The sequence below is a fragment of the Henckelia pumila genome, chromosome 2, assembly GCF_033568475.1.
Source record: "Henckelia pumila isolate YLH828 chromosome 2, ASM3356847v2, whole genome shotgun sequence".
NCBI lineage: Eukaryota > Viridiplantae > Streptophyta > Magnoliopsida > Lamiales > Gesneriaceae > Henckelia > Henckelia pumila.
Window position 1 is genome coordinate 156,960,567 of NC_133121.1, and position 72,089 is coordinate 157,032,655.

At 38.0% G+C, this 72,089-nt stretch overlaps 1 protein-coding gene across 1 annotated transcript; it reads right to left on the reverse strand.

Moving 5' to 3' along the window:
- Window positions 1-4,667: 4,667 nt before the first annotated feature.
- Window positions 4,668-48,866, reverse strand: LOC140883159 (alpha-N-acetylglucosaminidase). The gene is made up of 19 exons (XM_073289523.1): window positions 48,366-48,866; window positions 48,213-48,286; window positions 42,152-42,363; window positions 39,233-39,354; window positions 38,511-38,596; window positions 36,087-36,181; window positions 35,074-35,155; window positions 33,382-33,488; window positions 33,223-33,253; window positions 28,325-28,442; window positions 16,545-16,595; window positions 15,723-15,832; window positions 15,466-15,568; window positions 14,073-14,171; window positions 13,416-13,526; window positions 6,229-6,443; window positions 5,706-5,943; window positions 5,371-5,449; window positions 4,668-5,277 (listed from the first exon to the last, which is right to left on the reverse strand). Exons 1-19 carry the CDS (start codon window positions 48,594-48,596, stop codon window positions 5,045-5,047), a joined length of 2,397 nt encoding a protein of 798 aa, XP_073145624.1. The 5' UTR covers window positions 48,597-48,866; the 3' UTR covers window positions 4,668-5,044.
- Window positions 48,867-72,089: the final 23,223 nt, after the last annotated feature.

Genomic DNA, 72,089 nt, shown 5'->3' on the forward strand with positions numbered 1-72,089 from the left:
CCAGTATTTGAGTTATGATGATGCTACGTTTCATTAGCATGGATGTAGAGACATCCGCATACTCGAATAGGTGCTTATTGGATAAGTACACTGAACAACCCTCGCCCTAAATTCTCTAAGTGGTTACCACTGGTCGAGTAGAGAATTTATAGTTACAGTTGTGCACCATTAATCCTCACGAACCAATACACCACTATAGCTCTATATAATGAGCACTTCATTGTGACTTGTTTTTCGACTCCTTGAGGGTCATAAGGTGGCAAGTACGATACATTGTAAATTGGATAGGAGCTTGTGCATTGTAGTTGGGAATTCGGTTGCTACCTTTTAATAGTGGATGTCCTTTGTGTTCTATCAAATGAATATAACTCAAGTAATTTCTGGCCAAAGTAGAATGTATGTTTTAGAGAAAAGAGTTTCTCTAGTTACATGCAAATGAGATATGACATATTGGAACGTACACATAGTTATTGAAATCAATTGGGGTCTCGACAGACCAATGCCCCAGATTCAATCGAGACATATGAACTGAAAGGATCGTAATGCACGTTAACTGTAACTGCAGATTTCTTGCAGGCACTATCAGTTTGTATCTAGGGGATCGTGACGCAACGTTGATAGGCGCTAATCACGATTCAGTGGGTTAAGCCGAAATGAGTTCGGGCATCGATAATTAAAAGAGTTTAACTAATCAATAAGGACAATTAGGGTATGTCCACAAAAGATTAAATATGTTTAATCTAAAAATCGCAAAGAGTTGTGATCCCATGACTAGCATACACTACGATATGTTCCAAATTGAGTCTTCTATGCAGTCATCTTGGCGGTTAATCATTTTCACCACTGAGTTGTAGGATATAACCAAAACACTAAAGAACGCCAGAAATTTAGTTTGGCTAAATTCTTCATTTTCAGATTCCATCTTGAATTAACTTCACACAAGAGTAAATATGCTAGAAATACAATAGCAAGTTTTGTAATCATCAAAATCAAGATTTTTTGTGTTACACAACCCAACAAAAAAGCATATGGGCCGGACTCTGGCCCATCAAATTTAAAATACTTTCTTTTAAAATATTTCCTCCCTAAACTTTTTAAATTAAATATCATGCAACACTTTTTTAAAATAACAAACTTCATAAAACATACTTGAATTAAAATTTCTTAAACATTGCTCAAAAGCTAATCTCAATTCCCTTCGTCAACGAAATTAAATCCATACTTGAAAAGCATCAAAAGATTACTTTTTCATAAGAAATTTATAATTTAAACATTTAAACACATAAATTTTTCATAATAATTAATTAAATTCTCGTTAGTGGATTTATGGATTTTTCGGACATTACAACTATTTTTATTTCATGTGATAAGGATATGATTATGCCAATAATCTTATCAAATCTCATGTTTAATTTTTTTGTTATGGTTTGTATCAACTCATAAAGCTCATTCATATTTAAATTAGACTTTAAAATTAAAACTTGATGTTTTTTCATAACTGAAACATGGGATAAATTCTCATTTTAAACTAATTATTTTTCCAAATGTGAAAATTATTAGAGATGTAAATGAGTCGAGTCGAGCCGAAAAGTATCAAATTCGGTCTCGGCCCCTTTGATATATATAAGGGCTCGGGATCGGACCGCCCGACCAGGCTCGGTCCGAGCTTTTATCATAAGGCTCGGGTTCAGCTCGTTTAGTATATATAAAGGTTTGGGCTCGGCTCGTTAATAGCTCGTTTATTATATTAAACGAGTTTGGGTCGATTTCAGCTCGTTAAGAAGCTCGTTAAGCAGGCTCGTTAGCAAGTTCGTTTTCGGGCTCGTCAGGCATACAATGGAGCTCGGGTTTGAGTTTTTTCGATTATAATTTCTCGATAAATTTGACTATAACTTGATTTAAAACCTTACCATGATGTAAATCTTCAACCTCCAACCCAACCCAATTTGGAAAAAAAATCCATCAATTTCATTCATCAAAGTTTTTGATCTTTATTAATTTACAACATCATTACTAACTCCTCAAGTCATAATATATCCCACAATCTCTGAATTTATCCTAGATCAAATTCTAGATGCAAATTTCAGCCTCAAACCAACGACTGTTTCCAATCTGTACAAGTTCAAGGTGCACTCTTCTCTGCTGGATAGTACACAATTATATTAAGTAGTGTTTGGGAGAGATTTTAGGAAGCACTTCTCAACTTTTACTTGACAAAATTTTGAAATTTTGTGAAGAAAATGCTGAAAACTGTTTTTTTAACTAAAAGTTTGAATATTATTCATCTATCATATATAATTCTAATTTTTGTAAGACGTTTTAAATAAAATTATTATTTCAGTTTGTTAGAAATTTATTGATTGAATTGTCATTCATTAGTAATGTTGCACATAGAAATATTTTATTTATTGTGTTTTTAGAGCATTTTAATATAATGATTTTCAAGTTAAAATAAAAAAATACAAATTATGGTTACGTCCTAGCTATGTGTTGTAAATTCATCTTTCTTTCAACAAAGTATTGTGCTCCAATCATGTCATTTGTGTTAGTATAATATTTTTATTTGTCCACTCAACATATGAAGCGAGCTTGAGCTTATAGCATATTTATGAATATATATAAGAATCAAACTCAAAGTAGATAAACGAACCAAATTCGGGCTTGCAAGCCATATAAATTAAATGAACATATTCGTGAGCCACGTACCGAGCCGAGCTCGAGATAGCGAGCTTCCTTAACGAGCAGAACCCGAGCTTGAGTTCTCGAGCCGATTAACGAACATTTTCGCGAGCTCACGAGTCGCACATCCTTAAGTTCAATCTCAACTCATGAAAATTTTTGAGCTCGAACGATCTTTTTACCGAACCAAGCTTCGAATAGTTCGCGAACAATTTGTTTCATTTATATCCCAAAAAATTATAATGATATGTATTATTTACTTAAAAAAACAATATGAAAAACTCATTAAATAAATTTATGAACATGAATAAAAAAACTCAAATAATTTAAAATATTATTTAATACATTTCATTTGATGAATCATATTTCATCAACTTATCCTACTTCAAGGAAAAAATATATTTTACTCAATTGATTAATTTTTATCTTTTTAAATAAAATAATATATCAATAGTTTTGATAAATGAAAATAACTTAAGTGTGAATTAACAATAATTTACATTGTTGGATAAAAATCACAACTCAATTTTACAAATATAACGTAAAAATAACATTATATATTATAGGAAAATAGCAATGATGTAATTCATCACATAATCATAATTTCAATCACAAATTATTTATCGATCATTATTCAAAGTCTTATAAAATTATTAAATCTTAATATGATTTATCCGCATATAATCTCTCTCAAGCGGGTGTTCAAGTTGATCGAGTTGGTGAACACTGGACCAATGGTCAGATGTTCGATTCCACATACCAATCTTTCTTGGATACCTGTCATACATGGCTTGTCCAGTGCGGTTTATCTGACTAGCCTAGTTTGCAGGCTATCGTGTTAGTCTGAAAGTTTATTCAGTGCACACCAAAAAGTAATGGTTGCGGGTTCCCACTCCGTAAAAAAAATTGTCTTCCCACTTCATAAAAAAAAGGCAGTGACTGAGGATTAGGGATGGCAACGGGGCGGGTCCCGCCTACCCGTGGACCCGCCCCACCCCGCCGGGTCTAATTCAGGTTAGACCCGTTGGACCCGTCAAATTAAATATAATTTAAATTATATTAAATAAAACTTTAAATAAGTTAAAAAAAATCATTATTAAATTTATTTTTCAAATTTATATTAATAATATTTAAGATAAAAAATGTTTTGACAAAATATATCATTTTAATTTAAATAATAATTAATAACTAAGAAAAAATCATAATAATATATTTTTATATTAAAAATATCATAATATATTATAATTATTTAAATCCAAAAATATTATAAACTCAAATTAGGGACAAAGTATTGATTATGTAATCTTACTATCTTATAAAACTTGAACCACCTTTAAAAACTACTTTGGTGCGTTTTGATGACACCAAAATATATTTACTATTTAACACTTGATAGTTATTTAAAATTTAATATATTTACATTGAAAAAAGAGGGTAAAAATAGGTGAAAAACAAAAAAAAAAACTACCTTGCATTTTGAGAACTGCATTCTACCACATTATTAATAACTGCACCAAGTTCTCTTATATTGAAGGAAACTGAAATGAATTTGGTTTATGTTATATTAACCACGCACGCATAGCGTGTGCACTTTTACTAGTATAAATTAATCCTCGGACCCGCATCTGGACCCACTTGGCCGGATCTAAACCCGCCCCGCCGGGCCGGGTTCAATGCTAAACCCGACCCATTGCCATTTAATAAAATAAATAATTAAAATAAGTTTTCCACTTCATAAAAATAAATAAATAAAAAGTTGACCTTCTTTTCAAAAATATACTCTACATACAAAAAAAAAAAAAAAAAAAAAAAAACACTCTCAATCTTGAAAAAATTTATTGATCTCTACATTATATTTCCTGAATATCCATAGCTGCGTAATATCCTGAATTTTACCTGTGCTTAGTCACCGATAGAATCCGAAACCAAATAACAAAAAGCAAATCTATGAACCTGACAAACGAAACTTCCAATGGATGGACAGGAAATTGATCCTCGCATCAATGCTTCATACCAAGAAATGATGCCAATTTTTCCCAAACTGAGATAATTCACATGTCACCGATAGAATCCGAAAACAAAATAACAAAAAGCAAATCTATGAACCTGACATAAGAGACTTCCAATGGATGGACAGGAAATTGATCCTCGCATCAATGCTTCATGCCATGATGCTAAACCACATTGATTCAGTTAAATTTAATAACACCGACACAAGGACTTCAATAATCTTGTCAACAATATAAGTTTGACGGTTTCACATACTAAACTTTGATGACAATTCGTGTCCTCCAAATACCTCGAATAAGAATGGAAACAATAGCAATGTTCCCTTAGCTGTAGGCTAAATGATGTTCATTTTTTATCAAAAATATTTCTGGCACAGATCCCTTGCAATAGAAAGGGCATCACCCCGAGCCTTCACGGGGTAAAACTCTGTGCCAGCTTGCCACATGTTCGAAAATGCTATCCATTCTTTTCTCCAGTCATCCAACTTGAAATCCTTATTTTCTTTCAAACTCTTTAATAGACGTGTAAAATACATTGAAGCTCGGGGAAGATAGTATTCTTCTAATAGTCCACTCCAAAACTTGTTCGCTGATGCACACACGACACATAAACCAAATTATTTGACTAAAAAAAGTTGAATTAATAATGAAAAGGGTAGCAAGAAAAAAAGAATAGAGTTACCGTAGTCATGAAGTTTGCTCTGCAAATTCTTAGTGTTGTCGTACCACATTGTTACTTGAGTCCTTGCATTCCACTCATTCTAAATCCAACAAAAAGATGAAACCAAATAATTTGTCATGTTTAATGTGATGCAAAATGGGTTAAATGAATTTACCGTTAATTACATTAAAACCCCTGACACTTATCTGATGACACCCTTGGGAATTACAAGAAAGGATGAATCTAGAACTAATCAAACTGCAGTATGTGTCATTTTCGGGTTAACAAAATATTAAAACTGTTTTCTCGATAAAAAAATGTTATGGTAAGGAAAGGAGTTGGGGGCGGGTTCTCACCTGCTTCATCTCATCTGCATTCAGTGCCAAGTGTTTTGCACTTTCAAGCCAAGTACCAAGTAGAAAGTTATCATCCGCCGCCAGAAGTATATCAATGTCCTCGATGAGTTGTAGGAATTTCAGAGTGTGAAAACTTAAGGACGTTACGTTCTTATCCAGGAATGCGTGTATCGCGTTCAAATATACCTCATTTGCAAGCTTTGAGAGACACTGCCTCGTTAAGTCAACTAAATCATACCTGAAAGTAGCAAATGCATTTTACTCATAGAAAAGTACCATGGAGTTTTTCTACCAAAGCAATATATCCAGTTAGGTACAGCATCAAATCTGTGATAGTGAATTTAAATCACCATAATAGATATTGAAATTTAGATTAGTACTCAGTTATAAAATCCCAACGTCAGTACATGCCTGGTTAATCTCACCACCCCAATGCACTCAAAGGGCGAACTCTTGCTCATTACAGGATTCAAGGATGGACTTGTTAACCAAGGACAGTAACAAATTTGACGTCTACTCTCACCTGAATGTGAGGCTTTTGGAAAGTTCGGTTCCAACATCAAGGAATAGCTTCAATGCATCGATAGCATCCTGATTGTTATACCATAAATGAGGCAGAGGCAAGGAAGAGCCTGTTTCAAGCAGAAAGAATCTTCCATTTGGTTGTGTTCCCACTAGATTACGATTAAGAGATGGATCCCAATCAGGAAACTCTACTATGTAGTCCTTATTATGATCCTGCATAAATTGAATTCAATACATCTTTAGTTCCCATAAATCACTAAAAAAATGGTCACTGAATGTGTTAGTAGTCCACAATGAATATGTTCACATGCTTCTTTATTAAATCTGTTACAGTCCATAACAAATATTTACATGCTGGAGATGATTGAAGGCATTTGTTGGTGTCTTAGGGAGTGTTTGCAATAGATTGTGCTTTTGTAGAAGTGATTAATTTATAGATTATAAAAAAATTAAGAAAAATCAAAAGTTGGTAGTGTTTGGAAACAAATGTGAAAATCTAAAAATCAAAGTTGGGTAGTGTTTGATAAATAAGTGATTATAGTGATTTTAACAATGACCTTCTTATTAGAATCACTTTTGGAGAATCATAATCACCACATGACTAGCTTTTGGATTTCAATTAAGTTAAGCATAAGCTAACACATAATCTAGGTTTAAGAAACATACAAAAATAATTTTTTTAAGCCAAAAGCTAACAATCACTTTTTTTTAGTGATTGCAAACACTCCCTTAGTTTGTGTCCCACATCAGTTGACTAAATAATCTGGGAGCCCTTAATATAGATAAGAGCAACCCTCCCCTCTTGAGCTAGCTTTTGTGGTGAGTTAGGTCCAAGTCAATTTCTAACATGGTATCAGAGCCCGGGTTCCACCGTTATGTGTTGGACGGCTCATAGTTGGCCTCACCCGTCCCATAGTTGGCCACCCGTTAATATCTCCACGCTCCAGTCGTTTCATTCCTGGGCGTAGAGGGGTGTGTTGGTGTATTAGTTTGTGTCCTACAACGGTTAGCTAAATAACCTGGGAGCCTTTTATATAGAAAATGGCAAACCTCTCCTCTTGAGCTAGCTTTTGGGGGTCAGTTAGGTCCAAATCAATTTCTAAAATGGTATTAGAGTCCGGGCTCCACCGTTATGTGTTGGACGGCCCATAGTTGGCCTCACCCGTCCCATAGTTGGCCACCCGTTAATATCTGCACACTCCAGTCGTTTCATTCCTCGGCGTGAGAGGGGTGTGTTGGTGTCTTAGTTTGTGTCTCACATCGGTTGGCTAAAAAACCTGGGAGCTCTTAATATAGACAAGGGCAACCCTCCCCTCTTGAGCTAGCTTTTGAGTTGAGTTAGGTCCAAGTCAATTTCTAAAAGCTTTTACTACTTTGATGAATCACCCGTCAATAATTAAGAAGCTCGGGTCTAAGCTCGGGTCTTTAGTAGTACTAGTTCAATCTCTGCTAGAGAGAAAATAATGCTATAGCACCATAGATTAGGATATCCTAGTTTTATTTACCTAAAACATTTATTTCCTGAACTATTTAAAGGTGTGGATTGTTTCTCATTTCAGTGTGAAAGTTGTTTTTTTCGCAAAACATCATCGTTCTACATATTTTTCAAAAAGTTACCAGGCCTCTAGACCTTTTTATTTGATTCATAGTGATGTTTGGGGTCCTTCTAATGCAACTACGCTCTCTGGTAAACGATGATTTGTCACATTTTTTGATGATCAAACACATTTATGTTGGATTTATCTGATGCATAAAAAATCTGATTTGAAAAATTTATTCAGAAATTTTTGTACTATGATTGAAAATCAATTTCAAGCTAAAGTTGGTATTTTACACTCAGACAATGTGAAGGAATATTTTAACAAGCAATTAGGTGATATTTTGAAATAAAGGGGTATTCATCATCAATTTTACTTGTCCTTATACCCCTCAACAAAATGGCATTGCAGAATGAAAAATAAACATTTACTTGAAGTAGCACGTGCGGTTGTGGTGTGGGCACAAAAGGCTACCCACGTGAGGAGGCACGCGCGTGTGCCCACGCGAGGAGGCACGAAAGTGTGCCCCTCGGGTGGGTAGCCCAGAGATTTTAAAATGCACCCACGCGAGCGAGCCCCCCGCATGGGTACCCTAAAAGTTTTAAAGAAGACCCACGCGAAGGTGCACACAAGTGTGCCCCCGTGTGGGTATGTCAAATGTTTTTATCAAATTTTCAAGTAAGTTATGTCCCATGACAAGCACGTAAAGATACGAGTGTAGTCTTGTGTGCATGATGCATGAAAAGTCGTCGAGATGAATGAAGTCACGCCTCTAGACACAAAGAACTTTTTAAGAAAGTAGAGTAACACTTGTATCCCTTTTGAGTAGGAGAATATCCCACAAATACATATTTCAAGGCTTTGGGATCAAGTTTACTTTGATTTGGTTGTTCGTTGTGAACAAATACGGTGCATCTAAAGATTTTTGGAGATAAAAGAGCTGAAGAGATTTAACATCTGGAAAGCAATTACCGAGGACACTCAATGGTATTTGAAATTGAAGTGGTTTGGAGGGTAGACGATTAATCAAATAAGTGGATGTGAGAATTGTCTCTCCCCAATAGGAATTAGGAGGGGAACTAATGTACATCATGGACCTAACCAGTTCTAACAAACGACGATTCTCTCTCTCTGCCACCCCATTTTGTCTCGATGTGTCAACACAAGAACTTTGATGGTGTATCCCATTTCCCCCCAGGTATCTATGTAGCATGGGTATTGCAGAAAAAAAAAATTTGGAGTATCGGGTACGGGTAAGACACGCAAATACGCGCGTCGGATACGGTCAAACCCATGTCGTTGACCATTTTCAAGTTTGCCCAATGAACATCCCAAATCTGCTGGTTACAAATCCTTCGTTGTCTTTGGTGTCACCCACAATAATCCCAGATCCTTTAGTACTGACCACCATAAGGTACTCGTGAATGGACAATGCACCAGTAGATGATCTATACTCTCTCCCCCTTTCTTGCACAGCCCACACCAATTAGGATTTAAAAAGACATTTCGGAGACCTCTTTTGGATCAAATCACAAGTCGGAAGCCTACCCAACACTGCTGTCCATGAGAATACCTTTACCTTAGAAGGAATCGGCGCTTTCCAAATGGTTCGAAACAGATCGAATTTTGGGAACAGTGCTTCTGGAAAGAAAGAATCGAAGAAACATTTCACTGAAAACTCTCCCGAAGCATCCCACTTCCAAAGCCTAACGTCCTCTCCCCTCTCCGAAATACTAACCCTGCCCAAGATATCCAGTAAAGTTATTAAGTCACTCATTTCCTCGTCCCTAAGATCCCGACGGAAGTGGAGATCCCAAGATAATGAACTGGACGGAAAGGCTGAATTTAAAGGAATAAAATGAGATATTGGCTTATTGTGAGATCTAGAAATCTGAAAAAACAAAGGAAAACGGAATTTAAAAGCTGAATGCCCTACCCAACAGTCCTCCCAAAATCTAATTCTATCACCCCTTGACCACTAACCTCAAAGATTGGATAAAAACCGGATAAATCCTAGAGATGAACTTCCAAGGAATCCGAAAGGTGTTAATCCTTGCCAGCCCCGCATCCCAACCATTTTCTTGCAACCCGTATTTGCTGACTACGATTCTCTTCCACAGTGAATTCCCTTCCTTTGAAAAACACCACCACCATTTACCCAACAAAGCTTTATTCCTCAAGCGAATGTTTCCAATTCCCAAACCACCTCTGTTTTTCGGGATGTTAATCTTATCCCATGCTATCAAGTGGTTGTGTTTGTCTCCGTCCGGTCCATCCCACAAAAAATCCCTCATTAGCTTCTCCATGAACTCAGCTACCCCTCTTGGGATTCTAAATAGCGACAAGTAATACAACGATATGGCATTCATAACTGCCGAGATCAACGTAAGTCTCCCTCCCCTCGATAGGAAAGCTTTCTTCCAACTTGCTAGTTTTTTTGTCAATTTAAACATCACTGGTTCCCAAAAGGAGACTTTGACTGGATTTCCTCCCAAAGGAACTCCTAGGTATTGAATGGGCCAAGACTCCAACCCACAACCAAACTCAGATGCCATCTCCATTTCCACTTCAGCCTCGTAGTTAATGCTCAACAAAGCACTCTTCTCTAAATTTATTTTTAAACCCGACATGTCACAAAATGATAGCACGTGCCTTCAGAAATCTCAAATGTCCTTCGTCCTTCACAAAAAATAGTGAGTCGTCAGCAAATTGTATGTGTGAAACCTCGATCCCCTCTCTACCTATATCCCATCCCAGAATAAGGTTCATTGACTTTGCCTTGTCCATCAATCTTGCCATAATGTCAGCCACCAAGTTAAAAAGAAAAAGAGATAAAGAATCACCCTGCCTAAGACCTTTTTCTCCTCTTATTTTGCCACAAGGCCTACCATTAATCATGATCGAGTAATTAACATTGTTGAGGCAGCCCTTAATCCATTTTCTCCATCTATCACCAAATCCCTTCTTCATGAGCACAAAATCTAAAAATTGTCAATCCACATTGTCGTATGCTTTCTCGAAATCTGCCTTAAAAACTCATCCTTTCTTCTTCTTCAATCTGAATTCTTCTACCACTGTGAGGCAGCAGTCGAGGATCTGGCGTCCTTCGATGAAAGCTCTTTGTGAATCCGCAATAGTTGTGTTCATCACCTTCTTCACACGTCAATTCGATTGTTGCATTTATTATAACTTTCAAAGACATCCATTGAACCGGTCATATGATCGGAAGCACATGTATCTACAATCCAACAATATGTTTGCTGTGATTTTGATAGAAAACAGTGGTGAATTGTACCTGTCCTCGCCATAGCTGCAGCAGGCGTCTTTGAATGTTGATTTCAGCCCCTCCTGATGGTTTATTTTGATTGAGAAGTTGGCACAGCATATTCATTTACTCATTTGAGAATTCGAAACTAGTGGCTACACTTGAAATTGATTCAGCCACATGGGCTGATTTAGGTTGCTTTCTTTGCTTCCTTGGTTTCCCATCGGGAGGCTTGCCATGTAATTCCCAACAATGTTCACGGGTATGATTTGGTCTATGGCAGTAATCACACCCAGTTTGCTCCGTTTGCTGAGACCCGCAAATTCCATCCTTTTTGAAGGCTGAGCCACGAGAATCTAATGATAGCACATCTTGTCGAGATGGATTCATCATGACTCTTCTTCTGCTTTCTTCTCGTCTCACCTTCGCAAAAGATTCCCGGAAAAATGGGAACGGAGTTGTCCCGAGTAGTTTTCCACGCACCTCATCCAAATCAGGGTTCAATCCATCTAAAAAATCAAAAGTGCACTCTTTCCAAGCATTTTATATTTATCAGCATCTCTGTAACATTCCCAGCCAATCTCATAAAATAGATCAATCTCTTGCCATATCTCCAATAGGGAGTTGAAGTGTCAGTCACCTTGTACTGTGTTTCGGATCTTAGAACGAATCTCAAAACACTGAGATGTATTTTTTATATCCTAGTAGATTCTTGGACTGCTTCCCAAATCTCCTTTGCTGTCTCATAGAACAGGTAAGTTCTACCAATATTTGGCTCCATGGAATTGATGAGCCAAGCCATTACAATAGAATTTTCTGCATGACTGCATCCCAAGTATTGTAGCTTGGTTCATTTGTCAACGGGGCTTTAACAGCACCTGTTAGATACCCAATCTTTCTTCTACCTCTTATCACAAGGATAACATACTGGAACCACTCACGAAAATTCACTCCATTAAGCTTATGCTTAGTTATTTGCAGGGATGGATGTCAAATGAGGGATTATACGAGGACGAGTGATAAGCACGAATCCTATAGCATATTTAGAACTTTATTTTGTCTTATTCGTGCTTATCTGACATTTTGTTGTCCCTACGCTTAAATCGTCATATTTTATTGTTGGTAGGTTTGAATAAAAGTTGGAGAAAACTTGAAAATGGAACAGAAAGTCAAACTTTGCGGTACCACGATGGAATTTGGCTGGAAAGCAAGGAAGAATTATAAAACACATGACAAGAAAAGTCAAGAAGTTGAAGACACGGACCCTATATGGGGTCTGGAATCACACCCGTGCATTTTACGTCAGAAATTCCGAAAAATCCCAAAAATAAACTAATGACACGACCTAAGTCCGGACCAGGCACGGATGTGGTCCGGACCAAGCACGGATGTGGCACGGACCTCGTGTGCCTGCGCGAAAAATTTCCTTCTTTTCGACAGAATTTCAGAATTTTTGGGAACTTTGGAATGCACTCGGATTTTATTCCTTCTTGGGCTCAAATTAAAGGATTCTTAGATTGGAGAGGATATAAAAAAACACAGCGGCCCAACTTGGGGGGACTTTTGACACTTTTTTCAAGACGACGACTAGGACTTGGAAGGAGGAGAAGATGAACGACACAAGCAAGATCCACACACAATAGCTGAGATTTTCTTATTCTTCTCAATTTTCTATATTCGTTATGAATTCAAACATTAGATTTTTGTCTAATTTTGATTTTATGGAGTAGTCGTCTTTTGATTGGGGCGACGATCTTTTATTTAGCCTAGATTAAATTAAATAATTTACATCCTAGTAATTAGATAATATTTTTTGTGAGATCAATTTGGACTCAATCCAAATATATTATTACTTGACCTAGCGCTCTTGCTAGAATTCTCAACCGAAATCGTCGGTCAATAAGACACGAGAATGTCCCTGGTTTTGCTTATTTTCTACCACAAACGATGTTTTTGAAGTTGTTTCTGTCATCTCGCAAACAACCCAATAAGGCCCAACAGAGAACCAACCGTGAGTGGGACCAACAAGAAATAAGGCGAAGAGGCGATAAAAATTCGCTACTGTTGCAGAGAAAGATCAAAGAACGTTCCTTACAGCCACAACAAACCCTAGTATTTTGTGGGAGAAGAAGACAGCAAGACCCGTGGGTTTCTCAAGGCTACAACATACCCTAGTATTTTTTGTGTTGCTGGAGGAGAGGATCGAACCTCCCTCTAATACCACATTAAAGACGTTGGACTTGGAGTTAACTCCACCAAAAGACTAGCTAAGGGGAGGATTGTCTAATCCTATAAATAGAACTCCCAAGAATTTTATTCAACCGATGTGGGACAACTAACACACCCACAAATAATTATCTGATAAAATAACAGAAAACATACAGCAATTCCATCTGTGCAGTTATAAACCGTTCGATGAAGTATTGTCCAAGCATCCTCAACTTGATTCACAACTTTCCCATATCGTCTACGAGAGTAGGAGGTCAGCCATTCCTACAAGTAAAATTGGCAAACTTCTGAGGTTAGCAAAGTAACATGGCTAAGAAGAATGATGCAGCTAGTACAAGCAACAAGTATAATTACTAATTTACTTGTTTAGAGTATGAAGATCTTTATTCAGACATGCTTCATAAAGAAGGCTTCCAACATTGTAACCATGACAAGCATAATATGCAATCATTGTCTCGATGAGAAATAAAACAACAGAGTAAGGTCAGTCCCACTTTAAAAGGCTTCAATGGAAGTCGCAGATAAACAAGTTAAATATTAAACTCATCGTAATTTATAATTTTCAATAAAATATCATGGAGACCTTGCAAATAAAATAACGAGAAAAAATCCACTTCAAAGAGCCACAAAAGCATAGTTGGGGGATCCTGCAAAATCACTTGGTAAAACAGACAAGGATCAAACTTATTGTTGCTGGAGAGATGAAAATATTTATTTATTTTACTATCCAATAGAGCCAGGTGTCACACTTTTGTCATTGAGGTAAACCTCAAGGGATGGTGATTCCATTTACTTGAAACTTTTATTTACCTCAAGTTGAAAAGGGTCATTTCGAAATGCCATTTCAGACATCAGCTCATACACAACAGGATTTTGCTCAATCCCTTCCATGCACATACCGACACCAACCTGTCCTGAAAGAAGATAATTAGTATGCTACAACATATGCCAAAAGAAAAAGAAGATCCCATAACAATTATCAATATTTACTCCACATGTATGTGTGGTGGCAACTTCAACAGGTGAAGGACAGAAGGAAGGTTGTAATAGGACAGTTTAGAGGACCAAAAATCAGAAAACTTAGAAACTTCCTCAAATTAACGGGTACGTGAGATAGGTTTATTTGATATCCAAAATTTGGTGTTGGATTTGATGGTCCACTAGTTCATTGTGATGCAAGGTAAGCCCCTTCTCTATTATGAGATAAAAAATGAGTCATTTGCATTCACCTCCCCTAAACTTCATGTATTTGACACTCACCTCCCTTATCAATTGTAAAAATTATAACATGCAAGGGAAGTGAATGTCAAAAACAATAGGTGAATGCAAATTACCCGATAAAAATAGTTCATAAAATATAACTGCTGCATTGTTTATATAACAAATTTGACATGTAGAATAAGAAGAACACATACGAGTAAGAGAAGCAGAAGTATATCATAATCAAGGTTCTAAAATTCGCTAGGCGTCAGTCGGGTGGCAGACCAGCGCCTAGGCCGCCTATCATAATCAAGGTTCTAAAATTCGCTCCTAGGCGGTGTCCACGGATTAAGTAGAAATTGAAGCATTAATATGACATTATCAATTTTATTATGCATTTCACACACACACACACTCTCCATATGTCCATACAAATCGATTTCTTCCCCTTGCTTCGAAAGTTAGAGTAACATAAATTGAAAGATGAAGATGAAGTTTGCTGTTTGGGCACGCCAACAAATAGGTTTTTTCGTTGGACGTTAATTTAGGGCCTATAAAACTGGGTGTTGGTTAAAGCAAACACATAAAAATATAGGTTTAAAAGTTGAAAAAAAGTACCTTGAGTTTTTTTTTTTAATTGGGCTTTTAAATTAAAAGCCCAAACTAAAAGCCTTCCTAGGCGCCAAGGGTCTGGACCGATTAGTCAGCACCTATGGCCGCCTAGGCTGGTCGAGTTGCACTTTTCCATTGCGGTCAACCTGTGCCTACCGCCTAGACCGAATTTTAGAACAATGATCATAATTAGTACGTAAAACGTAATTGCAGAATTGTCCTCATTGCTAGTTTAACATGTAGGAGGACTCTCCTACTACCAATGTTGGGGTTGAGGAAAAATAATGATCAAACCGGAGAAATTCTTTCATCATTTTGATATGTCACATCATTTTGATATGTCACCTGAGCTACCTTATAATATGTATTCAACAAAGTAAGTAGAACCTACCATCGTTGAATTCTCACTAACTCGTGCATCAATGGGACCTGAGGCAACTGCATCTAATATTCCGTACATTTCTATATTTCCACCAAAGTTGTGCAACATACACCTGTCACACACTCTAGATGTTACAAAGAATAAACAACCACCATAATTACGTGTAAGCAACCAAGAAATTGATGAACGAAAAACATTAGAAGAAATGTCTTGAAATGTGAGTTTTTCTAGCAAATTTTAGGTTAATGTATTAAAAAATTACGTGCCAGATATAAGGAGTGTTGTAAAAATGAGAAGATGATTTCCAAAGCGGTTTGACATCAGCAAAGAGATCAAGCACTATCATCTTCCCAAATGGAACAGAATGTAAAAGAGCCTGTCAGACATGAACAACACCATCAATCAGAGTTCAGCTTTGTAAGAGCTTACAAGCAAATTATCATAGGCATTACTACCAACAGAGCAAAAATTAAGCATGAAATCTAACCATAACAAAACATAACCTATTAAAAGATCATGAAACCCACATATCATTATTTGGTCTCCCTTATCATCATCATTAAGGTAGGAAAAACTTTCTGGAATCTCACATTTTAGGTTAAATTAATAATATTATTATTGATTATCCGGTTCAATGCACTCACATCTATCACAAAAGAAATGTTGTAGCAGATGCCTTAACCAATTATGTTTTTGAGAATAGATGGTACCAACTCCTGACGAAACACATGCCTCATAATCATCTTTAAGAGCATTGTTAAACAAATAGAATAGGTTGCCCCTATTTATGTAGCTTCAGGAAATTTTGGAATATATATTCTTGAAAGGTTCTGGTATAGTTACTCTCTCACATATTACTGCTATATTTTTGGAGTAAACATGTAGAGATGTAGCAAATCCGTCATAACGGCATTGGTGGTGTTCTTTATTTAAAAAACTCCATTAGGTAAGAACAAGGGAAGGGGGGTGGGGAAACAAAAATGCATTGCATCCTTTCTTAGATATACGAGACTCCTATGAATGTATAGCCTTGAAAGTGTCCAAAGAATATATAAACTGAAAATAATTTTTAATAAAAAATCTCATACCTTCATCTGTGGTGGCTTCCAAAATGAAGAGTCTGAATAGAACAGCCAGCCCTGGGAATAAATCAAATCGAAAAGATAAGCAGCACGGACAATTCTATATAGGGTTGTAAACGGATCGAGTCGGTTTGCGAGCTGGCTCGATAAATGATTTGTGTTCAAAGTTATCGAACTTGACCTGAACTCGAAAATGTTTGAACTTTGTTTCGAGCCGAACTCAAGTCAAAATTAATTTGTTCGATAGTTCGGGAGCCGTTCGGGAGCTTTAGTATTTTATTAATAATATATAATATAATTGTAAATTAGTTTTGATATCATGCACCCTAGTGTGTTGGATTTTAATGAGCGACAATTAAAACCCACCAGTGGGTTTCAGTGATTTGTAAAAAAAATTAAACACTGAAACCCACTAGTGGGTTTTAATGGTCGCTCACGAAAATCCTGCACACTAGGATGGTATCAAAACTTTATATATATATATATATATATGTTGAATATTTTATTTCTTAATTTCTAGGATTCCTCAGTTTTGTAGTATTGGTATATTATCAAGTTAAATTAGGAGTAGATCATTTTCCATATTTCAGGCTTTCAGCATTAATTCAGACTAATAAATTAGGATGTAATCTTCATTTTTGAATTAAGGAGAATAATATTTTTCTCTGCAAACACTTTCTTTCTATATTTTCTACATGGTATCAAAAGATCCGGACAAACCCTAGCCATGATCTCGTTCGGAAGTATGGCATCTTCCGGTCACGATCTGCAGCCCAAACAGCCGCCGCCCAACCCTACCGCGTCACCTCTTCCCGACGCCATACCTTTCTCCTCCACGTGTCATAAATTAACCGCCCACAACTATCTCCAATTGTCTCAGTCTATCAAGATGTTCATCAGGGAAAAGAGGATTATCTCTCGGGTGCCTCGAAGTGTCCCGCAGCCGGTGACGAGAAATTCAAGATTTGGAATGCCGAGAACAACATGATCATGTCTTGGCTCATTAATTCTATGACCCCTGAGATCGGTGAGAACTTTTTACTCTACCGTAAAGAAATCTGGGACGTTGTTCGTAATACTTATTCATCTAAAGAAAATACGTCCGAGTTATTTCACATCGAGGGCCTGCTCTATGGTCTGTGCCAAGGCGATGACAGTGTCACCACCTATTTTAATGCTCTCACTCGCCTGTGGAGGCTGGCAGCAAATGGATTTAGGAGTCTCATGCCTGGACGTGTCCTACTAACGAAGCTCTCTTCCGCTCTATCTTGGAAACAAAGTGTGTTTTCCTGTTTCTCTTGGGCCTGAATCAATCTCTCGATGTTGTGCGCGGTCCTATTTTGGGCACCAAGCCACTGCCTGGCCTTTGTGCAGTTTTTTCTGAGGTGCGCCATGAAGAAAGTAGGCGCCAATTGATGTTGGGCTCTCTTTGTTCGTCCCCTTCTTTTGCCTCTCACCGACCCTCTTTCAATACTAGCACGGGGTGTCGAAAGTGTAAGAAGCCGATTCACATCCTCGAGACTTGATAGCGCATCCGCAGGAAGCCAGCCGATTGGAAGACAGCTCGAGTTCGACAAGCAACAGCCGCTGCTACTGAAAGTTCCACCTCAAATCCGCTGCCCTTCACCAAGGAACAATTGGAGATGCTGAAATCCATGTTCAGTCAGCCCTCAGCTCCTTGCCTCTCACTCCTCGGGTTTGGTAACATTGTCCATCACTTTGGTATTGACCACTTTCCACGTGCTTTGCTTTCGAAACAAGAATTATCTAATGTTTGGATTGTTGATTCGGGTGCATCCGATCATATGACGGGGAACTTGTCTTTATTTGACTAATATCGTCCTTGTGGGAATTCACATTCAATTCGCGTTGCCAATGGGTCTAGCTTCTCGATGGTTGGTATTGGTTCAGTTGCTCTAACCCGGGATATTTGTTTACAGTCTGTTCAGTTTGTGCCAGATCTTACTTGCAATTTATTATCAATCAGTCAACTCGATTCCACTGTCAAGTGCAGCACTGCATTTACTAGTGACTCTTGCATCTTTCATGATCTGGCTTCGGGGAAGACGATTGGCAGTGCTGATCTTCGTGCTAGTCTATACCTTCTCCGAATGGAAGTTTCTCCCAAGATTGGACGTCCGAGTGCTCCTGACTCTTAGTTTTTTACTTGCTGCTCCGTTTTTCATTCCAATAAGGATAGTGACTTGTTATTATGGCATTATCGATCAGGGCATACGAATTCTTTGCATCTATCCAAGTTGTTTCCTTATCTTTTCAGTAATAAAATTTCCAAATTTTTACAGTGTGATATTTGTTAGTTTTCTAAACAAACACGTCCCTCTTTTACCACACAACCTTACAAACCATCTACCCCTTCTCCCTCATCCACAGTGATATATACACGACTCTCTTGGGTTTTCTTGATGAAGGAAAAATCTGAAACGACATCCCTGTTCAAACATTTTCACACCATGCTCCAAACACAATTCTTTGACAATATCCAGATACTCCGTTCTGATCGCGCCCGTGACTATTTTAACTTTGCGTTGGGTGATTACCTTGCCACTCATGACATTATACATCAAAGCTCTTGCGTAGACACCCTTCAGCAACATGGGGTCGCTGAACGCAAAAATCGTCATTTGCTTGAGGTCGCTCGTTTTTTTTTATTCACCTCCAAAGTCCCTCGGCAATTTTGGGCCGAGGTAGTCTTGACTGCCACATACCTTATTAATTGTATGCCTTCTCAGGTACTACAATTCAAATCTTCTGTCAATTCCTTACTTGCATCCTTTCCAAATACGCATCTTCTTCATTCTCTTCCCCTCAAAGTCTTTGGTTGCTCCGCCTTTGTTCTCATTCCTTCCCAACACCGCAGCAAACTCGATCCCGGGGCAATCAAATGCATTTTCCTCGGGTACTCCTCAAATCAGAAGGGATACAAATGTTATTCCCCTACCACCGAGAAATTCTACCACTCGACGGATGTTACATTCTTCGAAAATGATCTTTTTTACCCCAATTTCTCTATTCAGGGGGAGCGTAGTAGTGAATCTCCAAATTGGGATCCTATACTGCTCGAACCAAATGAACTCATAACTCATCCAGGATCAAATCCTTCATTTGCCCGACAATCAACACTGCCCGACCCTCAGCCTGACCCAACTCCTCGTCAAACCCACTCAAGGTCTATTCTAGAAGAAATATTGTTCACACGGAAAGGCAAAATTAACCAGTACAAAATCATCCAGCCCACGACACTTCTCAGGAGCCAGCATCCACAAAAGATAACCAAGGTACTGTTGATCTCAACTATGACCCTAATAATGATGATATACATATTGCATTGAGGAAAGGAAATATGGCATGCACACAACATCCAATAAGTAACTTTGTCTCGTTTTGAGTGGTTATCACCTGTATATCGTGCTTTTGTATATGGTATATAGATAAAGCTCAGACATCTTAATCTATCGAGGAAGCCTTCAAAGATCCAAAATGGAAAGCAGAACAAAACCTGGCAGATCACTGAAATTCCCCCACGGAAACGAACAGTGTGGTGCAAATGGATCTTTACAATCAAACATAAGCCGGATGGAAGCATTAAACGGTACAAAGCACATCTAGTTGCAAAGGGGTACACTCAATCATATGGAATTGACTATCAGGAGACGTTTGCACCAGTTGCCAGACTTAACACCATCAGAGTACTTCTCTCGATTGCGGCAAACCTCGATTGGCCCTTATTCCATGTGGATGTCAAGAATGTTTTTCTTAATGGTGATCTTGAAGAAGAAGCTTACATAGACATACCTGCTAGAAGAAATGAAGAATAAAGTGTGCAGGCTGAAAAAATCTTTATACGGGCTGAAACAATCGCCTCGAGCATGGTTTCATCAGTTTACAAATGTGCTGACTAATGATGGATATTTACAGTGCCAATCCGATCATACCCTGTTTGTTAAAAATTCTTATGGAAAAGTTATAGTTCTCATTGTTTATGTGGATGAAGTTGTACTTGCTGGAAATCAAGAGAGGGGAGTGAATCGGATAAAACGAGTCCTTTCAAAAGAATTTGAAATAAAAGACTTTGGACATTTTTTGGGCATGGAAGTGGCCAGATCTTCACTTGGGATTTCAGTTTCTCAGAGAAAGTATGTTCTAGATTTGTTGAAAGATACAGGGATGTTAGGGTGCAAATCAACTGACATTCTAATGGATCCGAATGTCTAGATAGGAACAAGCGAAGATCGTGCACCTATTGACAAAGGCAGGTATCAACGTTTGGTGGGCAAACTGTAGTAACCCGGTCTCATTTTACAAGATTAATTTGACTAAACAAGTTAGAATTAATAAAACATGATTAAAGAAGTTTTATATGACTAAACAGACCAAGAAATCGGATTCAGAATGTCCAAACATGGTTGGTGGATTTATTTGGGCTCGGGGAGTTCGAATGGTCCGAACTCAAGCCCTGTGTAGATCGGATAGTCCGAAGCGATCGGATGCAGCAAAGCAGTTCGGAAGCTCTGAAGAGTTCGGAACGTCCGAACTAGAGATCGGAGCGTCCAATCGTAGTTAGGTCATACATTTGTCGAGGGGTCAACACTGTTTGGACACGCAGAAGTTCGGAACGTCCGAAGTTGGGATTGGAGAATCCGAACTGTGCATGCTACAACGTGGCCAACATGCGAGATCGGAACGTCCGAAGTAGGGGATCGGATCGTCCAATCTTCGCATATAAATAGGGCATCCGAAATTCAGTTTTGTACACCATTTCTCCAGCTCTTCTCTTGTGTTGTGTGTGGTTTTGAGGGTTTTTGGCCTTTCTTTGGCGTGGTCCGGGTGTTGGCGAGGTGCTCCGGAGTTATAGCGGAGTAGTGCCCATGTTTTGGGAGCATTCGACAGCAAAGGGCTAACGACGGACGGAGCTATACTCGAGATTCTATAAATAGTTTGGGAGTATAGCTTAGTTCAGGTTTTTAGATATTGTTTAGTGATATAGTAATCTGATGATTATAGGCTTGGACAATAGAGCTGGTGTAGCATGCCTGATAGAATTAAGGTACGAAAGTACTGTTCGAGATATCCAGACTGAGTATGCATGTATTATGTGTTGCATTATTTTTATGGCATGATTTTATCTGCATATATATTATGTCACGATATTATGCTTCATGCATTAGCATATTGGGCTTGTACCCTTGAGATAGTCGACATTACTGTGCTCACCCAACGTGTAGTGGATGGTTGGGCACGTGTACTCGTCAGGTCACATATATCCACATTGGGTTTATGAGTCACCTCCTGGTGCGACGGTGCAGAGTACTATATAACTGGGGCCCGAGTCAGTGAGCAGGATTTTCTTGACCTAGTGTCTTGGTACCCGTACGTTTGCATTCATGCTCATATAGTATTTGTATACTAATACTCTCGTACTGAGCGTTTTATGCTCACGTCCGCGTTTTGGTTTGAACACCATATTCCACGGGGCAGGTCTCAAACTTGGATGGAGTAGGAGGCTCAGGGAGACCGTAGTTGCGGGTTTGCAGCAGTGGTGGAGATAGGTTCCGGTGTTGGCTTTTAGTATTTAGTTTGAGTTGTTGATACACAGTTATTTGATTTGGGTTGTGAAGAAAATATTTAAATTGTTTATAGAACAGATTCTTAATTGTTTATATTTTGTAAATATAAATTAAGAATAGAATTAGAATATTTGATAGGATTTTTTATCCTTTTAGAATGATAGGATAGTATATTTTTGTTTCCTTAATTTATGGGATTGTTTCCTGCTGTAATCTATAAAAGATGTATCAACATATCTTCCATAATATGCAGAAATCTTTCTCCTTTCTCTGCGTTTTTATGGTATCAAAGCCTAAGTTTTTTTTCACGTTCTTTTCACATCTACCACCATGTCGATGGATTCAACAAAGTCAGATACTTCTGATCCCTCGAAAGCAGCTCCGATCGCACCTCTGTCCGGGAGCGATATTTCATCTCTTCATATTACTGCACACAAGCTCGACGGGAAGAACTACTTACAATGGGCACAATCTGTAAAGATTGTTGTCTGTGGACGTGGAAAATTGGGTTATCTCACTGGTGACCTTCCTTCTCCCAAGCAATCTGACCCATCATATAAAACCTAGATTGCTGAAAATTCTATTGTGCTAGCGTGGCTGGTCAACTCCATGGAACCACAAGTAAGTCGTCGTTATCTATGGTTCCAGACAGCAAAAGATGTTTGGGATGCAGCCCGTCGCATGTACTCGGATCTCGGAAATACGTCTCAAATATTTGAAATTCGGTCCAAACTCAAAGAAATGAAGCAAGGGTCAAAATTTGTAACCCAATACTTCACTGAAATTCAAGATTTGTGGCAGGAGTTGGATCTATTTCTTGATGATCAATCCACATGTGTTACATGCAGCACCAAATTGAAAATTAATCTTGAAAAAGAAAGGGTGTTCGATTTTTTGGTAGGTCTTAATCGGAATATGGGCGATGTTCGTGGCAGAATTGTTGCCCGTGATCCTTTCCCCTCTCCCGAAGACGCATTTGCAGAAGTTCGACGTGAGGAGGTTCGCCGCAAGGTGATGCTAACTGATGATATCTATCCACCTCCGTCAACCCCTGAAGCATCAGCCTTAGTGTCCAACAAACAGCCTGCACAAGGACCACGACCAAGCAGACGTCCTTGGTGCGAACACTGTAACAAACCAGGCCATACAAAAGACAAATGCTGGGACATCCATGGTAAACCAGCTAACTGGCAGCCTCGAAAAAAACCTGATGGCCGAGGATTTCACACTCAATCCAGCCAAGAGAACACTAGTCCAGTGGGCGCTTCTGCCCCATTTAGCAAAGAGCAGATTGCTCAGATCGAGGAGTACTGCCGGCTCCTCACTCAGGGGTCGATATATCCTTAGTCCAGCTCCACCATCGGATCATGCTCAGTTACTCAATCTAGTAAAACTCCTTTGTCTTCATTTCTTCCTGTTACAGACCCTTGGATCATTGATTCAGAGGCCTCAGATCATATGACAGGTGATTCACGTTTATTTTGTTCATATTCTCCTTGTTCTCGTCAAACCACGGTAAAAATTGCTGATGGGTCTCTAACTCATGTTGCTGGAATTGGCAATATCAGATTGTCTCCACTGGTTATTCTCAAATCTGTTTTTCATGTCCCTGCCTTGAAATGCAATTTGATCTCTGTTAGCAAAATCACACTCGATAATCATTGTGTTGCTAAATTTCTACCACTGTCGTGTCACTTTAAGGACCTACCTTCGGGGATGACGATTGGCAATGCTAGGATTCATGATGGACTCTACTACTTTGAGGATACTTCAGTGGGCACTCCTCAGTCCCCGATGTCTCTTGTTACTTTTGCTTTTTCCAATTCTAGTATTAGGAAAATAATGTCATGGCATTACAAACTTGCCATCCTAGTTTTTTGTACTTAAAGCGTCTGTTTCCGTCTTTGTTTGGTAATAAAACTCCTAATTCCTTTCAATGTGTGTGTCAATTAGCTAAGCATACTCGTTCTTCTTTTTCTCTTACCCCATATACTCCTGCTCCATTTACTTTAATTCACAGTGACATGTGGGGGCCATCACAATTCACAAATCACCACGTCTCAGGACAAAAAATGGTTTCTCACTTTCATTGATGATCATACACGGGTTACATGGGTTTATCTTCTTCGTGAAAAATCTGAAACGTGCCAAACATTTAAAGCCTCTCATAAGATGATACAAACCCAATTACAAACCAATATCCGAACTCTTCGCACTGATAATGGAAAAGAATATTTTAACTCCACCTTGGGAAACTATTTGTTGGTACACGGAATTATCCACCAAAGTTCATGTGTGGATACTCCCCAACAAAATGGAGTTTCTGAACGAAAGAACCGTCATCTCTTAAAAGTGGCTCGCTCCCTCATTTTTACCATGAATGTCCCAAAATATTTGTGGGGGATGTCGTTCTTACAGCTGCCTATCTCATAAACCGCCTTCCAAGTCGCTCACTGTTTTTCAAAACACATCTATCTCTTCTTCAAGATACATATCCACATCTTACCCGATCCCATCACCTACCTTTACATACATTTGGTTGCACAGCGTTTGTGCATGTTCACGCTCATCAGCGCAGTAAACTTGATCCCCGAGCTTTAAAAACCGTCTTCCTCGGGTACTCTCCAACTCAAAAGGGTTATCGTTGTTATTGTCCTCGCACCAAAAAAACATATGTCTCGTGTGATGTCACTTTTTTCGAAGATGCTCCCTATTTTCCCTCAACTTCACTTCAGGGGGAGAATACTCACAATCATGATGAAGCTCGTTGTTCCTGGGACACTATTCACCTGCTTGATACTACTATCGATACCACCGTCATTCCCACAGCCATTCCTTCACGTGATGACCCCCAAACCCATGATACTTCCACTTCAAGCAATGATTTCACTCCAAATCACAATGAGGATTCGGAATCAGGGGGAGTTTCAAAAGGTCAGCAAGAAATTAAAGTCTACCCAAGAAGAGTCAAACCTCAAACAAATAGAGAAGTCGTGAATCTTAGTTACAGCCATGAAGAGGAACCGGTGGTAGATCCTCAGTCTTCAAACAAATCAGGTACTGTTCTTGATCTTGACATCCCAATTACAGTCAGAAAAGGTGTAAGATCGTGTACCAAGCATCCTATCTCCAAGTTTGTGTCATATTCTAATCTCTCACCTTCCTTTCGTGCTTTTACCTCGAAAATTTCCAATATATTGATTCTCAGGTCTATCACAGAGGCATTATCTATCCCTGAGTGGAAAGCTGCAGTTCTTGAAGAAATGCGTGCCTTGAAACAAAACAGAACTTGGAGCTTGGTAGAATTACCTCCCGAGAAAAATGTTGTGGGCTGCAAATGGGTCTTCACAGTCAAGTATCACGCAGATGGTTCTGTTCAAAGACATAAAGCACGCTTGGTAGCCAAAGGCTTCACTCAAACGTATGGGATTGATTATACTGAGACTTTCGCTCCTGTTGCAAAATTGAATACAATCAGAATACTTCTATCGTTGGCAGCAAACCTTGAATGGAATCTGCAGCAGCTTGATATAAAGAATGCATTTCTGAATGGGGAGCTCGATGAAGAAGTTTACATGAGTCAGCCTCCGGGATTTGAAGAACCAGGGGTAAAAATAGTGTGCAAACTAAAAAAATCACTATATGGGCTAAAACAGTCTCCTCGTGCATGGTTTGATAGATTTTCCAAAGCAATAAAGGGGCATGGATTTGTCCAAGGTCAATCAGATCACACTCTCTTCTTCAAACACTCTACACCATTCTGATAGTCTATGTTGATGACATCATTCTAACCGGAAATGATGGTGAAGAAATGGAAAAAATCAAGATAATGATGGCAAGAGAATTTGAAGTCAAAGATCTAGGAGCACTGAAGTATTTCTTGGGAATGGAAATTGCTAGGAGCAAACAGGGTATCTCAGTCTCCCAAAGAAAATACACTTTAAATCTTCTACAAGAAACAGGTATGTTGGGATGTAAACCAGCCAAAACCCCAATTGAATTAAGAGATAAAGCAAAATTTCTTGAAGGAAGACCAGTTGACAAAGGAAGCTATCAGCGTCTAGTAGGGAAACTCATCTATCTCTCACACACTCGTCCCGATATTGCTTTTGCAGTAAGCTTAGTAAGCCAATACATGCATTCACCATGTCAAGGTCACCTCGATGCAGTATATCGAATTCTGCGATATTTGAAGCAAACTCCAGGGAGAGGATTATTTTTTGGAAAAACTAACGGTCGAAGTGTGAAGGCTTTCACTGATGCAGATTGGGCTGGCTCCATCAATGATCGAAAGTCGACCTCTGGGTACTGTACGATGATATGGGGGAACTTAGTAACATGACGAAGCAAAAACAGTCGGTTGTCACAAGAAGCAGTGCCGAAGCAGAATTCAGGGCTATGGCTCATGGGGTATGTGAACTAATCTGGATAAAAAGGGTGATGGAAGAGTTACAAATCCAGTTTGAAGGTCCTATGAAACTGTATTGTGATAATAAGTCAACAATCAGCATAGCTCACAATCCTGTTCACCATGATCGAACTAAGCATGTTGAAGTGGATCGACACTTTATTAGAGAGAAAGTGGACAAAGGAATCCTTTGTGTTGAATATGCGCCTACATCTCATCAACTTGCAGATCTTCTTACCAAGGGATTAACTGAACAAATTCAGGAGTTTCTCATCGGCAAACTTGGTCTCATCAACATCTATAGCCAAGTTTGAGGGGGAGTGAAGAAAATATTTAAATTGCTTATAGAACAGATTCTTAATTGTTTATATTTTGTAAATATAGATTAAGTATAGAATTAGAATATTTGATAGGATTTTTTATCCTTTTAGAATGATAGGATAATATATTTTTGTTTCCTTAATTTATGGGATTGTTTCCTGCTGTAATCTATAAAAGATGTATCAACGTATTCTTCAATAATATGCAGAAATCTTTCTCCTTTCTCTGCGTTTTTAGGTTGTTTAAACTATTTAGTTTTTGCTGGTTTACTTTGATAATGTTTTAATTAAGTTAATTGCATGCTTAAGTTTCTGATTAGTAGGTGATCACGGGGTGAGTCATTACACAAACTCATATACCTTTCTCATACCAGACCAGATATTGGATTTGTCGTGAGTGTGATTAGTCAACACATGAATAGTCCAACTGTGGAACACATGGAAGCAGTATATCGCGTACTGAGATATCTAAAGGAAACGCCTGGCAAGAGATTACTCATTAGAAAAACTACAGTCAGAAATGTCAAAATCTTCAGTGATGCTGATTGGGCTGGTTGTCCAATTGACGGGCGATCTACTTCCGGTACTGCTCTTTTGTGTGAGGGAATCTTGTGACCTGAAGGAGTAAGAAACAACCAGTTGTAGCACGCAGTAGCGCAGAAGCAGAATATCCTACTTTGTCCAATGGGATTTCTGAAGGGATGTGGATTAAAAGACTGCTCAACGAGTTGAGACTCGAAGATAATCATCCAATAGAATTGATGTGTGATAATCAAGCCGCTATAAGAATAGCCAGAGACCCGGTGCACCACGATAGAACCAAACATGTCGAAATAGACAGATACTTCATTAGTGAGAAGGTTGAGAAGAAAGTAATTGGTATTCACTGTGTTCCTAGTCACATGCTCACTGTGTTCCTAGTCACATGCAGATTGCAGACATCCTGACAAAAGCTCTTGCTTGACCTACCTTTGAAGAATTGCAGTCCAAGCTTGGCATGACAAACATATATCATCCAACTTGAGGGGGAGAGTTGAATATTCAATTTCTTAATTTCTAGGATTCTCAATTTTGTATTATTGGTATATCATCAAGTTACAGCATTAATTCAGACTTATAAATTAAGTTGTACTCTTCATTCTTGAATTAAGGAAAATAATATTTTTCTCAGCAAACACTTTCTTTCTATAATTTCTACAATATTATATATATATATATACACATTTCGAGCATTTCGGACATTTCAAGAAAAATCCCTCGTCCATATGTTCAATAAGATGGTTTCCATAGCCCATATGTTAAATAAGATGGATGCAATAAAATATCAACAAAAATGCAGGGAACAAACAACTGGATTGATTTTGAAAAAACAAAATCAAAAAATAATCATCAAGAATGAAAATAAAATTTAAATATCCATAAACTAAAACTTGTAGGACAGTAAGTGATATAAAAAGTAAAAGGGTAGCATACTTGCATAAGCCACACTGCATCTTTGTCAGCTTTCAACATTGCATTGTAAACTGCAGAACCAAGCGTCGAGATATATGCTGGGTCATTAGTAGGTGGAGAGTTCTCGTTAAATGTATCACTGCACCGACATAAAGATTTCTTGATCAAAACCAGGGATGCGGAAACAAGCATAGTATGAGAATTTCATCCATGTAAAAAGAAGCAAGAAACAAAATTTGTGTTACTCATGTTTCGACGGGCTATCTTTTAATTTTAGTAGACTAAGATTTGATTAGATTTGATTTAGGCAATCTAATACATTATAGTAAAGATAGGAAATTCTCTCATATTTGTACGGGATTTGATTAAAGGTTTATGCCTATTTTTTTTAACAGAAAAATGAGAAATATATGGATTTTGAGCTTTCAGCCTCCAATCAAATTTCAGAAGCATTTTCCAAGTAATAGGCCATCATCAATATTCCCCTTAAAGTTTTTGGCTGTGCTGTCTTCCTTCACAGTTATGCAATATCAACATTTGACCATAAGGCTCAAAAGTGCATCTTAATTTACTATTCTACCAATCAAAAGGGGTATAAATGCTTTGAACCTATTTCAAAAAGAATGTATGTCTCAATGGACGTAACATTTTTCGGAAATGAAACCTACAATGGTCCACTTCAGGGAGTATGAGGGTCGTGCACCAAACACCCATTGTCAAACATTGTGTCTTATAAAAATCTTTCACCCCCTTTTCATGCCTTTGTCTCTTAACAATGTATAGGAAACTCAAAGATAACTGAGTGGAAACAAGCTATTCTTGAAGAGACGAGAGCTATGGAGAGAGAACTCTGTTTGGGAGAAGGCTAACCTACCTCAAGAGAAATCTATTATGGGACTTTGATGGTTCTTTGGAAAGATGAAAGGCTCGGTTTTTTTTTTCATAAGAAATATATTTTATTATATATCTAAAGGCTATTAATTACAATAAGAAGACGAGTGATCCGCTCACGACAAAAATCTAAACAAGACCCTGATCATATCAACAATATATAAAAGATCAATCTCTCAATAAATATGAGATTGAGACATTCTTAAACTCTACATGAGACCCAATCCAAGTAGATGTTCTAAACTTGATCTTCGTCCTGCACTCTTCACTCGACTCTTCAATGTTGTCAAAAATTCTTCTATTCATCTCTAACCACACAGACCAACATATGTCATGAACCACCATTCTCCAAAAACTTTATACCACTTGCAAAGAAGATGTCCAAGATCCGTGGCAAATAAATCTTGCATTGATCACGGCACTACCCAAACCAGTCTCAATTCGTCCAAAGATCTAGCCCACAAACCACTTGTAAAGGTACAGTGAATCAACATATGGTCACGCGTCTCCCTCTCTTTCCGACACAACACACACCAATTTGGGCATCGAGCACACGTGGATCATCTCTTTTGCATCATCTCCAAAGTCGGCAACTTACCCAAAACAACAATCCATGAAAATACTTGAAATTTTGTTGGTACCGAAACCTTCAAGAAAAAGAAAAACTGGAAAGCTCCTACTCGAAAAAAATGACTCAAAGAAAGACTTAACTGAAAAGAGACTTGACGGTTCCGCACCCTACACTCTGATATCATCTACCTCTTCAATCAAGTTGACCCTATCTAATCCTCCTAATAATGTGCTCAACACATCTAACTCCTCATCCCTCAAAACCCTTCAAACATGCAAGTCCCACGAAGGAGAAAAAGACGAGTTTTCAAACATAGCAAAATGAGATATAAGCATATTATGTACCAATGTAAGCTGAAATAAAGACAGATAAAGATCACGAAAAGAAGAATCCCCCATCACCTATCCTCCCAAAACCTAACCTTGGTACCCCCTTAACCACTGTATTCGTTAAATGATGAAAAGTAGGGGTAAGATCTAGAAACAAACTTCCATGGGCACCTGAACGTAACATTCCTTGCTTAACCAGCATCTCATCCATTCTCTCGTAACTCGTATTTACTCACTATGATCTTCTTCCACAACGGCTCATCCTCTGCATAAAACATCTACCACCATTTCTCCAACAGAGCCCTGATCCTCAAACAAATGTTCCCAATTCTCAACCCCCTTCTATCTTTGGGTTTGCACACCTGCTCCCATGCAACCAAATGACAATGTGAGTCACCATCAACTCCATCCCAAAGAAAATCCCTCATAGTATTCTCCATCGCCTCCACTATACCCTTTGGTACCTTAAAAAAAACGCAAAATACATCAGCAGAGTATTCAATACCGCAGCAATCAATGTCAACCTTCCCTTCTTGACAGAAATGCTTTCTTCTAGCTTGCCAACTTCTTTGACAACTTAGTCATAATCGGTTCTCAAAACGAGATTTTTAATGGATTTCCTCTTAATAGCACCCCCAAATACTTAATTGGCCAATTCTCCTTACCATACCCAATTTGCTAGGCGAACTCTTCCACCTCTTCTTCGTCGTAGTTGAGACCCAACAAAGCACTCTTCTCCCAAATAATTTTTAAACCTGGCATGTTACAAAACCACCTCACAACGTCCACCAAAAAACCTTATGTGGTCCTCCTTCTTGACAAAGTGTCATCCGCAAACTGAATATGAGATATCTCTACCTTATCTCGACCTAACTCCAAATCATGAATGAAGTCCATGGCCTTGGCCTTATCAATCAACCTCCCCAACACATCTACCACCAAATTAAACAAAAATGGGGACCTTTTGTCTAAGCCCCTTCTGTGTTTGAAATTTACCCCTTGGCCTCCATTAATCATAACCAAGAATGTCACAAATTGATCAACAAGCAAGAAGATTTCAGTGCTGATTGTCTATGTTGATGACATCATACCGACGGACGATGATGTAAAAGAGATGGCAAGATTAAAGGGAAACTTAGCGAAAGAATTTGAGGTCAAAGGAATCGGTGCCGGCCATCACTAATCCGGCCGATTAGGGTTCCAGCTACATCATCGGAGGGATTTTTCCCGGCGAACTAGGGTTTCGAAGCAAAACTTCTTGCTTCGTCTTGTTGGGTTTCATATTCCGAATAGATCTCGCCTGAGTGGAATTTAGCCCTTCAGTAGCTTCTAATTTTTATTTAATATTCAGAACTTGCCTGAGTGGATCACTGGTCCACCTCCTTTGTAGTTACTTTGATTTCTAATAATATTTCAGTTTCTTATCAAAACAAAAAAAAAAATTTGAGGTCAAAGATTTGGGGCAATTGAAGTACTTTCTTGGAATGGAGGTGGTCAAGTCAAAGAAAGGAATTAAGGCGTATCATCGAAAGTATGTCTTGGATCTCTGGAAAGAGATTGGAATGAGTGAATGCAAGTCTTCACAGACCCCAATTGATGTTAACTCAAAGTCAAAGCTAGGAGAAGTTAAGAATAGCACCCAAGCAGACAAGAGGAGATACTAAGAGCGGTCGGGAAACTGATCTATCTGCCCCACACTAGACCAAATATTGCCTTCCCGGTAAGCCAGTTCATGCATGCAGCATGTAAAGAGCATCTGGAAGCAGCACATCGAATTCTTCGGTATCAAAAGGAAACACCAGGTGAAGGACTCTTCTTCAACAAAAAGTGAGTAAAGAAAAATTGAGGAATATACTGATGTTGATTGGGCGGGATCAATTAGTGATCAGAGCTCAACATCTGGCTACAGCACCTTTGCATGGGGTAACCTAGTGACGTGGAGGATCAAGAAATAGAATGTTGTTGCAACAACCAATGCACAGGCTGAATTTAGATCTATGGCTCAAGATGTAAGTGAGGGTCTCTGGCTAAAAAGAGTTGTGGATGATTTAAAGAGATTGATCAATTTCCCAATGAGACTATACTGTGGTAACAAGGCTACTAGCAATATTTCCAGAATCTGGTTCTACATGAGAGAACTAAGCATATTGAGATTGTTAATCATTTTAAAAAAAGAGAGGATTGAAGGAGGAATATAATCTGCACTCCTTTTGTTCACACTACTTTGCAGGTTGTAGATATTCTAACCAAAGGCCTCTCAAGTCTCAAGACAGTGTTTGAAGACCAAGTTAACGAGTTGGGCATGATAGATATCTTCGCACCAACTTAGGGGAAAGTGTCAACAGGTTATCTTTTGATTTTAGTAGACTAAGATTTGATTTTATTTGATTTAGGCAATCTAATACATTATAGTAAGCTGGGATGTTCTCTCATATTTTTAAGGATTTGATTAGAGATTTTCTACCTATTTATTCTGTATATCTGTTGAGAAATATATGAAATAATATTTTCTCCTCTCCAATGCTACATTAATATTTTCTATATTATGTCTCAACAATCAAGAATGTTTAATTTGCGTTACTTGTGTTTAACAATTCAGGGCTGCTTGCCTGGTTGAAATCCTTAGATCGGCTGATTAAATTCTTTTGTTGTTTGAATAACCAGTCCATTCTCAGGAACACCAAGTAAATGTTTATGCCGGTCACCCAATAAAGAAAAATGCCTCAACAGCTTGTGAGAGTACAAACAATTGAAGCAGTAGGATACAAAACTAAGATCCCTGGTTCACGTAGAAACAAAGACAGCACAAGAACCATTCTCCCATTTATTATATACTAAATAATTAGAAGATATTACTCTGAGAAAAAGCAAATGACTACACAGACCGCACCAACGAGTATGGAAAGAATCTTAACAAAAAGCAATTATGGAATAAAGAGAGAGAACTTAATTTATCCATTATTTTACAGTTTAAGTTTACTGTGCAGAACCAATGGGAGACAGATGGTCCTAATTTTGAATCCACCGTTTCAAATTTGCACAAGATTTTTGACATTGTTCTCCCTTTTCTCATAAGCTTATGATCATATAAGTAGAAAAACATGTCTGTAACAGAGAATAGAAAATACCAGCTGTATATATCCGTAACATCACCATATTCTGCAAAAAAAGAAAAAAGAAATGAAAAAATCCATAGTTATCTTTCATGTTTAAGATAAGATAATCCAGCTAAATGAAGCCAAATGGCATTGCAGCCTAAAAATATAAATGATACATGCATAACTTACCTTTGATTTGTTGTTTGATGAATGCTTCTCCAAGTTTAACAAATAAAGGATCAGAAGGATCTAGAAGGTAAGTACAGCACCATCGTGGATCGCCATTGACAGTGTTCCTGTAAGAAGAAATCAACTTTTAATGCAACCAAATCATTGAATTTTAAATGTCAGAAATATTTCTGTATCACATTTGACCCTCTCAACTTAAACACGTAGATCTGAATTGAAGGGTTTTAAGTAGAGACGAAAAATGTCATCAAGAATAGTGAATATTTGCTTCAAAATCAAAGACATGGAGAGTCGAGAGGAACGGATCTATTGCTTATTTTTCATCCATGACTGCAAAATTTTTCTGACAAGAGGAAAGATAAATGTAAGCAGAAAATAACGCAGAATTTATGTTGATTAGCCTTGAAACTTACTTCCATAGGATAAAGCCAAATGACTAAAAATCTTATCCATTTCTATGTATAGGTGAAAATATCTTGGAAAGATAAAATACAAATATTTCCTAATCAAATAACAAGAAAATCATATAAAAAATACATCAAGTTAATAATGTCATAAACGAACCTGGAAATATTCTTGAATCTATATCATATATAACTATATAATAAATTAATAATTACATAAACGAACCTCAAAATTTTCTTTAAATGTATAGCATATATAACCAGTAAACAATCCTACAGAATAGATAATTCACCGATATAAGCGTGAGATTCCCTTGAGAAGATACAAGAACATAAAGTTTTTGATTTAATAATAAAAGGAAAGATATGTGCTATTCATGACTATAAACACAGAAGATGGGAAAAATGAATTATGTGTCGCTAACGACAAGAGTTATGGTATATCTTGAAGTCTGCTTGATATTTTAGTAAATATTGGTTTAAAATATGAGAAATCATGTCTTCAATGCATGACTCCGTAAAAATAAACTGGTTGAACCATGATATAATTCCCACTGAAAGATCTACATAGCACTTTGCCTGGTGTTTGTATTATATACAACTTTTGGCATAAAATGAGTGAACCACCTCTGTATTCGATGTCACTGCACCACCTTGTTACGATTTTACTTTCTGCAAGAGATGAGGTATGGGCTCATCCCTTGCAGTCATTTCATTTAAAATAGATACACCCTCCTTCAATCATCTTCAGTGTCGTGGGTAGACACTCAAAGGACTCGGAAAAATTCACTGTTAGATGTTTTCCGTTTTTAATTATTTTTGTCCTGAGATGACTTTACATGCAACAGGAAGAATCCTGAAGGTTCTCTCCAATTTATTTTGACGGCTAATCATCCTTTCTTATCAAAGAGGTGTGATGAAATCACATTAAAGCTTATCAACCAAGAAGATAAATATTTATACTTTGCTAATTGAAGCTTTCAAAGGGCTAAAGTTAGCATAACCTTTTACACTCACTCCAAAATGAGGAACTCTCTGTTCAGTTTATAAACATTAGTTTGACGTCAAATGCCTTAATTAGCATTTCTCTTCATTGAATCCCTTTTTAAAAATAATAAGATATTAATCTAATGAAGCAAAAAAATAGAATATATAGTGCAGCCTGAACAGCAAGTAAACAGTGAGAAATGTGTCAGTCACAAAGGGAATGGTACAAAAGAGTGCAAAATGTAAACCGTTAATTTTGATCGAGTAAGTGAAGGGGGACATTAAATAAATAGTGGGATACCAGTCACCAAGTCTGCTTATGTTTGCTTTTGGGAAAATTTCTTTTAATGCAGCTGGGATATTCCCAGAAAACGATGGAAGCACTGCCAAAACAAGCAAGAGTTCATCAGTTAATAATGGAACGAAGTGATGGAGGTTTAGATATAACTTATCAACTTTAAGGGTTTTGTTGGCACAACCTTCTAAAAATTATGACGTAATTCAGAATTCTTAGAAGGTAAAATGATGTCTAATTAATTATGTCAAGTTCAGAATAAGTGAAAAATATCAAATCAGGAGTATGTTGAGAATATGTGAAAAATTAACAGAGTATGTTTCATGGTTACAAGTCTTGAATCCGTATCTTCGAGAGAGCAGGTACATATGCACACCAGTGGCAAGGTTCTAAAATTCGCTAGGCGCTGGTCGGGCGGACTAGGCGCCGCTAGGCGGATTCTCCGGTATCAACAAAAAAAATCATAAATCCCTTCGAAATTTCTTTCTAACTCAAATTTTCATTACAGATTAATATATATCATTACCTTTCAACTTAGGGTTGACTTGGCTTTGCTTATTGGACTTTAGTTTAAGGCCTCTAAAAAAATATTGGCCTTCATTTTTTTATTGGGCTTTTAACTTTTTTTTTTTTAAAGGTATTGGGCTTTTAACTAAAAGCCCAAAAACAAAACCTAAAAAAAAAACCTAAATGAAACGTCTCATTCTTCAGACTCTTCTAGAATGCTGCCTACATCTTCCTCTTCTTCTGCAGCGCCTAGGCCGCACAGCCCGATTAGGCGGCGCCTAGGACCGCATACTGCCGCCTAAGCGGCCAGGACGCCTAGGGCGACCAATTACCACTTTTCCGGTGCGGCCGGCGGCCGCCTAGGCCGCGTTTTAGAACACTGACCAGTAGGCAACACGAACATGGCACAGTTTGGCCACAGGTTCGTGGTAGCTTTCTGTGGGGGAGCCAAAATTTAATCAAGGATGGATCCATGTCTTGATCATGCATGCATCCAAAAAGCTAAAACATACCTGGGATCATGCCGAGCTCTAACATTCTAGATAATATCTTTTTTTGCAGTATCAACTGCATGTCTAACCGATTTTGAGTCAAAGGCCCACCCCACCTGAAGTGACAAGAAATAAACCAGTAGAAAAAACAGGTAAATCATTTCAAGAAATAGTGAAATGCAATGCCAAACCTATCTTTCAGCATTTCCCGACAATCACACTCAAAGATTTTTATGGAAAAACAAGACTATAAGATATAATCATCAGTATAACACTCCACACGAGAACATTGCATAAAAGTTGCAACCACAAAACTAATGTGCTAGATTTTAAAGAGGTGGTAATATGAATATCTGCAAAATTGTAACTATTTTATCGAATTGTTTTGCATCTTAGTAAAAAAGCAATGGGTTATCATTTTGTAATAGCATTCCATTTGGTCTACAACACATTATTTATTGCGTAGTATATTAGTACTTGATTATATGATACACCATAAAAACTGATACCCTGAATCCAATGATGAAATATACACATATGCTTAGTGCGTATCAAAGGTTAGGTTTCTCACATCCAATTTGCTAATGACTCTTTATTTTTTGTGAAGAATGAAGGACACTTGAGATTTCTGAAGGACATTCTGATTTTGTTTTGTAACATGTCTGGTTTAAAGATCAATCTAGAAAAGAATGCATTGTTGAGCATTAACTGTGAGGCCGAAGTGGAGGAGGAGATGGCTAGAGAGTTTGGATGCGGGTTGGAGTCTTGGCTCATTCAATACTTGGGGGTACCTTTGGGAGGAAATCCAATCAAGGTCTCTTTTTGGGAACCGGTGTTGTTTAAAATGTCAAAAAAGCTAGCGAGTTGGAAGAAAGCTTTTCTATAGAGAGGAGGCAGACTTACATTGATTTTGGCAGTTATGAATGACATACCGTTGTATTACTTGTCGCTATTCAGAATCCCTAGGGGGGTAGCAGAGTCCATGGAGAAGTTAATGAGGGATTTTTTGTGGGATGGGCCGGACGGAGATAAACACTGCCATCTGGTAGCTCGGGATAAGGTTATCATTCCAAAGATTAGGGGAGGTCTGGGAATTGGCAATATTTGCTATCGGAATAAAGCATTGTTGGGTAATGGTGGTGGCGTTTTTCTAAGGAAGGGAACACGCTGTGGAAGAGGATAGTAGTCAGCAAATACGGCATGCAAGAAAACGGTTGGGATGCAGGATTGGCAAGGCATAACACGTTTCGAAGTCCTTGGAAGTTCATCTCTAGGATTTATCCGACTTTTATTCATTCAGTGAGGTTAGTGGTTAAAGGGAGAGATAGAATTAGATTTTGGGAGGACTGTTGGGTAGGGCAATTCTCTTTTAAGATCCTTTTCCCCTCGCTTTTTCAGATTTCAAGAGTTCATAATAAGTCCATTTTGCATTTTCTTTTTAGAGATTCCTTCTCATCGTTCAATTCATTATCCTGGAATTTGCATCTTCGTCGCGATCTTAGGGATGAGGAGCTGGGTGATTTAATCAGGTTGATGGAAGTTTTGGGCAGGATTAGCATAGTGGAGGGAGGGGAGGATGTTAGGTCTTGGAAGTGGGATGTTTCAGGAGTGTTTTCAGTGAAATCTTTCTTTGACTCTTTCTTTCCGGAAGCTTTGTATCCAAAATTTGATATTTTTCGAACGATTTGGAAAGCTCAGATTCCTTCTAAGGTAAAGGTATTCGCTTGGACAACAGTGTTGAGTAGATTGCCGACTTGTGAATTGATTCGAAAGAGGTTTCCGAAATGTCTACTAAGTCCTAATTGGTGTGTGTTGTGCAAGCAAGGGGGAGAGAGTCAGGATCATTTGCTGGTTCATTGTCCATGCACAAGCTCCTTATGGTGGTTAGTGCTGAAGGATCTGGGATTGTCGTGGGTGACACCAAAGACCACGAAGGATTTGTTCGCAGCAGATTTGGGGTGCTCACCGGGAAAAAGGGGGAAAATTCTTTGGGCGGTTATAGTGCATTGCGTTTGTTGGATCGTATGGTTGGAAAGAAACAAGAGGATCTTTGAAGATGAAGAAGATTCGATTGGAGAGATATGGGACAAGATAAACTTGAGAGTATCAAGTAAAATATAACATAATTTCAATCTTTTGCTTGTATAGGGATTGGAGTTTGGTCTGGAGTTAGCATAATTGTTGAACTATTCTAGAGGATTTTGTGGACCACTGGTCCACCTTTGTATTACCTTCCATAATTTATTGATAATATATGTGTTTCTGGTCAAAATAATAATAATAATAATATCACAAACAATGTGTGATACAAGAAACAAAGAGACTTTCAACCTTGTTTCCTACGAAAATCATCTTGTAGCGTATCCACAACAAAACAAAGCATAAGCAAAGAATTTGAAGTTTTAAAGTTGAAAGTCACAAAAGAATCAAATGATTTATTCACACCCGTGTAAGTTACCCATGCGTGCCCAAGCAAGAAAGGCGGGTCCACCAAAGAAATTGTTCAAGTTTGATTTGGTAACATTGAACTCCTGCATTCAAACAAAGAGATATAGAGGTAGGGAAATTCTTCTTTAAACAGAATGAAGGCATTGTCTAAGGCAGTGAGAATACTCGAGAGCTAAGGAATATTTGATCAAATAAAAGGTTTCTCATATCCATTAAAATGCACTGGGCTTACTGGCATCACTCATCAACTTTTACTGATGTCTCCACTCTTTCTGAGACAAAATCATTGATATATATCAAGTAGGCCAAATGTGAGAAAATCTAGTTCAGACGCTTTGTGATACCATCCATTAGTTTTGTCGTCTAGAGTCCAGACGAAAAGTGAATGAAAGCAGTTACTAGTCCCAGGTTTATAACATGATGATTCGGAGAACAGGCGTAAAAAAATAACAAGGTTATCCACCTGTGGAGCCAATACATAGTCCCAGGTTTATAACAAGATGATTCGGAGAACAGGCGTAAAAAAATAGCAAGGTTATCCACCTGTGGAGCCAATACATAACTGACACTGCTGCTGAAAAGGGACATTCTATAGACTGAAATTTTCAAGAACTGAAAGATCCTTAATTCCTACTGAAGCAAATCCCACAAGTATCTATCTCAACCGTTATTGAAAAATTGGCAAGAGAAGGCGGTATTACAAGTTATGGAAAACATACTGTAAAAACTTTTTCCCAGATGGTTTCCTGCCCAGTAAATGCCAAAGGTAGGTTAACCCCTTGTAGTGCCATCCAATCTATCTCTTTTTCCCATCTTTCCCAGTCCCACCAAACGTATGAATCTGCAAAAGGAAAATCAGAATTGCTCTAAGCTATTGGCAGAAGCAGCAAAGGAAATGCATGAAAGAAAGATGTTTTCCGAACTAAAAATTTTAGTGTATCTCTAATCATAAAAGTGTAACCAGTCCAACTCAAAATATAAAACAAAGATCCATTTCTGACCTCAAAAGAGTGTGTGTGTGTGTGTGTGTGTGTGTTTGATCCTACGCACCCTAGTGTGCAGGAGTGAGCGGCCACTAAAACCCACTAATGTGTTTTAGTGATTTTTAAAAAACAAAAAAAAATCATTAAAACTCACAAGTTTTAGCGGTATATATATAGTTTGATCCCACGCACACTAGTGTGCAAGAATTTCGTGAGCAATTACATATATATATATATATATATATAAACTAAATCCGTATAATTAAATATCAAAATGATAAGTACAAAAGAAGAAAACTTGGTGTTTTTTTCTCATCTTTAGCTTCTTATTTGACAGCAATTTCATTCAAATTTGATCCGTTGTTGCAACAATTCATAGGGAGCATTGTATCTGAAGGTCCTGAACTTCAAAAGTTTGCATGCAACAAATGAATATGTGATCTATCAAGATACATGAAGTAACTAAGTGAAAATAACAGATCTTTACAACCAAAGAAACCAACAGGACTCTATTTTATATTCCAAGAAATAGATAAATTGGTTTAATGATATTCGTATATTTAAAGTGTGTATTTTCACAAAGTAGAGACAACCTATTCTATCGAAAACAACTATACAGTTGTTCATAATCAATCAAATACTAGTGTCCTTGTTCAAATACATGAATTGTGATCGAAAAAAAGAGAATATAATAACACAGAATATTATGAAAGTTGTACAAGCTAACTCTACTCCTCAAGTTGGCGCACATGTATCAATACATGAACAGCTTGGATAGTGTTGTATAGAATGGCACAACCAAGGTTCTAAAATTCGCTAGGCGCTAGTCGGGCGCCTGACCAGCGCCTAGGCGGGGACTAGGCGCCGCTAGGCGGATTCCGCGGTATAACAAAAAAAATCACATTATATAACTCCAACACAAAAAAAACATCAAATTTAAAAATGATTTCAAGTATATAGCTTCTTTTCTTTGTTCAGAAATCAGAGGTACAGCAAATGAAGATGAAGATTGGTCTGGGTAGAAACCTTTTCTATTTTCTCTGACTCTGGCTGCTTCGTTGGATTCCTCTCAAATGAGGATGAAGATGGTTAGGGCAAGCCAACAAGTTATTTTGGCTTGTTGGACTTTAGTTTGAGGCCTCATTGGCTTTCATTTTTTTATTGGGCTTTTAATTAAAAGCCCAATAAAAAACTTAAAAGCAAAAAAAAAACCTAAAAGCCCAAAAAAAACCTGAACGTGCATCTTCCCTTCCCCAACGCCTAGCCGCCTAGGACGCACAGCCCGATTAGGCGCCGCCTACTGCCGCCGACGCCTAGGGCGGCCAATTATCACTTTTCCGGTGCGGCCAGGGGCCGCCTAGCGCCTAGGCGGCCGTGGCCGCCTAGGCCGAATTTTCGAACACTGGGCTCAACATAAACAAAATGAGTCATCACATCAGCTAAGCTAGTCAATCTTAACGGGGTAGTGCTATTTACACTCCACATTTTGTTAATGTACTCCATCTTTAATTTTTTGAATTTTAAATCGACAGTGGTATTTTCAATTAATAGACTTATTTTAGAAGATTGATAAATAATCTAAAATAAGTTATTTAAAACTTTAATTACTCAAGTTATAATTAGATTTTCAAATCCCTAAATATAGAAAAATACAAAGATAAATTCTAAAATATTATTCATTAAACTTACTGTTACTTATATTTTAATCTTAATTTCTGTTTTATTCCAATTATGCTCAAATCAAGTGATTTTTCATTTTTATGTTTTTAATATTTTACTTCATGTTTTCTTTACCTTATTATTGTAATTTAAAAAATAATCATACTTTCAATTAATATCAATATTTTATAAAAGAAATATGGATATTTAAAAATTTGCTATTTTTAAAATAAATATTATTTATCAAATTAAGAATCAATATATTTGTGTATAACCATTCTTCAAAATAAAAAAATAAAGCAGACATAAATTAAATTTAATATAATATATTTACATTATAAAAATTATGTAGTTAATCACTAGAAGATGTATTACATATTTTGTAAAAATAAATAATATCATGATTCTGGTACATCAAAACCTATCTCATAAAAACATAATATATAGATATTATATAAGTTGTACCCACAACTACACATATACCACAGCTGGATTTTACAATATTCCACTTCTGTTTGTTCTCTTTCAAGAAAAACAAGAGTATTTCTATTGCAACAGATATTCCCTGTGAACCATTCTTCCACCTCGCACAACACATCTCAGCCACTCAAACTTCAATGGCTTCGAAAAGCGACTTGTCCTCTTATAATGAAATATCTCCGAATGAAGAGAGAAGAAGGAAATGAGAACCATGTTGAAGGAAATGAATACATGGATCAAAAATTATAATCAGCATTATACAAAAGAAAGACTGTAGAAGTTGCATAGCAGCAAACAGTACTGGCTGGAAGATAGAATTATGCGACGGAAAAGATTAGCCAGTCCCCGGACAGAAATGACTAAGTGCACTTAATTACTTTTTTTCTTCATTATCATAAGCAAGGAAAGAACACAACGTAATGAAATTCAACTCTGTTAGTACTCAGTTGAATCTACCTACGTAAAATAGGTCAGAGAAACAAGCAGTAAAAATTATAAGAAAAGAAATACTCTTACAGCTAGACGTCACGACATTTTGGTTATAACTCCATGGGACAGGACGCTGGATCTTCACTCCATCCTCTTTCACAGGAGGAAGGGATCCTGGATTGGGAACTGAACTAAGCTGCGTGCCACCAGTCTTATCCCAGGAAACATGAGCTCCACACCAATACTTTAAATACCAATGAAGGCCTGATATGATATCAACCGCTGTAGTTCCCTTTATCCTAGGAGTTGCAAACAACGTGATTAGCATTCCAACTTGAATATAGTATGGAAAAACATTTCCCTCTCTTCAAAAGCTAACTTCTTTAATGTTAAAAAAAAACGCTAACTACTTTAAAGGTTGGCTAAGCATTTGCTATGCAATCAAAAGCTGAGTCTGAAAAAATTTATAGTCCAATCCAAATTACGCGCCACGTGTTTATCGTGTTTATTCATAGCATAACTCGCCCACCACAACTCATAGAAATCTCTGTAAGAAGTTATTTATGTATATAATTATGATATAATTATTCATATATTCTAGTCATAGTCAATAGGTAAGTTTCCTTTTTTAGAGGATCTTAGAATCTCAGGGAATTATTATTGATTCCTATTGTTGTATATATATATGTTGTTCTTGTGTCCTAATAATTATTCAGAATCGTTGAGCATCAATTCTTTTATGGTATCAAAGCCATTCCGATCCATTCTTTAGGAAAAAAAAAATATATGGTGTCTGAAACACCAAAGGTCGAGTCTTCTGAGAAAAACAGCCATTCCACTGTAGCCTCAGGACAAGCTCTAGGAGATATGACTCCATCTCTAGTCATTACTACTCACAAGTTGAACGGATTGAATTTTCTGCAATGGTCTCAATCTGTGAAACTGTTTCTCCAAGGCAAAGGAAAGTTCGGCTATCTTACAGGTGATAACCCGATGCCCGAACACACTGCTGCTACGTTTAAGACATGGGAAGCCGAAAATTCAATGGTCATGGCTTGGCTTATTAACTCCATGGATCCAGCCATTGGGAAATCCTATTTGTTTCTTCCATCTGCTCAAGATTTGTGGGACTCAGTCAAGGCGACATACTCCGATGTCGGGAATGCCTCACAATGTTCGAACTAAAAACCCCAGATCCGCCAGACGAAGCAGGGATCCCGATCTGTCACAGAGTTTTACAATCAGTTGGTGGGATTGTGGCACGAGAGTGATCTCTACGTTGACTTCGAATGGCACTGTGCTACTGACAGACTCCACTTCCAGAAACTTCAGAATATTGAGCAGGTCTTCGACTTCCTTTCAGGCCTCTCTAAGGACCTCGATGATGTTAAAGGTCGTGTCCTCGGCCGATCTCCCTTTCCAAACATCCGAGAGGTGTTTGCTGAAGTCCGTCGAGAGGAAAGCCGGATAAAGATCATGTAAAACAATGTTGCTGCCCCTCACATGTCAGAAACATCTGCGTTGATTTCCCGGTTTGAAGATCAGCCTCGTCGCGCTGGTAGGCCCTGGTGTGAAAATTGCAAGCGTCCGGGTCATACCAAAGACACCTGCTGGAAATTGCATGGTCGTCCTCTTGATTACAAATCATCTCGTCCTCCGAGAGACAACAAAGCTCTCCACACCGTTGCTGCCTCCAGTCAAAGTAACGAATCATTGTCAAATGAATCTCCTCTCTCCAACAGAGAACTTCTGGAGCAAGTGTACAAACTCCTATCTGCCTCTCAGCCCATTAATCACTCCTCATCCACGTCCTGCGTACAACAAGGTAATCACCCGGTTGCTCTAAATGTCAATCAAGGAAATTTCAGTCCTTGGATTATTGACTCTGGAGCTTCCGATCATATAACCTATGACTCCCATATGTTTTCAACCTATGTTCCTAGTTCGGGTAATCTTAGGGTCACCTTAGCCGATGGTACACCATCCACTATTGCAGGTAAAGGTTCCATAGTTATATCTCCATGTTTAACCCTACAATCTGTACTCCATGTTCCAAAATTATCCTGCAATCTCATTTCTGTAACCAAGCTAACAGCTGATCACAATTGTGTAGCTAAATTTCTTCCTAATCTCTGTGAAATTCAGGAACAGGGCTCGGGGAGGACGATTGGCAGTGCTGAAAGACATGGGGGGCTTTATTACTTCAAGAGACCTAATCTTCTAGATGGACAAGCTCTGCAAAGTAGTAGTAGTCCTTTTTCTTTCTCTTGTGACTCTGAAATAATAATGTGGCATCAAAGATTAGGTCACCCGAGTTTTGGTTATTTAAAACACATGTTTCCCTCTCTATTTATTAATAAAAATCCATCTATGTTTCAATGCGACGTGTGTCAAATGGCTAAACATCACCGATCTTCTTTTCCACCTCACGTGTACCAAGCTTCTAAGCCTTTCTCACTCATACACAGTGATGTGTGGGGACCATCTAAGGCTACTAATCTCACTGGAACTAGGTAGTTTATTACCTTTATCGATGATCATTCACGATGTTGTTGGGTTTATTTATTAAAAGACAAATCCGAGTCCATCCAAGTGTTCAAATATTTTCATACCATGGTGAAAACTCAATTCAACACCAATATCCAGACCTTACGAACGGATAATGGGGGTGAATTTTTTAGCCTAGTATTGGATGACTATCTTTTAGAACACGGGATCATACATCATAGCTCTTGTACACATAGTCCTCAGCAAAGTGGTGTTGCCGAACGGAAAAATAGACATTTACTCGAGATTGCTCGAGCCTTAATGTTTAATTGTCACGTTCCTAAATACCTATGGGGCGATGCTGTTCTTACAGCAACATATTTGATCAATCGGATGCCCTCAAAAGTCCTTAAATATGCAACCCCTCATCAAACTCTCACCCAATCTTTCCCTGGCAATCGGTCCTTCAGTCATCTACCCTCAAAAATATTCGGGTGTACTGCCTTTGTTCATGTACATCAACCAGGTCGGAGCAAACTTGATCCACGAGCTGTTCGTTGTGTTTTATTGGGTATTCAGCCACACAAAAGGGTTACAAATGCCTAGACCCCATCACAAAAAGAATCTATGTTAGTGCCGATGTCACTTTCTTTGAGAATCTACCGTATTATCCCAAATCTTCCCTTCACGGGGAGATAAAATCCTATGAAGGTAATTTTTGGGAATACGGAGAGATAAACTCGAGTGTGTCTAATCCTAGGAGTCCATGTCTGCCAACCATAGATTTTGTCCAGGACAACATTCCTAATACACTTGAATTGGTTGATCCTCCTACTACTAAATCGCCGGAACTTCGTGTTTATTCTAGGAGAACAGGTACTCGAAGGGAGCCTCCTATAATCTCAGAGCTGCTATCATCCGATCCGGGTCTTCAACAAGGTAACCCTTCATCTCTTTCTCGTTGTGACAGTCCTAACACTCCTATTTCTGTACATCCAGCCCCTGAACTGCCCATTGCTCGAAGAAAAGGCACTAGGACTTGCACAAAAGTTCCTTTATATCCCTTTGCCAAGTTTGTGTCCTCATCCAACCTATCTGGAAAATTCAAAGCCTTCATATCTCAACTCACTGATGAACAGATTCCAGAAACAATACAGGAAGCTCTAGGTATCCCAAAGTGGAGAGAGGCAGTAATGGCAGAAATGGCAGCTCTCAAGAAAAATGGTACTTGGGAAATTACTAATCTTCCCAAAGGAAAAACCACTGTTGGTTGTAGATGGATATTCAACATCAAATACAACTCCGATGGTACAATAGAGAGGTATAAAGCTCGTCTTGTAGCTAAAGGATACACACAGACTTTTGGAATTGATTATCAAGAGACCTTCGCACCCGTCGCTAAGTTAAATACCGTGAGAGTTCTTCTTTCGTTGGCTGCCAATTTGGACTGGCCGTTGCACCAGTTAGATGTGAAGAATGCTTTCCTCAACGGAGACTTAGAAGAAGAAGTTTTCATGGAGGTTCCTCCGGGATTTAAGGAACAAAATGAAAATGGCAAAGTCTGTCGGTTGAAGAAAGCACTATACGGTCTCAAGCAATCACCTCGAGCATGGTTTGGAAGATTTGCAAAGTGTGTTACGGGGTTCGGGTACACTCAATCTCAATCTGATCATACCTTATTCTTCAAACACTCAACAACTCACAAAGTCACAATTCTTATTGTCTATGTTGATGATATCATCTTAACCGGAGATGACCTTGATGAGATGAGAGATTTAAAGAATAAATTGGCAAGAGAATTTGAAATGAAGGACCTTGGAAATTTGAAGTTTTTTCTTGGCATGGAAGTGGCTCGGTCTGAAAAAGGAATTGTAATTTCTCAACAAAAATATATCCTTGATCTTCTTAGAGACACTGGATATCTTGGATGTAAGCCTGCTCCAACTCCTATGGATCCTTATATAAAATTCTGTCAAAAGAAAGAAGAAGCTACTGTGGATAAAGAGAAATATCAATGGTTGGTTGGACGATTGATATATTTGGCTCATACTAGACCCGACATTGGACATGCTGTTGGAGTCGTTAGTCAATTTATGCACTCAACAAACCGAGAACATCATGAAGCAGTAATTAGGATTCTCCGATATCTCAAAGGATGTCCAGGAAATGACCTGATTTTCAGGAAGCAAAGCACTCGATCTCTCACTGCCTATACCGATGCGGATTGGGCAGGATCATCAATTGATCGAAGATCAACCTCCGGCTACTGTACTTATGTGTGGGGTAATTTGGTGACTTGGAGAAGCAAAAAACAAGGAGTTGTTGCACGAAGTTGTGCAGAGGCAGAATTTCGATCTATGGCACATGGGGTTTGTGAACTTCTTTGGCTTCGACAGATCATTCAGGAGTTGAAACTTCCTATGGACTCACCAATGAGGCTCTTATGCGACAACAAAGCAGCCATTAGTATAGCCCATAATCCTGTCCAACATGATCGAACAAAACATGTAGAGATTGATCGACACTTCATTAAAGAGAAGTTGGAGAATAATGAGATTTGCATGCCTTATGTCCCTTCAAAAGACCAGGTGGCAGACATTCTAGCTAAGAGTCTTCATCAGCCTATGTTTCGAGAAATGGTCAGCAAGCTGGGAATGTTGAACATTTACTCTCCAGCTTGAGGGTGAGTGTAATAAGTTATTTATGTATATAATTATGATATAATTATTCATATATTCTAGTCATAGTCAATAGGTAAGTTTCCTTTTTTTAGTGGATCTTAGAATCTCAGGGAATTATTATTGATTCCTATTGTTGTATATATATATGTTGTTCTTGTGTCCTAATAATTATTCAGAATCGTTGAGCATCAATTCTTTTAATCTCAACCCACACTTCCCAACCAAAATAAGAAGTCAACAAAGTTTCCATCGTATCACGTTATAAAATTCTCATGATGTAGCCAAACCATGACTGTTCAAAGGATTACTACAGCTGCCAGCTTTATCTTTTGTTCCTGGAGTTATCAATATGCTAACAAGCAAGCATAATACTAAGTATGCATTATGTCCCACTGAATCTCTCAAAATGTCAATACAAGAATTGTGAACACCAGAAATTTCTCGATACCATTATTGCAAGGTTCATCTTAACTTGCTTTACCCACTTCAGACAACAATTGATTGAAGAAAATTTTATCTATTGAATTTTAACAAGGAAATGCAAATGAAGGTACATGCATGCCATCATCATAATAGGCAGTTTAAAGCATCAGTACATAGAATTGAGATTAGGCCGAGAGAAAGATAAGAAGATTAGGGAAGAAAATAACAATAAAATTAGTTCTTCACGGACAATTAGCAATTCCAAGCATGGATAGCAAGTGGGGGAAGTATTAATTTTTTCTACTACAACATTGAAGACGAAATATAATAGAAAAAATTATATCAATCCCTTGTTTCACAATTAGATTTGAATGTTCTAGCAAAGCATCTAGAGGTTGCCAATGCCAATCACACAAATTTACTCCATGTAACTTTACCAATCAGGGTCATGTACCATTTGGTTTCACTAGCTAAATGAATCAAAAATATAGAATATTATTTCTACAGCCTATCAAACTGACCAGAAAAAGACACCAAATTTATCATAGTGTACCCACTTTATTTCAGGTGATTCTCTGCTTGAATTCTTGCAATTGCTGATTTGAAAGCAGCTTTTTCCACCGCAGACGTCCTAGTATAATTAATTCCAAACCATATAAATCAAAGTTCAAGAAAATGACAAGAAACCTTACAGTCACAATAATAATCACCTTGGTGATAATCTTGAAATCAAAGCTGGATAAATGGGTTGGCAACAGTCTCCGAAGAACACCCCTTGCTGCCAGTTCTTGAACTGAGGGGGATGGTCTTTTGGAATCCAAACGATTCAATAACGATTCTATGGCTCCTGATTCTCGAACTGCAGACGATGAAGAGCATAGAACTGGTAAGATAAGTAGCATAGTTACGATCAGAAACTTGGAATGGCCGCTGTAGTGCATGTTCGGACACGGAGAAAATTGCCTCAAAATTCTTGAAGTTGGTTCTCAAATGGTGATTCTTTGGTCAATTCGACCAAGCCGGCTGTCTCACCAGTCACGATTCTTCCCTGTCCTTTCGTTAATTTATTTTTATTTATTTATTTTAAGTGAGAGTTTTTGTAGGGAAATCTTATTTGTCTCAGACTCTCAACTAATAATATATGGTTTCATTGGTCCATTGATTCGAGATGGATCAAGAATCTGCCATGGTTTCTGGGATTTAGGGCACGATTTAGGCGACAAACTGGATAAGAAAGGTCGATTAGAATATGGTTCCAATTTACTGGTATTGTTTTTGTTTTGGGTTGACCCATCTCATGAGCTTGACCCGTAAAACAGTCTTATAGAAGTATTACTTTTATTGTAATATGAGTAAAATTGACATATTTCATGGATAAGTAAAACGGTCTCACAAGAAATATATTTATGTCAAAAGCATTATTTTATTTTTTCCTTGTAAACATGTAGCAAGTCCACCGTTCACAAATTTATTACTTTTTTTATTTATTTATAATTAATTAATATCACCAGTATTATGGATTGTTATCGTTCATTATTGATATTTTGTTGATTGTTGGATATCTAATTAATTTTGTTATCAATGGAATTAGATGGGATTTGGTGGAATTTGGAATTGAAAATACAGTTTTATGGTTTGGCAACTTGAGATTTCAAAATGAGATTAGTATTTGATGGGATTTCATAGGATTTCAATTAGTTAAGTGAAATTTTATATATATATATAGATACTTTATACTTTAATTTATTTTTTTACTATAAAATAATAATATCATATATATATATGAGTAATTTTTAACTGTCCAACCATTCATGTCCACCTCGTCCCCGACCACTAACCGGGTTTTAGTTGTTTTTTTATTTTTCGCATCACTAAAACGCGGTATCGGGTTTTAGTTGTCGGGGACGAGTTGGGCATCATTGGTTGGACAGCTGAAAATTTCTATATATATATGCTCATATATATATATATATATATATATATATATATATACTTAAAATATTTTTTTTCATAAAATATTATACATAATAAAAATACATTACGTGCACTTAAATAAAATCAAATTAAATTATATATTTAAACTTAATAAAATACATGCATGCAAAATCCCTAACATAAATACGTAAAATTATATATCGTCAAACTCTCATGCATACGTAAATCTCATGCAAACATAAACATAACTTCATAAAATCCAAAATCCAAGTATACTTAAAATATTCCATAATCATGCAAATCATGAAATTAAAACATGAATAAATTCCAACATGTGCGGAAACTAAAACTGTTTAAAAATTTCATAATAATAGTAACTCAAATTAAGTTATGGTCACGGGTTCTAGCTGCTGCCATGGACTCTCATACGCCCTCGCCGCCAGTCGTGACCACATTTTCTTCAATATTCTCAGGCTCACTTGCACAATTTAAATCCAGTGAGCCTAGAGGCTCAACGCGTACATAACGACATAAAACCACATACAAACACACATCAAATAAAATATCGTGAATATACTTATACGTGCATGATCTTAAAAAACTTATGCATATAAACATGTATCACTTAATCAAAAACATTATCATGATACTTCATCATAAACATTATCATCATACTTCGTCATAAACATTATACTTAATACATTTCATAAAATGACATGTATTAAATTTCTTAAATCTCAACAGGTTGTATCCATGTCGGTGATCTCATACTTAACGATTGATCAATCATAAAAACCAACGTACGTGGCGGTGGGATCTCCACCTCTATGCTGCCACTTCACCAACACTCAATGTTGGATCCATAAGCTCATCTTATTATTAAACATGAAGGTCACCAGGCCCAGGTATCCCGGTCTTCAACCACATCACTTTCAACCTTCACTTCAACTCCTTAAAAACTTTATTCTTCTTAACATGCACTTAAACTTCACATAAAATTTTTACATGTTGCATGAATCTTAAAAATTTTCATTATTTATTTATTTCATGAAAATTCGCCCCTAAATATATATTTAATTTATTTTCTTAAAAATCATACGTATTTATCTAATAAAATAAAAAATACATGCATGAATTAAATATATATTTACGGATCTTTTATTTTTCCAAGGACTTGTTCGAGCTGCTGACCCCTTAGACTTACACTCATACAATCATAGACTGGCCCAATAACTGAATTTAGGCCCAATAACTTAAATTTTAGCCCAAATAAATTATTCAAGCTCATTAGCACTCAACTTGGCCCATTAAACAACTCAAGCCCATTAAACAACTTGATCTAGCCCATTAAGCTTAATCTGACATGATCCAGCCCAATAATTTTCATGGACCACCGGGCCCATGAAAACTAAAAGGCTCATTTAAATAATTATTTAAGCTCATTACATAAAATCAAGTAGCCCAATTAATTATTTAAGTCTACTCAAGCCCATTAATTATAACTTAAATTCTTAATTAACTTAAATTAAAAAAAAACCCGAGCTCAACTAACATAACCTGGACCCGGATCCAACTAAATTGACCCACAAAATTTTAGATCCGACCACCCAAAACCCCAAGCCCGGCCCGTCCAAAGCACCAAAACCCGTACCCCAATCTGCACCACCCCGATCGCGACCAGTAGCCAGTAAATGGCTTTGGCTGCTGAATTCGGCCACCACTGGCCGGAGCACCACCGCCCATACTAGACAACATCCAGGTGGTTCTAACCCAACAAATTTGACCTTAAACCGAGCCTTGTAGAAGGAGAACAAACCAAAACAACCAAGCCCTAGTTTCTGCTCGCGCACAGAACACGACCGTCGACTTCAGGCCGTTTGGCCACCAACCTCCGGCCACCACCGGCCGGAGCACAACCGTGAGGACCTTCCCCAATGGCTTGGGGTTCTAACACAACTAGAATCAGCCTTAAACTCGTACCCTACAGCCTACACGACCCTTTGCCCCGAAATTGCTCAACCTATGACTTGCTGCACCATCTGCTCACTTTGGTTCGTTTCTAGCCTATACCAGGTTCTAACCACCACACCACTCGACCCTATAGACCATAACTCAACCCCCAAACCATGTGTCAGCAGTCTGGAACAAAGCACATCAGGAAAAAAAAACGTGAAAAGGGGGAGGGAAAGGCTTCAAAACGTGGGCTGCTCAATGAAACATGAATGATCTTCAATCAAAACCACATGATACACATGCAAGATCAAACCTTTCATGCATGAATAAGATTAATATGACTTAAACGGTGGCCAAGAAGGGATTCGAACATGCCTTTGCATTATATACGCTCGAAAATACTATACTGTCGCGTATATCTTCGTCTGGGACGAACGAGGTGTCGAATCTTTGAGATTTCCTCAATCTCACGTGAAAGAGTGTGTGTGTGTGTGTGTGTGTGTGTGGGTATGGGTGTGGGTGTATGGAGGCTGCTGATCAAATGTGAGAGGTTGGAATAGGTTTAACGTGGAGATGAAGAAGGGAAAAGGGTCAAAACTTGATATATGTTTGTATATATAAAAAAAATGGGTTGGGCTCACTTAAAAATTTAAAACCAATTTAAACACTTCTAAACCCACAAAAAATCTAATAAAAATCTCTAATTTTCGAAATAATAAAAGCCCCAAACTTAAAAGTGTCCTAAAAACCCATAAAATGGTCTACTTTTGTGAAAAATGAGTTTCTCAATATATATACATATAAAACCCCTATTTATTTAAAAATAAATCTTAAAATAAATATTTCTAGACATTAAAAATGTTGGTCAAAGGTTTCGATGAAAAACTTTGGTCTCGTTCATCCACAGTCCCGTCTACGCGATCATCAATAATCTTTCTCAAATAAATTCACAAATTTCATAATATCGGTTAAATGCTATAATAACTTTAAAAAATATAAATAAATCACATAATTAACATAATAGCATTATTCTTAATTTTTAAAATCATTAGATCCCCAAGTTATGCATGCGGGTAAAACATGCGGGTTTACGTAAAGAATTTTCGGGCGTTACACTTCTACGCTATATTATTAAACTTGACACTTTTTAGTATCATGGACGATCGTCGCAATGTCAAATTCATCATAAATTAATTTAATATTCCTCTGATAGCTCTTTAATTACGGAAATGTTATATTTTTTTGATAGATATTTATATATGACAATGTCATTTTTGTATTTTTTTTTATTTCATCATTTTTTTTATTTTTTATTTTTGTTAAAAATGTGTTATACAAGCACGCAACGCGTGCGTCTGAGTACTAGTATATTATATATTATTAAAATTTAGACATTTAGTATCATGATCTGTCAACGCAATGTCAAATTTACCATAAATTAATTTAATCTTCCTTCAATAGTTATATAATTACGGAAATGTTATACTCTTTTGGTGGGTCTTTAAATATGAAAGTATCATTTTTTGTATTTTTTAATTCACAATTTATTTTCATATTTTCGGTAACAAAAAAATATGGCTATACAAGCACGCAATACGTGCATCTGAGTACTAGTATAAGATAAAACATGAATAAAAATTAAAGTTTCGTTTGGACAAATACTTATAAAATATTTTTATAAAATAATTTTTTACAAAACTTTTATAAAATATTCTAAAGGTTGTTTTAGAAATAAAAATTTATTTGGACAAAAGGCAACTTGAGATTTAGTCTCCGTGTCAGAATATTTTGTTTGAGCTTCATGGTCTTAGATGTCTATTCATTGGGGAAACAAAATCCATGGGTAAAACGATGAACAAGCTGCACAGGAAAATAGCAAAATAGAGTAAATGAAAATTTTGTTTTGTAGTAACCCGATTTCTTGTTTAAGTTAATTAGCTGTCTAAACATGTTTAAATATTCAAAAAATGATTAAGGAATCCTCGTTTTGGTAAATTAAGTAGGAAATCGGATTCACGACATTCAGAAATGGTTTGAAGGACCCCAAGGGTTCGGGTAGGTCGGAAGCTCTGAAGTGCAGATCGGAAGATCCGATCTCCCTCCGACAAACAGTTATGGGTTTTCTGATTGGTGATTAGACATGGGTGAGTTCGGAAGCTCCGATCCCCAGTTTGGAATATCCAAACTCTGTCGACAGCTTAAGTTGTCCAATCACAGGACACACATTCGATGGGAAGAGATCGGAAGCTCCGAATGTCGATCGAAATGTCCGATCCCTAGTTCGGAAGCTCCGAACTTCGTCTATAAATAGGGGTCGAGGTTGCCATTGTTTGATGCGAATTCCACAGTTTTCTCTCCCGTTTCAGTATATATATTAGGGTTTCTAAGCGTCGTCTCGAGGATCGGGCGATAACGGAACGCTGCCGAGATCCTAGCGAAGATGTACCTAGAGTTTGGTGCTATCGCCATCAGTGGGCTGACGAAGGACGTAGGTATAATTCTAGACTCTTATTAGCTTTAGGGAGTAGCTATTAGTATATTTAAAAATTTTAGTACGCAATGAGTGTTATGATAATTACTTTCTTATAGGCTTGTACTTGTGAGCCAGAGTTGCTAGGTTGCTTGACTAGAGGTACAAACATACTATCCTAGATATCCTAGTTGAGTGTGCATATTATATGTTTTCATGTTTATATGTCATGTTTTATGTGAATATAATATGTTACGATTATTTTTTTGCATACATTATCATGTTGATCTTGTACCTTGATATAACCCATAGTGGGGTCGCTCAGCCTCATATTCTTGAGTGGATGGTTGGATCCCGTTAGTACGAAATCAGGTCACCTAAATTCACATATTTCTTCTTGATGTGTGAGCCACCTCCTGATGAGACGACCCAGAGTTCTACATATCATGGCATCACTTGATTGAGCAGAGTTCTATCGTGATAGGTTTTCGGTACCCGTACATTTGCATTCACGCACTCATAGCATGTGTATACTCGTACTTCCATAATGAGCGTTGTTATTGCTCACGTTCTGGTTGTTTCATCTTGGACACCATATTCCACGAGGCAGTACTTAGGTTGGATGGACTAAGTCGGAGTGGTAGTTGAGGCTGGACTTGCAGCTGATCAGGTGGATCATGGTTATTACTGATTCAGTGAGGATATTTTCTAAACTAATTCGATTTGGTTATATAAATATATTTCACTTGGGTTACTAGTGTTGGTTGTATTATGTTGATTGGTTTTGTGGTATTGTTTAAGTTTCCACTGGTATCTATTTCTTAATTACTCATTACGTTAACTTCATACTGTTACTTGTTAAGTAGGTGATCCGAAAATGGGTCACTACATTTATGGTATCAGAGTATGCATGAGATTTTTTGGTAGGAAAACCGTCTTGAGGATAATATATGTTACCATTTGTAGATGGCGAGTCACAACGATGAGAGTCACGAAAGCGTGGGACGCTGGGGTGATGAGGATGATCGCTAGAACCATAGAGGACACCGTCACCATTGCGATGGTCGATGCCGTTTTGACATGAATAAGTTCGTATAGATGGGACCCAAGTCGTTGGTTGGAGGCGAGTCTCTAGAGGATGCAGAGAACTGGTTAGATCAGATGGAGAGATGTTTCCATGTTTTCCAATGTACAGAGGAGCGACGCATGGAGGCTGTTAACTTCTTACCAAAGAGACGCGCTTGCATGTAGTAACCCGATCCCGTTTTAAGTAATTATAATAGCTAAGCATATTTATAATGGTTAAAACATGATTGAGAAATCTTAACTTTGGTTTATTAAGTAGAAAATTGGATTCAAGACGTCAGGAAATGGTTCGGAGGGTTTCAAGGGTTCGAGTGGTTCGGAAGATCCAAACATGAGAGATAGGAAATTGGAAGCTCCGAAGTGATCGGAATTGGCGTCGGCACGTCGCAATTCGAAAGCAGAGGGTGAGTTCGGAAGTTCCGAACTCACGATCGGAAGTTCCAAACTCCCTCAGTTAGACAGGATATGGGTTTTGATTGGTGATTCGACGGGTGACCGATCGAAAGCTCCAAACCCAGATATCAGAAGCTCTGAAACAGTGATTCGTTCAATCAAGGACACATGTTCGATGGGTGGCAGATCGAAAGCTCCATCTGAGCGATCGGAACGTCTGAACTAGGGATCGGTAGATCCGAACATGGTCTATAAATAGGGACCGAATTCATCATTGTTAGTGCATGTTTGGAGGTGTGGCTGAGTGAATCAGTGTATACTTCTTGTTGTTTGAATCGTCTTATCGAGGGTCGAGTGATAGCGAGTTGCTACGGGACTTGTAGCGGAGCTATGCTTGGGTCAGGACCTTTGACATTAGTTGGCTGACGATGGTCGCATGTATAAGTCTAGACTCTTAGTAGCTATTGGGAGTAGCTATTAGTCTAGTTAATGCTTTTAGATAAATATTGGTGATATGATATTATCTTGTCTTGTAGGCTTGGACTTTATACAGTGTTCACCTAGATCAGTAGTTGATGTACGTAAGTACTGATTGAGATAACCACCTGAGTATGTATATTTATGTGTTACATTATTATGTGTTGCATTATTATCTGGCATGAGATGCATGATATTAATGTTCTTGATTTATATTCGGCATTGGCATACCATGTTGAGCCTGTATATTCTTTCGAGATAGCCTGTTGTTTCTAGGGTCTCTCGGCCCTAGGATTTCTTTGTATGATCGGGTACCGTGTGACACCAACTGCATCGACGGGGCAGCGTGTGCGGTTCTATCCAAGATGATGATGGTCCAAGATTGGAGTTGAGTATGTGTGGCAGCCACTGTGTTGAGGAAATTAAGTTTCGGCGTCTTAAGTCAAATGCATAGCCAAACTGCATCACTGAACTGAACTAGACAAAACTGGTTAAGTAAAATATTCCTGACCCAAACTGCTACATGGACAAAACAGTTTACCTACCCAGACTGCTCACCCAAACTGAAGTTCACCTAAACCAAATCTTAGCCAGACTGAAGCACGTCACTCTAAATATTTGATGAAGTCAGTATATCTCAGTGGATAAATTTTTTCGTAAAACTGACATTCTGCAACCGCTTCCGCACACAACTATACTATTGCATCAGAGAATTTTGATGTGGCAATACAAACAGTGCAACGAGAAAATATTTAAGGAAACAAATATTATTTAAATATTACGATCGTTGAAACCAAAGCCTATAAATAGACTACAAGATCAATTTTGGAGATACTCTCGCACGAACTCTCTTTATCGCATATATCGGTCTACCAAAATCTTTCACAATCTACTTAGCAAAAATAATTGAGAACTCGAACACACATTCGAAGATATTATATGATCATTGAAGGATCACTTTGTGCTATTGTAATCAAGTTGTAAGCACTTTGAATTACATTCAGTCTAGTACTGTTTTATTGTTGAGTTACTAGGATTTCTAAGGGTACCCGCAACCATAAACTTCTACATAAAACTTTAGCATGGGACCTACAATGCCATATCATTGTCACTTTAATATTTTAATAAACATAATTTTTACAACTTCTCTTCACAATCATAAACCCAAAAAATAATTTTCATGGGTCCCGCTAATCATTTAAATACACTTTACATAATTTTTATTTATTATCTATATTTAAATTTTATTCTAATATATAATAACAATTTTGGTTGTTGCAATTTAAATACGATAAATATATAATTAATTAAGATTTTATATTTCAAATTTTAATTAAATAATCAACAATTAAAATTTAATAACTATTAAAAAATTACATGTATACGTAATTTACATAAATCCATATTTAAATTTCGATGTTATTATATTTTATTGGTCATTTATTAATAATAATATATTATATTACAATTAAAAAAGTGAAAAAATTAAGAAAAGATATAACTAAATTATTCATAATTAAAACAAAGTTTGAATTCGGGAATCGCATCGGTACACAACATCTAAATACTAGCTTAAATTTTTTTAAAATCGATAAACATAAACATGCACAAGTAACAAAGAACGAGAAAAATTAAAAAAAAAAACATTAACACGCATAACATAAAATTTTAATAATGTAGTTGTTCCTCACTAATCGCATTCGTGGCGTGCCCAGATGTGTTCAACTAAGTCAGCTAGAAGTTGGTGATGTGCTTCTCTATCACGTAGCTCGTTATAATTATGGAGATACTCTCGAAATTCTTGGGTAGAGCCCATGACAATTCTTGTTGGTGGACGAGAGTCTTCATCCGACCAGTTGACTGATTCATCCCCCTCATCTTCAATAATCATGTTATGCAAAATAATACATGCATGTGTACATGATATTCCTCAAATCATTCTTATAATAAGATCATGCAGGACCTCTAACAATTGCCCATCGAGCTTGTAGTACTCCAAATGCCCGCTCGACGTCTTTTCTTGCAGACTCTTGTCTCTCCTTGAGTTTCTTCCTCTTGGGATCCTCAGGGCATGGAAAGCTCTTGACAAAAACAGCTCATTCTGGGTAGATTTCATCAGTTAGATAATATCCTTTTGTATAAGTAGTTTCGTTCACCGTGAAATGAAAATTGGGAGCATTTCCTTGTAGAACGGCGTTAAATAACGGTGATTCGTTAAGAACATTTATATATATTATTACGTGATCCTGCAACGCCAAAAAAAACATGTCATATCCATAAGTCTGTAGATGCGACTGCTTCAAGAATTATCGTTGGGATGCCATAGTCACCTCTAGTATATTGTCCTTTCCAAGCTACGAGACAATTCCTCCACTCCCAATGCATGCAATCAAGACTGCCCAACATACCAGGGAAGCTGTGCTTCTCGTCATGCATTAGCAGCAATCGTTGAGTGTCTGCATCATTGGATTTTCTCAAATATCGTGCCCCAAACACATCGATCACGCATTGGCAGAAGTTGATCAAGCAGTCCAATGCAGTTCTTTCACCCATCCGTACGTATTCATCGAGGGAGTTGGCTGGGGCTGCATATGCTAATTGACGAATAGCCGCTATGCATTTTTGAAGGGGTGACAAACTTTGTCTTCCTGCAGCGTCTCTTATCCATTGAAAGTACTCGGAATGATTTGTGAGAGCATCGACTATGCGAACAAATAACTCTCTACGCATTCGAAACCGCCTCCGGAATACTTCAGCGTGGAATGTAGGAATTTCACCAAAATAATCTTTGACAAGGCGAGAGTGCCCGTCTTCACGATCTCGATTCACATATCTCCTTGAATTTGTAGATCGTGCATTCTTTCGGGATGTTTGAAGTCTCTGCTCTTTCTCTTCAAGTAAGGTGATCATCATTCGATCTACATCATCTTCTGCATCTTCCCACATCTCATTTTCCCAAAACTCAAGAATAAGACGTTCTGAGGCATGGCTTGGATCTTTAGACATATCTATTACAAGTATTGAAAAACTGAAAAAATTGAATGACATAAATTCAAGTTTCATTCCATATTTATAGCGTAAAATGCAAGTTTCAATCAATATAATACTATTCATTGCACGCAATTCTATGTACTACTATCCGTTGCACGCAATTCAAATTATACTATTCGTTGCACGCAATTCGATGTAATACTATCCATTGCACACAATTCAATGTAATATTATATGTTGCAAGTTTTTTTATTATATCTGTTGCACGCAATTCAATGTAATTATATCAGTTGCACTGTATTGGTTTTTTAATCTAAGTAATATTTTGGGTTATTTTTTAAAATTTATACGTAACTGCATAATTTATGAATTTCACTAATACAACGAGTTAAGAATAAAACACATCATATATTACTAATTGATAACGAAGAACAATATAATTAACCACATTCGTACACAATCGACAAATACGAACATGAAATTAAAAATATAAACATACACAAATAACAAACAAAAACATAAATTATAAATAAATAAACACAGAAACGAAACATCTACTAAATACCACGTCTCTTTGCAACTAATTCAACCATTTTCATATGCCAATGAAGCTGGACATCATTCATACCACTAGTATCCTTCGTAAGTATTTTATAATCTTCATGCTCCAATTGAACTACTTTATGATGCATCTTGGCGTCCCTTTGCATGAGCTCAGTTTCCTTGTTATTTATCTCAGCCTCTTTATTTTTTAGCTCGGCTTCCTTCAGCGTTAATTTTTCTCTCTGATATTCCTGCATTTGTTTCCATTTCAATGAAAAATCTCCATCATCTGTGACCTTGACTTTGTTCTTTCTTTTGGCTCTCTGTTGTCCTATTGAGCGTGATCGAATTTCAACAACGTCATCAGTACCAGGAGTGGTTGAAGATGTATATTCCCCTGATTCGGAGGTCCTCGACTTCTTGTTAGCGTGATGTCCAATTGATTGGGGAGCCCATTTTTCGCATTTCGTTACAATCTTTCACACGTGTTCGTATTTGAATGTCTTATTCTTCTGTGAATTTTTCCACATATCATGTGCAGCAGATAAAACATCAGCGTCACTTTGGCCACTAGCCCGATTATTGAGCAAATTATTGTACCATCCCGAAAATTTATCAACATCAGGCATAACACGATAGTAATGCGACTTTATCGCATTCCATTTTCCCATTGGTGTTCCCACAGGGCGATTATCATTATAATATTTAGCAGTATTTTGCCAAAAATGCTTACTTTTTTGTGCGTTGCCAACTTTTGGGTCATTAGTGGTAGTTCCCCAAGCTCTTGCAAGACATTTCTCTTCCTCAGTTGACCAAATCACCTTAACTCTATTACGAGGAACATTCTTCTCTATTTCACAAGCATCGTTGTCATTGAGATTAATATTTTCTATCCCAGGTTGCGTCGAATGTGGTGGAATTTGAGTACTGAACCTTGAAATTGGTGTTGCCGGCTCTCTATCGGATCCAGATCCTCCGAAAAAAATGTTTTGAGATTCATTTGGTGTGATGATCCATGGTGGTGGATGAGATAATACGTGAGAATGGTGTGACATCATATGAGGGCCAACTCTCGGAGAATAATAATCGGACGGGGACATTGTGTTAAAATACTGAGGATTTGGAACAATATTAGAACCACTAGGGATATTTGGTGGAAAATAATTTTCGTATGGAAATTCAGAAGGACGGGGATTAAGATAAGAATGAGACTGCGAATTTTGAGAGCTTGAATTTCCGTTTGTATTTGGAGAACCCGAGAAATTGTTGAATGAACCTCTAAATTGATCAGCCATTTTATTTGTAAAACAAAATTACTGCGATAAAATTCCGAAGAAAACAATGATATTTTGAAATTTTCGATTAACAAAGAAATGATTTACGTTACAAATAAACATATTAATGCATCTATTTATAGATGTATTTGGTGATTTATAATAATAATTTAATATTTTTTCTATTAATATTTTGAAAATACAAATCTTATCTTATCTCTAATATTTAATTTTATCACAAAAAATCTTATCTTTTCAATTCTCTGAATGAAATCTTATCTCTTCAGTACAGAGATTTTATTGTGCACTGAATGAATTCTGATGTACACAATAAATAATTCTATATTTCATTATATTTATTCCAATTTTTATTTATTAAAAACATATAATATTTACGTGTGGGACCCATCATCCAACTATCGTTTAAAAAATAAATTTTTGCCATTTTAATATTATTTTGTATATAATGGGTGGGTCCCACATTGCACAAAGTTTAAAATAAAATAAAATAATGCATGTAGTTGGCGTTCATTTTCAGATGCCAACTACAAGTTCTGATTTTGTAATTGGTGCTTGCAACGGTAGAAATAACACAAAACCCAAGTCCTAGGTTTTGTGAACTTACCGTTGCAAGCACCCTAAGATAGTCAGTGGTGTAAGACATAGTCTTAGATTGGGATTTTGCAAAAAGTTGTAAGTTCAAAGTCTTCTAGTAAAAAACTTCCTGCCAAAGAATAAAGGGTGACGTAGAAGTATTTAATTCTCCGAACATCCAGAAACATCCGTTCGTGTTCTTCATTTCAGTTTACCATCTATTTTTAGTATTTCATTTCATTTTCTTACTTAGTGTTCAGATTTGTCAGATGGCATTTTCCGCACAATTCATTTGTTTGTCAATTAGCATCGACAGCCAATAAGGAGAGAATTCAATTGTCAACCCGATTGATTTCAAGTTTCCATTGTAGAATTTTTTTTGGTGTATTCACCCCATCCCCCCGCTATACCTTAACCGATCATATCAATTGGTATCAGAGATCAAGATATTTCTTGTCTCTGAACACTCCATCAAGATGACATCATATAGCAAGATTCCCATGATCTCTAGAGAAGTTTTGATGATTGGAATATAATGATGCAAGCAATGACAGAATGAGCTCCCCAAACTGTTGAAACTCAGAAGCGAATGGACAACTGAAGACAAGAAGAAGGCTAATTTGGATAATGTTGCTAAGGACATCTTGTATAAAACTCTTGACAAGAATACCTTCAGTAAAATCAAAATATGAAAAACTGCAAAGGAAATATGGGAGAAACTCATTCAGCTTTGCGAAGGGAATGAACAAACCAAGAAGAACAAACTTTATGTGGCAACACAGAAATTTGACAACATCGCGATGAAGCTTGGAGAATATATGACTGAATTTGATGAAATAGTAAGCAGTATCATCATTGAACTCAATGCACTTGACAAAGTGTATCCAAACCGAGAGGATATTTTGAAGGTTATCAGAGGACTTTCTAAGGAGTGGGATGTCAAAACCATGGCAATGCATGAATCCAAATACTTGAAGAGGCTTGAACTTCATGACCTATTTGCTGATCTAAAAGCTTATGAGTCTGAGTTGAAGACCAGAGAGGAAGATCAATCTACTCCTCAATTGACCAAAGCCCTTACAATAGTCAAACTAGAACCATCAATTTCGGTGGAGAGGACAGCAGAGTGGTTGAGCAGTGATGTCATGTCACTATTTGTGAAGATGTTCGGAAAGTTTCTAAGAAAGAATCAAGGAGGATCTCACAGAAGAAGTTATAAGAAGAAGGATTCATTCGATAGATCCAAGGCATGCTTCAATTGCGTAAAATCTGGTCACTTCATAGTAGACTGCTCAAAACCCAATAAGGATGAGAGAAATTCAACTGACAAAGGATATGTAGTAGCCTGAAAGATTATTATTTTTCAGTTGTTCAACATTTTTTGGTGTATTGGAGTCGAAAAAGATCGAAAGAAAATGATTTGATCACCTGCGTGCCGCTGCCTGTCACGCGCTCAAGCGGCCACTTTGGGCGCTCGATCGCATGGGGATGCGCTAGGGCACGCAGAAGGTACGCCCCAGCACGCCCCTGCACTGTCCAAGATTTTTGAGTCGTGTCATTTTGAGTTCTAAATGCATATTTATGGTCTTTTAAGTTATTTATGTACTTTTAAGAATTCTTATGCAAATAGTTTCATGTTTTGAATGTCCGAGACGGACGGAACGACTCACGTGGATCGATTATGCTATGTATTGCATGTTTATGTGATTTTTCCCCATGAAAGCTATTTTACCATGAAATGTTTTGAAGTACGTTATGAATGCATATTTATGGTCTTTTAAGTTATTTATGTACTTTTAAGAATTCTTATGCAAATAGTTTCATGTTTTGAATGTCCGAGACGGACGGAACGACTCACGTGGATCGATTATGCTATGTATTGCATGTTTATGTGATTTTTCCCCATGAAAGCTATTTTACCATGAAATGTTTTGAAGTACGTTATGCATGAATTCTTTCTTGCAACAATTTTAGTTGCATGATGTTTATCACGAAGTTTAAGAGCATATAATGATGAAGTTATGAAACGTATGAGAAGTATGATGATATGAAATGTAGTGACCCTGCATGGTATCACCAACTAACTGGCAACTAATAGCATAAAATGTTGTGACCCTGCATGGTATCACCTACTAACTGGCAACTAATAGCATGCATTAAACTTAATACAGCAAAATAACTTAACAGAGTAAGACATGCGGAAACAAAACCATAATTTACATATCAGCTTAGTAATATAATTCAGGCTTAATACTGTAATGATACAACCAAATCGAAATCTTAAACAGTAAACATTATACAACTATATTGAATCCTGCTGTATAATAAAATCCTCAAGGCTCCTGCTCCCTAGTCCTGCCTTGAACTACCAGCTCCGTCCATCCTGCGACCTGCCCCATGGAATAAGGTGTCCAAGATAACAACTAGGACGTGAGCGCTACGCCCAGTACATAGACATGAGTAAACATATGTATATAATGCATGCAACATGATGACTGGTAAAAGATCATCTGAAAAGTCATGCTCAGAACCGGCGCCATATGAGTGCTGCCACCGCACGGATCAACCTCTGGGTGCAACCACACTCGTCCAGTACACCAGAGTAGACAGACATAAATGCCCCCGCCGTCGCGGTACTCTCAGTGACAGACTATCGAATATAGAGCTGAGCGGCTCTATAGTCAGGTATAACAAGGTATAGGCTCAACGTGTATATGCACATGACATATGAATATAGAAAACGGTAAATCATATCTCATGCCATATAATAATGCCAAATAAATGCAACATATAAACATGTATACTCGCTAGCAATCTCAGTCAATGTGTACGTACCTCTAGGCTAGTTCAAGTATAATAGGATCCTAGGTTCCAAGCCTATATTCAAAAGTTCACCGTATCACTACATAAATTTTATAAGCCTTAACTAAGCTAATAAGTACTCCCAAAACTTAAATAGATTCCCGAACCATACCTTCGTCCGTAGTTAGCCCTTTGAAGTCGCTAGTCCCGGATGACTATAACCACACCTTGGTTATTCCAGAACCTCTATTATAACCGATAGGGCCCTCAAGTGTATAACTCACACTATATAACTGAAGAAAGAAACTCGAGAATTCGTAATTGAAAATAAACTCTGAACGGCCCTATTTATAGCCAAATTTCTCGGCCAGGATCGGAACTTCCGATTTCAGGATCGGAGCTTCCGATCCAGCTCATTGCGTGCATGTCTGCCACGCCAGGATCGGAACTTCCGATCTACGATCGGAGCTTCCGATCTGCTCTATGATCGACACTTGTCAAAACTCGCGACTGAGTCATCGATCATTTCTGGCAGCTGGGGATCGGAGCTTCCGTTCCGATCGGAGCTTACTATCTAGGATCGGAGCTTACTATCCGGGATCGGAGCTTACTATCCGGCCCAAAATTAAAAAGCTCAAATTTTACTTCTGAAGTCCAATAACACTCCGAAATTGGTTAAATACCAACCCTTAATCATGTTTAACATATTATTATCTTAAAATGGTATCTGGGTTACTACATTCTCCCCACCTTTAGATATTTCGTCCGCGAAATAACATCTAAAGACAAATCAAGATAACAATATGAAACATCAAACCATGTCTTATTACAATAACGGTAATTACATCTTACATGGTAATCAAAAATACAAAGCAAACAACTCAGGATATTCTGCTCGCATACGACTCTCAGTTTCCCAAGTTGCTTCTTCAACGCCTCGGCGCTGCCACTGTACCATCACAAGTGGTATAGTCTTGTTCCGAAGAACTTTCTCCTTCCTGTCTAGGATACAGATTGGTCGTTCAACAAAAGACAGATCTGGCTCTAGCTGAATATCAGTAGACTGAATCACATGAGATTCATCAGCTATGTACTGTCGAAGCAACGACACATGAAAAACATTGTGTATACTGGAAAGAGATGGCGGTAAAGCCAAACGATAAGCAACATCTCCGATCTTTTCCAGTATCTGGAAAGGCCCAATGTAACGAGGAGACAACTTGCCTTTCACACCAAATCTCATCACCTTCCTGAAAGGTGATATTCGCAGAAAAACATATTCACCAGGCTCAAACTGAAGTGGCCTGCGGCGAATATTCGCATAACTGGCTTGTCTATCTTGAGCAACTTTGATCCTATGCTTGATCAAATCTACCTTGTCTACAATCTGCTGCACCAATTCAGGACCCTCGACTTGCCGTTCCCCGACTTCATCCCAGAATAACGGAGTACGACACCGTCTACCATACAATGCCTCGAAAGGTGCCATATCAATACTACGATGATAACTGTTATTGTAGGCAAATTCAATCAAAGGTAACTGATCCTGCCAAGATAAGACAAAATCTATGACAGAAGAACGTAGCATATCCTCCAGCGTACGAATAGTGCGCTCTGACTGCACATCAGTCTCCGGATGATACGCAGTGCTCAAACTCAGAGTGGTACCCAACGCTTCCTGAAAACTACCCCAAAATCGTGAGGTAAATCGCGGGTCTCTATCACTGACTATGCTCACTGGAATCCCATGTAATCGCACTATCTCCTGGATATATAAACGTGCCATGCGATCATAAGAATACTCCCGGTTGTAAGGAATAAAGTGTGCTGATTTCGTCAAACGGTCAATGACAACCCAGATAGCATCACACTGACGTGATGTCATAGGCAAATGGGTAAAAAAATCCATAGTCACGTGCTCCCACTTCCATTCGGGAATCTCAAGATTCTGCAGTAATCCACCTGGTCGTCGATGTTCAGCCTTGACCTGTTGACAAACCAAACATCTCGAAACAAATTGATACACACTTCGCTTCATCCCCTTCCACCAGAATCTAGTTCGCAAGTCCTTATACATTTGCATAATTCCAGGATGAACTGATAATCGACTCCTGTGAGCTTGAGATAGAATATCATTCCTGAGCTCCGCAACATTAGGTACAACCACTCTATTGGATAGGCACAATAAACCATCTGCCTGAAAATGGAATCCAGATGTATTAACTCCATTGGCTAGACGTGCCAATCGCTGAGTCTTAACATCAGATATCTGAGCATCTCTGATCCGAGAATACAATGCTGGCTCAGATAGAATAGTATACAAACGAATCCCATTCCTCCCTTTCTTGTGCTTGAGCGTAAAACTCAATGAACAGCACTCTTGAATCATATGAGATATTTCATTAGTCTGAAGTGCAGACAGTCTCACCTGCCGACTCAAGGCATCAGCAGTAAGATTAGCAGAACCTGGATGATATTTGATTTCACAATCATAATCCTTCAGGAGATCCATCCAGCGTCTTTGTCGCATATTCAACTCTGCCTGAGTGAATAAATACTTCAAACTCTTGTGATCTGTAAATATCTCAAATTTCTTGCCATAAAGATAATGTCTCCAAATCTTGAGCGCAAATACAATGGCGGCTAACTCGAGATCATGCACTGGATAGTTATTCTCATGCGTCTTCAACTGTCGAGAAGCATAGGCAATAACATGTCCATGTTGTGTCAACACACATCCCAACCCCTGACCAGAGGCATCAATATAAAAAACATAACCTCCTGATCCAGAAGGTAGAGCTAGCACAGGTGCAGTAGTAAGACGTCTACGCAGCTCATGAAATGACTCCTCACAATCCGAGGACCAAATGAAGGTAACATCTTTCCGAGTAAGCTGAGTCAAAGGCCTGGCCAACTGTGAAAAATTCTCGATGAACCGACGGTAATATCCCACTAGACCCAAGAAACTACGAATCTCAGCAACCGTTGTTGGTCGAGACCAGTTCAGCACTGCCTCTATCTTACTAGGATCAACAGATATTCCTTCATTAGAAATCACATGACCGAGAAACACTACCCGATCAAGCCAGAATTCACACTTGCTCAATTTCGCATACATCTGCTTTTCTCGTAACGTCTGTAGAACAATCCTCAAATGTTGTGCATGCTCATCCTTGTCATGAGAATAAACAAGAATATCATCTATGAAGACGATGACAAATCTATCCAGATAATCTCGAAATACCTGATTCATCAGATTCATAAAGACTGCCGGTGCATTCGTCAAACCGAATGGCATCACCAGAAACTCATAATGCCCGTATCTGGTCCTGAAAGCAGTCGTAGATATATCTGAGTCTCGTACCCACATCTGATGGTATCCAGATCTCAGATCTATCTTAGAATAAACAGAAGTACCCTGTAGTTGATCGAACAAATCATCAATCCGCGGCAAAGGATACTTATTCTTGATGGTGACACGATTCAACTGTCTGTAATCAATACATAATCGCATCGATCCATCCTTTTTCTTGACAAACAAAACAGGTGCTCCCCACGGAGAAACACTCGGACGAATATATCCCTTATCAAGCAGATCTTGCAACTGCTGTTTCAATTCCCTCATCTCTGACGGTGCCAGATGATAAGGTGCTCGGGATATAGGCGTAGTTCCTGGTACTAGATCAATACCAAATTCAACCTCTCGAACCGGAGGAAAACCAGGAATCTCATCAGGGAATACGTCAAAAAACTCGCTGACAACCGGTAGCTGATCAATACCCGTACTCCTCATGGACATATCAACTGCATAGATGAGGTAGCCCTCCCCACCTGACTCCAAGACATGACATGCCTTCAGAGCCGAAACAAGTGGCATCGGAGGTCGCGCACCCTCACCATAAAAGTACCAGCTATCACCCTCAACGGGATGAAACTGTACCAGACGCTGATAACAATCCACAGTAGCATGATACAAAGTCAGCATATCTATTCCCAAAATACAATCAAAATCCGTCATCGCTAATATCATCAAATTAGCCGATAACACATTACCCTCAAATTCTAGAAGGCAACCCATCACTAGACGCTTAGTTACTACCTCCTGCTCCAACGGAGTAGATACAACTAAATCCATATCTAATGATACGTAAGGTAATCTATGTCTCTTAACGAAGCGACTAGAAATAAAGGAATGCGATGCTCCAGTATCAATTAATACAAGTGCAGGAATACCACATAACAAGAAGTTACCTACCAACATGCGATCGCTTCCCTCTGTAGCCTGCTCCTGAGACAGAGCAAACACCTGCCCTTGAGTCTGGGGACGATAACCAGAAGAACTCTGTGGTACTGGCTGCTGACGTGGAACAATAGAAGCCTGAGATCCAACCTGTGATCCCGATCCACTAGCAGAACCCATACGCTGAGGAAAATCTCTCCGCAGATGTCCCTGCTGACCACAAATATAACACGCCCCAGTAGCTCTCCGACATGAAGCTGCAGGATGCTTCCCACCACAGTGGCTACAAAACTCCTCCTTCTTCTTCTTCTTCCCAAAGCGGAAAGTACCTCGTGAACCACGAGAACCAGACGAAGTAGTAGGAGTAGAAGAAGACGTAGGTACAGATGACACAACAGATTGAGCTCGAGGCTCAATAAATCCACTAGGCTGTGCTGGCATCATCAACTGTCCACGCCTATTTCTGGTCTCCACAAGACGGCAACGGTTCACCAAAGTCTCATAAGACACCGGGTCATCACAGACGACAACCTGAGAGTAGATATCTTGGTTCAGGCCTTGCAGAAAGATATCATACTTCGACGCATCACTCGCATTGATATGAGGACTGAAAGGTAGCAGATCAAGAAATCGCTGCTGATACTGATCAATAGTCATTGATCCTTGCCTCAAAGTAAGCAACTCCATAGATCGTGCTTGGCGAACAGCCGGAGGAAAATATAATTTCTGAAACTCCCGACAGAAATCCCCCCAAGTCACCTGTCCTCTCTCAGTACATGCCTGAGCAACCTTGGCATCCCACCAAAAACGTGCTCTATCCTCTAGAAAGAATTCTAGAACTTCCAGTTTCTGCTCCTCAGTACACTCGAAAGCTCGGAACGTGCTCTGAAGTTTAGACATCCAGCTTCTAGCTTGTTCAGGATTCTCGCCTCCCACTAAGGGTTTCGGTCCTACCTGCATGAACTTATTAATAGTATAGCGACGTCGACCCTCATGAGGACAATGTTGATCATCCTGATGATGATGGCGATGATGATGATGACCACCTCCCTGGCCAACACTACCGTGACTTTCGTCAGCCATATCCTGAAAAGAATTGCATATTAAAATCCCAAATGCGCAAGAATTACTCAAGACTAAACTAAATCCCAAGTACTAATCCCAAAATCTATGCATGCTCTGATAACAAAAAATGTAGTGACACTGCATGGTATCACCTACTAACTGGCAACTAATAGCATAAAATGTAGTGACCCTGCATGGTATCACCTACTAACTGGCAACTAATAGCATGCATTAAACTTAATACAGCAAAATAACTTAACAGAGTAAGACATGCGGAAACAAAACCATAATTTACATATCAGCTTAGTAATATAATTCAGGCTTAATACTGTAATGATACAACCAAATCGAAATCTTAAACAGTAAACATTATACAGCTATATTGAATCCTGCTGTATAATAAAATCCTCAAGGCTCCTGCTTCCTAGTCCTGCCTTGAACTACCAGCTCCGTCCATCCTGCGACCTGCCCCATGGAATAGGGTGTCCAAGATAACAACTAGGACGTGTGCGCTACGCCCAGTACATAGACATGAGTAAACATATTTATATAATGCATGCAACATGATGACTGGTAAAAGATCATCTGAAAAGTCATGCTCAGAACCGGCGCCATATGAGTGCTGCCACCGCACGGATCAACCTCCGGGTGCAACCACACTCGTCCAGTACACCAGAGTAGACAGACATAAATGCCCCCGCCGTCGCGGTACTCTCAGTGACAGACTATCGAATATAGAGCTGAGCGGCTCTATAGTCAGGTATAACAAGGTATAGGCTCAACGTGTATATGCACATGACATATGAATATAGAAAACGGTAAATCATATCTCATGCCATATAATAATGCCAAATAAATGCAACATATAAACATGTATACTCGCTAGCAATCTCAGTCAATGTGTACGTACCTCTAGGCTAGTTCAAGTATAATAGGATCCTAGGTTCCAAGCCTATATTCAAAAGTTCACCGTATCACTACATAAATTCTATAAGCCTTAACTAAGCTAATAAGTACTCCCAAAACTTAAATAGATTCCCGAACCATACCTTCGTCCGTAGTTAGCCCTTTGAAGTCGCTAGTCCCGGATGACTATAACCACACCTTGGTTATTCCAGAACCTCTATTATAACCGATAGGGCCTCAAGTGTATAACTCACACTATATAACTGAAGAAAGAAACTCGAGAATTCGTAATTGAAAATAAACTCTGAACGGCCCTATTTATAGCCAAATTTCTCGGCCAGGATCGGAACTTCCGATTTCAGGATCGGAGCTTCCGATCCAGCTCATTGCGTGCATGTCTGCCACGCCAGGATCGGAACTTCCGATCTACGATCGGAGCTTCCGATCTGCTCTATGATCGACACTTGTCAAAACTCGCGACTGAGTCATCGATCATTTCTGGCAGCTGGGGATCGGAGCTTCCGTTTCGATCGGAGCTTACTATCTAGGATCGGAGCTTACTATCCGGCCCAAAATTAAAAAGCTCAAATTTTACTTCTGAAGTCCAATAACACTCCGAAATTGGTTAAATACCAACCCTTAATCATGTTTAACATATTATTATCTTAAAATGGTATCTGGGTTACTACATGAAGGATGCACGAAAATACTTTGATGTTGTATGTGAATTTGTGGTGGCAAAAGGAGACGGATAATGCAAGGTTTTGGATTTCGGGATGAGCTTCGAAAGTGCCTTCTCAAAAATTAAGTGCTCAAGAATGCAGGGTTTTGGATTTTTGGGTTGAGCTCCGGAAGTGCCTTCTCAAAATACGTGCTCAATGCAGGTTTTTGGATAATCGGGTTGAGCTCCGGAAGTGCCTTCTCAAAATACGTGCTCAATGCAGGGTTTTGGATATTCGGGTTGAGCTCCGGAAGTGTCTTCCCAAAATATGTGCTCAAACGATGGTTGCCACAAATACATGTATTTCATCATCTAAGATGTCAAGTTTTCACTACATGTTCATGTTATGTCATAAATTTAAATCTCAAGCTTTTTATTAAAAGTTTTATATGCAGTTTCTTGCTGAGTCTTTAGACCCACTATACTTAAATGATGCAGGTAATATATATGATTTGGATGATTTTATTGATGAGTATGGAAACGGACATGAAGTGGAGCATGGAGTCAGGTCGGCGGGCGATGCATGAGTACGATATTTATCGAAGAAAATATGGGAATGTTGGAGAAATAATATTTTGTTTTGTTTTGATGAGATGAAAACAAGTTTCATTATTTTCTTTTGATGGTCACGTTAGGCAAAAACTTTAGGATTTCCTATTACAGTATTTATGACGCACTTTTCAATACTTTTTTTTAAGGAAGAAGAATTTTTATTTTTCGCAAATTTTTCTGCAAAGATTTTAAGTATGTATGAATGTTTGAGTAACGTTCCAATAGAGTTTGGAACGATACATGCTCTATTGTCCAAGCCTATAATCATAAGATTACTATATCACTAAACAACATCTAAAAGTCTTAACTAAGCTAATATATATTCTCAAACTATTTATAGAAACTCAGATAATACCTCCGTCCATCGTCAGCCCTTTGATGTTGATAGTCCTAGAACTTGGGCACAAATCCACCATGACTCTGGAGACGCCT

Bases quoted from the DNA above. Each gene is read 5' to 3' on its own strand.
- LOC140883159 (XM_073289523.1), bottom strand. From the start codon at position 48,596: ATGCACTACAGCGGCCATTCCAAGTTTCTGATCGTAACTATGCTACTT. The intron at 28,443-33,222 runs GTATTTTCTATT...ATGTCGGTGCAG, and splicing joins GTTACGGATATATACAGCTG to TGATACATTTAACGAGAACT. The intron at 13,527-14,072 runs GTAAATAAAAGT...TTTTACTTGTAG, and splicing joins ATGACCCTTTTCAACTTGAG to GAATGGCTGACCTCCTACTC.